This window comes from Natrix helvetica, assembly GCF_964273705.1.
Source record: "Natrix helvetica genome assembly, chromosome: 1".
NCBI classification, from domain to species: domain Eukaryota; kingdom Metazoa; phylum Chordata; class Lepidosauria; order Squamata; family Natricidae; genus Natrix; species Natrix helvetica.
In genome coordinates this window covers 169,826,918-169,899,006 of record NC_138548.1, presented here as the reverse complement: position 1 = coordinate 169,899,006, position 72,089 = coordinate 169,826,918, and the positions used below count along the sequence as shown (strand labels likewise).

Sequence of the window (72,089 nt, the reverse complement as noted above, 5' to 3'; positions counted from 1 at the left end):
CCGCCTTTCTGAGCGCGCTCTGCCAGCTCGCACTCCGCAGTCCCCAACAGCAGCTGCTTTTCAGTGCTTTTCTGAGCGTCTGGCGTTTAGGACATCCAGCTATCTACCTAAATGCCAGACGCACAGAAAAGCACTGAAAAGCACTTCGTCTCCAAGCCACTTCGTCTTGATGATGTCGCCGCAGCAGCTGGGCATGGCCGGACCTCCAGAGTGGCGCCGAGGCGGTCCGGGCGGATGAAAGAGCGAGCGAGCAATCAAGCGATGGAGGATCAGGCAGCCTGATCCTCGTTCGCTTGCCTGCCGGACTGCCTCGGCACCACTCTGGCTACCTCCGTCCGTCCCGGGAGCTGCGGCAACATCATCAAGACGAAGTCGAGCGGAGCAGAAATGTTGTCGGCGCTCCCGGACTTCGTCTTGATGACGAAGCCATGAAAGCGACTGGGGAACGATGAGAACCTTCCTGCCTCTGCTGGACTTCGCGCACTCCTCGCAACTGCAATATACGTCCAGAAGCAGCTTTTGTGGCTAATGGGGTTTGGGCTTCCAGCCCAACAGCCCCTGCCACTTCTGGACATCTATTGCAGTCGCGAGGAGCGCGCAAAGTACAGCGGAGGCAGGAAGATTATTGGCACTTCCGAGAACCCTCCTGCCTCCGCCGGTTGCCCAGCTGGCACCGCCCTGCGCGTGCACCTCCTGCTCCTGCTCCTCCTCCCTCCTCTTCCTCTTCACTCCCCAAAAGCTCTTCTCCTTACCGGAGCTTAGCGGGAGCCGTGTAAAAGGGATGGGAGGAAATATATATTATAATTTATTATTATACATTATATATTATTTCATGATGAGAGGTGAGGCTCTGCCTCCCCTGCCTCCCCTGACCGCACGTCCCTGTTACTCCACTAGAACTTCTTTCAAGACTAAAACTTGTCTTTTTCATATGCCAATCTGACCTGACAAGCTTTCTACACAATCTTTCCTGCTCTGACTGCCTCTCTCTTGCTCCCTCTGCTATTCAACTTATGGAGGATCCCTAATCGTAGCAATTAAATTCAAAGTTCCAACAGAAATTACAACTTGAAGATTTACAATTCTCAGATTAGCTTTGCAGAAACCAATGGGATTTCTCCCACCTTTCAAGAAACATAAGTATGAAACACTCCCATGATACCTGTGGGTTTCTATTCACTAACTTTATTTGCACAACACAATTCAACGACAAACTAGCCAACCATATTTTAGCCCAGTATATTGAATTTATCTTGCCTGTGTTGTTAGTTAAGGGTTCAATGTGTCATATGTACCTACAAAATTGGGTTACTTGGAGAAACCGTATTTCAGATAATCATAGGGAAAAGTGCTGTGAAAACATAATGATTTTGTTTAGAAAGTATAATTGTACATTTAGTGCTTGCAGAGAAACAATTTACATTAACCATATATACTTAAATACACAAAAACTGAATGCCCTCAATAGTAGAATCCAATTCCAGTAATTAAAGATTGTAGGAAGGTTTCTAACATCTTAAAATGAAGTTATTACCATAAACATTCACATGTTTATAATTGTATGAGTACTACATCAGAAGCTGAACATTTATCTTAACACTTTAAAGAGTTTCTCACATGAGAAAGGTTGCGGTAGAAGAAATAGAAATTGGAATTAAAATCTGTTGAGAGATGTATCAACAACTTCAGATATGGTTTGATAACAAAGTGAACAAGAAAGAAACACTTCCTAAAGCTGAAAAAGGACAAAAGCCTATTTTCTGTTCAATATATGAAAATACTGTAATACCCCAACAATATAATGTACATATACTTCCAATGTAAATACCCTGTTTCCTTGAAAATAAGACCTCCCTAAGCCCAATCGGGGTTTTGAGCGCATGCGCTAAAATGAGCCCTACCCCAAAAATATTGCAACACAGCAGCAGCCATGAGGTGAACACACTTGCCGCCTCCTGCACCTCAAAAATAATACGATCTTCCTTGAAAATAAGGCCAAGTACTTATTTCAGGGGGAAGTGTCAAAAGAAAATAAGACCCTGTCTTATTTTGGGGAAAACATGGTAGACAGACAAAAAATTGAAATTTGGTAGCAAAACATTATCTTTGTGGATCAAAAAATACATGAGGATGGTGAATGTAGTCACGGAATAAAAAGATGCCTGGTGCAGAAACATTTTGGCAAAAAAGGCACATACTGTCAAAGCTATGATTTCTCCACCTATCACATACGGCTATGAAAACTAGCCTTCAGAAAAGTTGAATAAAGAATAATTAATTCCTTTGAACTGTGCTACTGCTCAAAATGGTTGAGAATACTTTGGACACTTTAGAACAGGGGTCCTTAACCCTCAGTCCGTGGACTGGCACGAGGCCATGGTATGTCAGAAACTGGGCCACACAAACAAGCACAACCCTATCTGTGGGATGAAGGCAGCATGAGAAACCACATCACCTCCGGTCTGCAGATAATCCTCTCTCCATGGAACCGGTTCCTGGAACCCAAAAAGGTTGGGAGCTGCTGCTTTAGAACACAAGAACACAAGACTAGGCAGAAAAACTAGATGGCTCACTGAAAGTATTAATGATAAAGTTAAAGCTTATTTGGAACATGTTATGCACAGACAAGAATCGTTGGTGAAGCCCTTAATGCTTGAAAAATCGAAGGTAAATGAAAATGAAGCTGGTAGCAGACAAAATGGCTAAACCATCACACTTATAATGTCAGCATTGGTTTAAAAGAACTCAAAAGAGCAGTTATTCACAAATAACCTTGGCAAAATATCCTCTGGGTCACACTGGGGCAGACGTGGATGGATGACTAAGCCATTTAATAATTACTGAAACAGTGAGATGATTGCTTCAAATAGGGCTGGAATTGCATTAAAAGAATTCTAACATGTTAATTAAGATAAAAGTAGTAAAAGATGTATTGTACCATATATAAATATATAAATGAATGAATTAATGATAACATTCTTATTATATACAATTTCAAAGCCTCTTGTCCTCTTGAATTCTTTCGATTTTCTCTCTCCCTCCCTCTCCCCACACCCTCTCTCCCCCACTCACTCCCTTTCTCTCCCTTTCTCTCTCCCCTCCCTCCCCCCCTCTCTCCTTCTCTCTTCCTCTCCCTCTCCCTTCCTCCCTCTCTCCCTCCCTCTCTCTCCCCCTCCCTCCCTCCTTCTGCCTCTCTCTCTCTCTCTGCCTCTCTCTCTCTGCTTCCCCCCTCCATGTTGTTTTTCAAAGGATAAATCAACATCACTTTCCAATACAACTGTTTGTTTCCCCTTAGATTCAGACTGAGGTGCTGTGAGGCTAGGAAAGATGGTCTACTAGGACAGAAAGTAACTATCCATAATGTAGTTAAAAATAAGTGGAATGTTGCTTTGCTTGCAATACAAAATGTCGTTGAGGCTTATAGACGTATCATCATCATCTGAGCCATTTCTGGTGAATTGCCAAAAACTCCATGCCTGTAGAATGATTTATTTATTCGGAACCATCACTGAACTAATCAGCAGAGTTATTAATTAATACAAATCTGCATTTTTTGCAGAAGCAATTAGCGCAAGGAGAAGGTGCAGTGGGGGGGGGGGGGGAGGAAGTTGGGATTGTTTAATCTCAGCAACTACTCAAGCGGAAAAGCCCACTAGGCCAAGAGTGAGGCCTATGCACATTTGGAGTATCCTTCTTTTGATTAGTTACAGAAATATAAAGGTCAAATTATCAATATTTAATGAAAATGGAAATGAGCTTATTAAAGAGGAAGTGCCAGAAAGATTGGGGGGGGGGGGAGACACCATACACAACACTTTTATTTATTTAAAGATAGTAAAGTAAATATCTGTATCAAAAATAGTGACATGGTCCAGCTATAAATCTTGTCTGACAGTATTCCAAACCTCCTAGTAAACGAACGGTAGGAAGGTATTGAAGAAAAGAGTTCCGTTTGGTTCTGGCAAGACAATTCTTTGCCTTATATTCTTCTATAATATATACATAATCACAGTACCCACTTTAGGAGATGGTCTGTCATCATCCCCTTTTAAAATCAAATATAAAGGTAAAGGTAAAGGTTCCCCACGCACATCTGTGCTAGTCATTCCTGACTCGAGGGGGCAGTGCTTATCTCCATTTCAAAGCCGAAAAGCTAGCGCTGTCCAAAGACATCTCTGTGGTCATGTGGCCAGCATGACTAAACACCAAATAAAATAAAATAAAATATAAGTTGTTGCTTTCTAAAAATCTGTTGTGATTTTGTAATTGCATGTCAGTGACTAACAGGCTGCTCTAGCATACCAGTAATCAAAACCTTTAATTTAAAAAGGGGAGGAATCATTCATTAAAATAAAGAATTACAGCGGGGGTGGGGGTGGGGGGACCTCCTCAAAGTTTTGTTGTTTCTGTTGTTTAAAATAGGATGATGGTAAATTCAGGAAAGGCTCATGTCTATAACAGCCATATCAGTTTCTATGATGGTTTCTTTTCCTAAAGAATCCATTTATATAATTGCTGCTAATTGTTTTTCAGATCAGAACTCACCTTTTTTGCCACTTCATAATACAGGGGCAATTATAATGCAATCCAAATAAATGTTCATACATAAATGTGAAATGTACTTCCTGTAGGTCAGCACATTTTCTCAACATAGGCACCAAACTTTAAAAAAATCACACAAATTATCCTGATTGGATAATTTCAGAATGGTAAAGTCTAAATATGAATCTGAACAAATTTCAGAACAAAAATCAGTCTGATTTAATAAAAATACAGCACAATTGTTTTCTAATTTGCTTTAGCGTGCCATTTGTGCAAATTTGAATGAAGTCCTCACTTAAGGGTTGATCCAATTCTTTTGGTTCGCCTTGGAGAACTTTCCCCAGACAGGAAGAGTATCTAAAAGCTCCCGTGTTTTCGTTTTGGTCCTTTTGGGTTGAATTGGAAATTCAAGAGAACCTTTGGGGATTAAAAGGGCAGAGAGAAACTATTTAAGGTAGGTATTGCTTACATTTTGACCATTACCTCTTCTAGTATATTTGTTCGCTTCCTCAAACAAATGTACATGGGCAGGAACTAACTTGTCCTTTCTTTTTCTTTAAAGAACTCCTGTTAATAGAGGCCAACCTGGATTTTTTTTTAGCCCTAGGAGACGCGCCTTTAGCCAGCAGGACAAGCTGAGCCCATGTGCTGTCCAGGGTCCTGATTTCTCTTCCTTTTTTCGAAAATGACTAATTGGCAGTTGCTTATCCACGAAGTGTGTTTCGCCCGAGGATATGTTCTCATCCACCGCCCTACTCAATTTAGCCTGCCTGACTAAACCCAGCAAAATCGATAAAAATCACCTTTGTTCGTCATGGCTCTTAGCTGTTACCTGGCTCCCGCCTGGCCAACAGGTACCGCCAGATTTTTCTTTCAAACTGGTTACCTCCGTAACTCGCTTTGGTACTCAAGGCCCAAACGTTGGCTCACTTTTCAGTGAACCGTGCACTTCTTGGGGCAAAATATTCTATGTATATCTTTTCCTATACGGCTGTTACATTATAGTGTTATGTCTTTGAGTTTTGTTTATTTGTTTCCTTGTTTGGGGAGGGGGGGGGGAAACATGTCCTAATTTTCTCGAACCAACTTACTTTTCACAGAAGGTTGGAGAGACACGGTTCTTCTTGCCTGCTGCGGATCGTAAATCACTCGATATAAGACAGGCTTCCTCTTTCCAATAGCTGCAAGCTATTATAGGAAGGGAGGGGAGGACAAGGGAGCATCCTTTCTCTCTTTCGCTCGTTCATTCTCGCAGGTGCAATATGAATCAATTATCTTAATTAAGATAATGCCGCGAACCCAAGAGATTTCCTTAGGATGGATTTTGCACGCCGGACAACCGTAAGGCACTTTGATAGCGTCTCTAACGCGCTCCCGCCCCGCCTTTTCCCTTGATTCCTACGAAGGCGTGATTCTTGGCGTGTTCAGGCACCAAATACTTACCGTAGCTATCCCCAGTTTCTTAAAGAGCAAAATAAAGCTTCGCGCGCAGCTAACCTCAGCTGCCTTCCGCGGGACTGAATTGGTAAAGGAAAATATGTGTACAAATTATGCTTTCGTCCTTTACTTACAGCGTTTATAGTGCACTGCTCGAGTTTATAACTGTTCCGCCGGTTACCCGAAGCTATTCGGACTTCGAAGTAATACAGGCGATGGACTTGCCCCGAGAGAGGCGGTTAAAAGTCACCGAAAAGCAGGTGGGCGAAGGGAATGAGGAGGCGCCGTTCTTTTAAAATGGAACAAACGAGCGTCTGTTTCTGGGGATCCTGACTGAGGCTTTAGTAAGGACTGGCCTCGCTTTGCCAGTGCCTCCCCGGCCTCCTGAAGCTCCCCCCCCCCCGGTCCCTCTGGCTGTTGCTGTTCGCATGGGGGCAAAGAGCTGTAAGCGGCAGATGAGCTGCAAAGGGGGCAGCCGAGGGGAGAGCGGATTTGGGACGCGACAGAAGGGGCGGTGAGCCGTGAAAGAGGCTTTTGTTGAGGACGCGTGTAGCTCGCGTGGCGCTCGGTGGGCGCGCGTCCTGGAAAGGAAACGGCAGGAGGGGGAGGAATGGCTGCGGGAAAAGTCCGGGGTGCCTGTTATATATGCAAGAATGATCTCGGGAAGGAGGGAGGGGGAAGACAGGCACAGAAGGTTCCCAGGCAAAGGTGCTGCTGGATGCTGGTGTGCCTGGCCCATCCTCCAGGTAGTTTACGGACATAAATTAGTCCCTCCCCCCACCAGGTTTTCTTCTAAGCAAACCTTGAGTTTAAAAACTAGGCTGGTTGCGGGAGAGGGGAGCGCTATTTGAAGCCAGTGAATGAAAAGCTGGTTGCATGAGTGAATTTTCACACTAGGTATTCTAGCTTCTTCAGCGCGGTGGTATAATGTGGGTAGCAAGTTGTTGAGGGCCGCTGTACAGTCTGTGTTATTTTACAAAACATACTAGAGAGATACAAATGGAAAGGGGGAAAAACCTAGAACTCTTCCTTTGGGATTAAAACCGACAGACTAGGGTTGATTTTCTTGGGATGTAGGGAATGAATAAGGGAGACAGAAGAATAAGGGAGAATCAGAGCCCTCCCATCAGCCTCCTCCCAGTATGGGGGGACGGGGACGAGGACTGTAAAAGCACCTTTAAGTAATGTTGTCCGTATCTTTTCCAACAATGTTAGTGGAGTCCGCTCCTAAAAAGTCACCGGAATTAAACGAGTTGGAACCTGAGGTACAGCAAAGGCAAGAATCCAGATTTCAGGCTCTGGTGGGGCTCGGAGCTGACAGACTTCAACGTGAATGTTTAGAGCTTCCTATACTTTCCACACCTGCCAAACTTGTGACCGGGCAAAACATCTGGAAGTTGCTTCCCGGAAACCTTTGTCTAATGGGCAGGTAAAGCTCACTTAGCAATTCCTTCTCTTCTCTTCCCTTGTCCTGAAGAAGATTTGGTGGACGTTGATTCTCTCTCTCTCTCTCTCTCTCCCTCTCTCTCTCTCTCTCTCTCTCTCCCTCCCTCCCTCCCTCCCTCCCTCCCTCCCTCCCTTTCCCTCTCCCCCCTCTCTCTCCCCTCCCTCCCTCCCTCCCCCTCTCTCTGGGAGGGATGAAGGACTGTTTTAGATGGCCACCTTCAGACGGCCACCTTGGGCACAGGTAGAGTGGAAGTGGTGGCTATGTGTTGTTAGAAAATTAAGAGAGGGAGGAGGAATGAGATCATACACTAGGAAAGGGGTCGCTTGCACATTCATCTGCATACATACGAAACTGACACTTTTGCAGAAACTGACACTTTCGCGGGGTCTATGTAGTCTTATTGGATGACCCACAGAAAGATCTGGACTGACTGACATTTGTTTGCCCGCAATCACAAGAAAACAGCCATTTGGGCCTTGTAAAATACCACAGTCTGAGAGTAGCTGATACAATAGAACAAACCCCCTAACCTTTCTTTGGAGAAAGCACAAACTAGGAAAGAGAAGTCCAGTGGTCTTCCTTCCTTCCTTCCTTCCTTCCTTCCTTCCTTCCTTCCTTCCTTCCTTCCTTCCTTCCTCCCTCCCTCCCTCCCTCCTTCCTTCCTTCCTTCCTTCCTTCCTTCCTTCCTTCCTTCCTAATGTTGGCAAACATCCTGAACACAACAATATAATTGTTCTTGTTTGGTATTTTTTGTTCTTAAAAGAACCAGTCTTTCTTTTAAGAACAAAAACATTTTGGTCAAGGACTTTGTACTTCGTAACTTTGTTACCTAGTACTTATAAAACTATGTGTGCTTTTAAAAATAGGTGAAATATAAAGAAAATAATAGAAATTATTTTCTTTTTCTGACCCCCCCTCCATCATTCCCGTTTTCTGCAAAACTGTTCCCTAAATAAAAAAAACTGTTCCATAAAAGAGTTGAAGAAGCTTCTTGGATGAGAAGCGAAACGTCTTCAACGAAAAATCAGAAAGTCCAGTTGCCTCTGGAAAAAAAGCACCTTTGGAACAACCTTGACCTGGATGGCTGAGAATCTCCATAGTCAAATGTTCACTAAATAAATCTCCTGGAGATCTTACGTATCCTACGTGTTCAAAAACATTTTTCTTCATCTTATTTTTCTGGTTTGCTCCTTCTTTGGGGCTTAACTTTGGGGATGAAGACTGGCGAACTGCTTGATTGCAAAAAAAATGCTTAGTTGGATTTCTTTTCCGGAAGGGGACAACGCCTTCCCACACCCAAGAAATGCCACAGGAAAGAAAGAAGAAGAAGCGGACCGGACCCCAAAGCCTCCGCGGGCGTTGGACTAATCTTCGAGACAGAAGGGATAAGGGAAGGAACTTTCCGTCGTTTTTCGGGGTAAAGCCGCAAGGCGACTGGAAGACCGAAGGAGGAGGAAAGTTGTCTCCGACGCCTGGTTTCTCTGGGTGTGTGCATAGGTGAGGGTGCAGGAACTCTCAGGACAGCTTCTCAGGAGATGAGCGATGGAGAAGAAGAAGCAGAAGAAGAAGAGGAGCAGGAGGAGCAGGAGCTGGAGGAGGAGGAGGAGGAAGAGCTTTGCCTCTCACCTGGGCAAATCGCCTCTTCCCTTTGCGCCCCTCCCCCAAGTTGATATTCGGAGTGGCATTCGCATTTGGGGGTGTATCTGTGTGTGTGTGTCAAAGGACGGGGAGAGAAATCTGATCCTCTTTCCATTCTCTAGAGAAGCCAGCCTGTCGTAGAGTGGCAAAGGGCAAGTGGCAAGCCCTGCCTTCCATTCCCCTTCCCCTTCTCCTCCCCAACAACCCCGAGCCCGGCGCAGAAGAACGGGTTAATCTCTCCTGCGGGTACAAACAGGTCCGCAAGAGTCTCCGGCTGGCGACAGATGGCCACTTTCTTCGGGCCACAAAGGGATGGAGGGGAGAGCGGGGCGGCATACAAATGGGCAGCTCACGTGACCACCGCCAAACCTCGCTCCCCATCTCCCCCCTTTCGCCTCTCTCCTCCTCGCGCCCGCCGCTTCGGGAGCCTGACGTGGGGGGACCAGATGGCGCGTGCCGGGGGAAGGCTGACGCGGTCGCCGAAGAAGTGGGCGGGGAGGGAGCGGCGAGGCGGGGCCGGCCGTTCCCCGCCCCTCCCCTTCCCAAGCATGCCCAGGCTGCCTCTATATATATAATCTGAGCCTCTTTAACCCGCGGCTTCAAAGAAAAAAAAGTAACCATCATCGGACTGAATCGATGAAGTAAATGAAAAGGGAAGCCGTCCGCGCCCAAGGAAAAGCGTCCCGGGACCAACAAGGTTATGAAACCTGCGCTGCGGAGGACACGCTGAAGAAGAAGAAGAAGAAGAAGAGGGGAAAAAGGAGAGGTAATTTCTGTCCTTGAGGTCCAGTTTAGGTGGGAGAAGCGATAGCTCGGAAGCAGGCGAACCTGATGCTCTGGGTGAGGATGATGCCTTCGATCTTTTGAGCCTGATTTCGATCAATGCGCATTAAACCAAGAAGAAGAAGAGCCATTGAATGGATGGGCTTTGGCTTTCCGTGGTGGCTTCCAACCGGCTGTAATAGGTGTTTTAGGTGTGTTTTTTAAAACTTCGGAGTGGAAGTTACACTGATGCCCAAGTGAGGCTCGTTTCCTAGAAAACGTCGCAAAAGCTTCTAGACTTCACCTTTCTCTCTGCCCCCCTCCCTTCCGATTACCGAAGGAAGCCTAGCAGGAGGGTGGGGTGGTGGTGAATCAGATACGACCCGTGGCATCTGCTCTGTGGCTCAAGAAGCTGGCTGGCACTCATTTGGGGGGTGCGAAACGAACCAGATGGACTCCCCCTCAGGCGGGACGGAAGGGGCTGCTCATTCTAAAGTCAGGGTTTTGAAGGTGATAGGATCAGCAAAGTGGGGGAATAAGGGGGGGGTGGAGTTAAATTATTCCAAACAGCACTGTTGTCTTTTAAATCGAGATTGGGGGTGGTGGTGGTGATGTTGATGATGATGATGAAGATGATGGTGCAGTTTAGAGCAGAGAGGGCTAGATTTGGTAAGTTCTGCTGCCAATTAAAGCGTTTGGAACTGGGAGCTTGACTGACAATCTGGTGGAGCAAAGAACTTCCGAAGTCAACTAAGTCAACCGGCTCAACTGTTGCATTTTGATTACGCCGGGCTTGCCCTGACTGGCAGATTTCATTCCATACCCCCACCCCGTCCCCCCGCACCGTCCTTTCCATTTCCTCATTAGCAAACGTTTCCCTAGAACATTGAGGTTCCTCAGACAAAAAAAGGGGGGCAGGGGGAATTATTAGGCGGTCAGTGCACCTGATCCCTGTCTCGGTGGCAGGGTTTTCCTCGACTCTGAACAGTTGGGAAGTCTGTAAAGCTTTTGTGCAGGATGGCATCGGCTGCTATTGTGGACAGGCGAAAGCAATGAAAAGGCGAGCCGAATAAAAGAATAAATCCTCCTCCTGCTGCCCTGGATAAATTATTATTGGCAATTTGCTCCATTGGTTCTACAGCGTGGGTGTGTTTTAAATGCAATTCGACCCCCCCCCCCTTGGTTAGAGACCTCCGCCTATAAAATCCCCATAAAACATTATATAACGCTCTATGAGACAAGAGGCGTCACCGCGAAGAGAACTACGAGAATTAAAAGCTTGTTGGCGAAAGGCATCAGGAGTAAGTAAGTTTCATTGCAGGGCAGTGTCCCTCGCTAAGTTCAGTTTTTGAAAAAATGGAACCGATCGCGGAATTTAACTTAGGTCCGTGGCGTCCCTGAAGTTGCAGGTGTAACGGGAGCTGTAATGAGATCCAATTGAAGCCAAAGACCGTTTCTTAGAATGATATTGTACTGGACAACGCTTCTTGAATAAAATAGTACAATAGTACAATCTTTGAGGGTTACTCACAGAAAACATTTTAGGAAGTCCACTAATACTTACTTCCTAGGAAACAGGCTTGCTTGCAGAATATTATGTGTACATATATGCAGTGTCCGTAGTTTTAAATGTATTTATTTCTCCTTGGCCTATGTTTCTCAGAATGACCAAATCGTACAGTGAGCACCCACTGATGAGAGAGCCTCAGCCCCACGGCACCCCCAGCTGGACTGACGACTGCCTCAGCTCCCAGGACGACGACCATGACATGGACAAGAAAGAGGAAGACTTGGAAACCTTGCAGGCAGAGGCTGATGTCGAATCTCTGAGAAACGGGGAAGAAGAAGAGGAGGAAGAGGAGGATGACCTAGAGGAGGAGGAGGCGGAGGAAGACGACGAGGATGCCGAGGAGGAGGAGGAAGGCGACGAGGACGACCAAAAACCCAAGAGACGTGGCCCCAAGAAGAAGAAGATGACCAAAGCGCGGCTGGAGAGATTCAAGCTGAGGCGCATGAAGGCCAACGCCCGCGAGCGGAATCGCATGCACGGTCTCAACGCCGCGCTGGACAACCTGCGCAAAGTGGTACCCTGCTACTCCAAAACGCAGAAGCTGTCCAAGATCGAGACGCTGCGCCTGGCCAAGAACTACATCGGGGCCCTCTCGGAGATCTTACGCTCGGGCAAGAGCCCCGACTTAGTGTCCTTCGTGCAGAGTCTCTGTAAAGGCTTATCTCAGCCCACGACCAACCTGGTGGCCGGCTGCCTCCAGCTCAACCCGCGGACCTTCCTGCCCGAGCAGAACCCGGAGCTGCTGACCCACATCCAGCCTACCGGCGCTTCCTTCCCGGGCCATCCCTACCCTTACCAGTCGCCCGGCCTTCCGAGTCCGCCCTACGGCACCATGGACAGTTCCCACCTCTTCCATCTCAAGGCGCCTCCCGCTTACGGGGCGGCGCTGGAGCCCTTCTACGAGAGCGCCCTGGCCGAAGGGGAGAGCCCCGCTTTCGACGGGCCCCTCAGCCCGCCGCTCAGCGTCAACGGGAACTTCTCCTTCAAGCACGAGCCGTCCAACGAGTTCGAGAAGAACTACGCCTTCACCATGCACTACCCGGCCGCCGGCCTGGCCGGAGCTCCCGGCCACGGCTCCCTCTTCGCCTGCTCGGCGGCTTCGCGTTGCGATCTCCCTCTCGACAGCCTCCTGCCCTACGAGAGCCAGGTCCACCACGAGCGGGTCATGAGCGCCCAGCTCAACGCGATCTTTCACGACTGAAAGGTCTTCCAAGCCGCTTAAAGAGGAGGAACCGGGATGCTCGCGGCGGCCACGGACTCCGGGCTTAGTACGTTCCCCCGCAAGGAAGGGAGCAAAAGACGGGCAGGAGCGGAGAAAAAGGAACTCTTCCAGGCTTCCGAGACACCTTTTTATGCGTTTTAGGGTTTCTCGCCTTTCAGGAGCAACGGAGAAGCGGACATTTCTCTTGGGCCCGCCGGTCGTTCTCGCCCTTCCTCCCTTCGCTCCGAATCTTGATGGTGTTGATTAGATGACGTTCGGCTTTCCCTTGGTTTGATCGGCACAACGAATGGCAAGCAATAATTAGGATCTATGCAATTTTTTTTAAAACGAACACTAAATCTGTCAGTTACAAAAAAGAAGAAGAAGAAAGAAAGGAAAGAAATTGAAAGTATATATAAAATTTATATTTTTCAATCAGCATTTTGTTTTTCCTACTTGTTCCCTTTCCCGTTTTGGCTTCTTTGGTTGTGATTTTTTTTTTTTGTACAGAATTTTTAATAACTTTTGATAAACTATTTTGAACCATGCAGCTTCATCAATTTTTTATACCTATCGGAAACAAAGTAGAATAATATCTAATTTATATAGAATAATTTAAGTAATTTAAACCAGCAGAAAAAAATATACTTAGAAGAACAAGGGAGAAAAAAAAGCTGTTTGTTGCCTTAGCATCTCCTCCGTTCAATTTCCTTTTAAACACACACACACACACACACACACACACACACACACACACACACTTTTTCTTTTTTTGGAGGGATAAGAAAATCTTTATGTGATTTTCATTTATAAAAATGCTTGAAAGGATGGAAGACGGAAAAATATTTATTTCCCATTAATTATATTGGCATATTATTCCAAGAGTTCTGCAAAATTGTGTGTGTGTGTGTGTGCATGCACCCATGTTCTCATGAACAAATACCCTGCACTTATCCACACAAAAACATCTGCTTTAGGATCACATTCAACTTGCAATGTTTTTTTAAAGCTCTTTGGAGTCCACCCTAATTTCTTTAAGATTTTAAAGAAACTACAGATAAAGGAACATTGTTTCCATGCAACCTTAAATGCATGGTTTTTAAAATGCATAGTTATATAATTTTTTATTTCTGTCCAGGTGGAAAAAAAATTAAAAGATTTATGATCGTTGGGTTATATGCCAATTGTAGTTAGCAGTTTTCAAACCAATGCAAACCATTTGACTTTGTAATTAGAACAAGATAGTTATGCATGCACAATGCAACCCAGAGTAAGTGCTGTCTGAAATGTAATGCTGGTTCATCTGAAATCAACCTGTACTGTAATTTTGTTTGTAATCCTGTATGTGACAGCGTAATGCACATTTGGAATGTTTAAAAACAAAACAAAACCAAGCTGGGTGATGAAGTAGTAAAGAGCCATTGGTCAAATGTTGCATTTCTCCCTAAGTCCCTTGCTCCATTCCCCCCTCCCAATTCCTATGGGATTATTGTAATAGTTATTAAAAGATGCAACATTCACTATTTGTACAATAAAATGAGGTTTGAAAAAAAAAAAACCGAGGTGCGATCCAGTAAATCAGCAGAAGCATTAAACTACAAAATGACTATCCGAAATGACTTCAGCAGAAGCATGTTTTCAGCTCCAGTCTAGTAAAGTATGAAAAAGGCAGACTGCTGTATCATCCCAAGTTCTGCGTAGCTGACAGCGGTAATACAATATACAGACAGTGGTAGGATGAGAAGGCATATTGGTGAATAGAACAGAACAGAACAGAATGGAATGGAGCAGAGTAGAGTGGAGTAGAAGAATGGAATGGAATGGAGTGGAGTGGAGTAGAATAGAAGAATAGAATGGAGTGGAGTGGAGTGTGGAGTGGAGTGGAGAGTGGAGTGGAGAGTGGGGTGGGGTGGGGTGGGGTGGAATGGAGTGGAGTGGAATGGAATAGAATAGAATAGAATAGAATAGAATAGAATAGAATAGAATAGAATAGAAATTCTTTATTGGCCAAGTGCAATTGGACAAACAAAGAATTTGTCTCTGGTGCCTAAACTCTCAGTGTAGATACAAGCAACAAGTGATGAATCTTCAGTGATCAAATTATGGAGATGCCCACTGTAGTTAAAGCTGGAAGTGCCATGCTATGTCTTGGAAGCAGTCTTTATTATTCCAAAGTAAAGTGAAGAGGAATTAAAAAATTAAACAGTAAGGAAAAGGTTTGCCTTGTTAACAATAGTTATGAATGACTTCACAAGGCTTAAAAAGATGTTCTGATGCATCTCAAAGTAAACTGAAGTAAGGGTTGGTTAACCCTCTTCTCTGGAGCAGATAATATTTAGTTCCACTCTTGCAAATGATCTCAAGATTGCACAGCTAAACTGACAAGAACTCATAGGATTATTGCTCCAATTTATGCTCTAATTTGGACATTATTTGTGTCCAAATAATGATTTATAGAGGTTTTCTGTAACACTAGGTGGGAAATAATCATTGATATCAAAGTGAAGGTCTTTCCATCTGAAAAAAAATATATAGGAAAATAAGGATAAGATTTTAAAAAGTGAAGATCTGAGTAAAGTATGATTTCCCAGGTGTTCTGGAACCATGTTCTCCCCTCAGTTTCAACACCAGTTTCATTTTCTCCAAACCAAGTGGGTGTCACTTGGAATACACTGATATGAATAATGCTCAGAGGTGATGTTTGGAATTAATTTCTTCTCTTTCATGATGACATGCATATCAATAATGCTTGCAAACTAGTATGTGAGTGAAGAGATGGTTCCTCAAAAGTAGGCTTTACAGCAGAGGAAAGGGTATCCCAGTCCAATGCATTAGCTTGAGAGTAATATTATTACACTGGACAACGTCAAGAGGACAAAATTAGTTATCTTCTTGCATCTCATTCATGTATTTAGAAACCTGCTCCTGTATAGGACTTTACAAATCAAGAGTTTGGAAAGTACATTTTTAATTTGTCTGACTTTCAGGGATTTAAATTAGATAAAGTGATGCCCATGGGGCATTGATAGCACTGATGTCTCTAAATATAAATTAGAGAATAGTTTCAATATCCCGAAGAAGGGAAGGGATGGGAACATTTATAGACTACGTCATTTTCATGAGGAAGCTCCCTGTTACAGCCCCAGATGAAAAGAATCCAAATAACACTGATAACCCAGAAAGACTCTCTCTATTACAGTATATATTGAGTTAGAGAGAAAAATAATTTGATCTATCATTATCTTCCAAAAATTCAAGCCATACTGACTTCCAAGAAAAGGTGCTGGCTAAAATACACATCAAGTTTAAGTATCCTCAAATTGTAAATGGAAAGTTGATATAAAAGCATATTGACTTGCAGAAGATAATTTACAGAGTTCTTGTATCCATGTGTTGGTCACTAGGCAGACTAGAATTGATAAAATGTCCCCTTGCATCGGCTGGCATAATGAAACTGTGCAATCACAGTTAAATTACTATGTTGTTATCAAGAAACTACATAAGAGGCTGCATTCCACTTAGGGAAGCCACACTCACTTCCATCTTCCAGCAGTGATTCAAATCCACAGACTCTTAAGTAATGAGTTTCCTTAAAAGAAACTACCATATGATGCTTTCCGTAGCTTTCTTTTTCACTTTTATTATAAAATGCTGGTTTGCTGTGCTGACACATGTATACACATCATCTGCATACATATGAACACTATTGTGTAGAATTATTGTGTCTGTGTCAATTTTAAGTTTTCTTCTGAGAAACCAATTCATAATCTACATGAATATCACTGGGATTTGATAGCAAAGCACTGTGTGGTTTGTGAATTCCATATACCCCTTTTCTTGTTTCCTATACAAATCTAGCCATTTCCCCCCTCCCCTCTATTCTCTAATTGTATTTTCTAGTTGTATATTCTAGTTGTTGTTGTTTTCCAGGAGCAGCAACGGTCCCCAAAGAAACACGAGAATCTATTTGAGAAAACATCACCTTTTTCTCTTCCAATGTACTGGCTAAGTCTATTTGATTTTAAATGACGGGGAACACATGCCTACTTTTTATATTATGTGTTCTCTGTTTCCACACAACCTGGTTAATGAATAAGCCCATCTTCTGGGTTTGGACAATCCACTCAACTTTAAAATGACCAAATGAGTTGGGTTTGCACAATATGCTTAACCCACAAAGAACTGTATCATTATACTGCATCATTTTATCTGCTAAATCTTTATTTGAATTGGTTAAGCATCTAGTGTGAACACAAACAACATATGCTATGTAAATTACAGGAGTGAGCAAGGATAATGATGGGGAAATTATCTGTGATTTAAATGGGATGGATAGTGCATAAGGAAAGCCAACTCAATGGGCTATTTCCTCCATTTAAACACTACTCCCACCAGTGTAGCAAACGGTTCTAATGATGTCTTGGGCTGCCTTTTTCTGGTACATTGAATTGGGCTCGGCATCTATTCTTTATGTTTAGCCTATACATCTGTTGGGCAGGTCGACATCGTCGTTAGTTAAGATCTAAGCATTTTATTTCAAACCATTCGACTTGCTCTTCTGCACTCCCCACATGCCCTGTTCTAGGAATTTGCTGCTGTTTTATTCCTATTATTTGCTTCCCTGAAAATAAGACTGGGTGTTGTTTTCTTTTGGGCCAAAATAAGCACTAAGGCTTATTTTTGGGAAGTGTCTCCCCCCCGCCCCATGTACAGGGAGTCCGTTTATACTGCTTGCTCATAGTGGGGCAGGAGGCTGCGCAGCTTGTCAGTGCTGCCTCTGTGAGGCGGGTGTGTATGGAGTTGCCCATGCACCCTGCACCGGCTTACCTCAACCCCTGCAGTCAGGCCACCCATGCTCCATCACCTGCCTTGCCTCATGGTGATGGCTCTGGCAGCCCCATCCAGCAGGATGGGCACTGGCCCACTTCCTCTGCTTGCTCATGGCTGAAACAGAGGAGGAGGCTGAGCGACATACCAGCGCCGTAGCCATGGAGGTGAAGTGGGGGAGTAGAGCTGCCCATGCATCCCTCACCAACTTACCTCAGGGCCCCCACGGCCAGGCCCTCCAAACCCCAACATCTGCCTCACCTCGTGGCCATGGCACCAGCATACAACTTTGCCTCTTGCTCTGTTGCAGCCACAAGGAAGCAGACATGGGCTGGCGGCCACTTGGGCTCTGCCTGCACATGGCTACTAGTGCTGCCATCACAAGGCAGGTGTCAGGGTGTGGATGGCCTGGTTGCAGGGACCCCTAGACAAGCCGGTGTGGGGTGCATGGGGCAACTTCACACACACACACCCCACTTTACCTTGTGGCAACGGCACTGTGAGCAACCAGACGAAATGGGTGGGCAGTCAACTGCAGAGGCTGTTAAGTAGGGCTTATTTTTTGGGGGGGGTAAGGTTTATATTAGGTGCACCCAGAAAACATGCTAGGGTTAATTTTTGGGATAGGTCTTATTTTCAGGGAAACAGGGTATTAAGCCTTTTATGCCCAGTGAATGTGGAGGCATCAACCTTTAATTAATTGTTTATTCATCACATTTATATAGCTGCCCATCTTACACAATACAATAAAAATGCACATCGATAGCATATTGATGGTGACATCGATGTTGCAGTTAATTTCTAGTTGTTCTATCTGATACATTTGTTTTTGCTACTGAGAGAACATAGGGTTATAATTAATGGATGCCAAAGCAAAATCATAGTTCCTCACCTGAGTTTCTGACTCACGGGGGCTTTGAATCAAACTCATGATTTTATTATTACATGAGTGAAGATATGAAAAAAAGAGCAGTAATAATACTGTAGATAGAAGGCAAATTTGATAAAATGATAGTTATTATTACAAATGAAGGCAAATATATAGGTCCCAGAATAATGTTGGGTCGGTCATTGGGACCAGAGGTTTTGTCTTCCGAGCTTTTAGAGTTGTGCTAGAGCTTATCTTCAAGGAACGTCTCTCTCACCGGAACATGTGCTTTGGGCTATTCTATAGTTGATTGGGGTGTTGATGGTCAATTATTAAATTGTTGGCTGTTATTTCCTTGTGCTGCCAAGTCCTTGGTTCCTAAATACCTGACAAGCTGGTGGTAAATCAGCAGTCCTGTTGACTGATAAGGGGCCTGTTTCCTGGGTTTCAATCATTTCCCTGGCTATTTTTGCACCTGCTCAGCCAACAATTTTAGTAGTTAAGAAATTGAATGTACATCCCTATTTATTGCAATGTAAGGCTACCAATGAGTTCGGGTCTCCTCTTCTGACTGCTCACTTGTGTTCAAACCACTAGATTACAAGAACACAAGCACACACTTCTTTGGAAGTGTGGAGAACAGATGAGGTTGCGGTATACTACAATAATTTCTGAACATTCTAACCCAACTGGCAATGGAAATTGATTGTTTTTGGCAGCTGCTTCTTCTAGATTTGTGAAGGGGTAAATATGTTGTTCTCCACGCACATCTGAAATATTTAAGAGAAGCTTAATGAAGGCAAATAAGATACTGAAGATTTCCAGTACTGTAGGTATAAATAAAACAAACAAGAACTAGAATAAAGTAAGTTGCAGAAGCAAGTTAAATATTGCAGTTGCCTAATTTAGCTATCTCAGATTTCCTTCTTTTATTATCATTGCAGATGGTAAACACAAGGCAACTAATCTAAGAGGAAACTCATTCCTGTCCCAGTAGCTGCATGGAATTGTCTATATACAGTAGTTGCTAGGAGTCAAAACTGACTGAATGTCACATGTATGGTGCTTGGGAAACAGAGAAGAAGCACCTGACCATATTTTCCTTGGACATAGCAAAGAAGGTGAAAGGAGACCTTTTCATTCACTGCAAAGGAAAGATTGAATGTATCTGCCTTCCCCTTTCTCATTTCTTATCAAGATGACATTTGAATGTAAATTAGCAATCTGAAGGTTCATAGCTAAATGTCTACGGAGATTCTCAGTCATCCAGGTCATAGTTGTCCCAAAGATGCCTTTTCAAGAGGCAACTGGACTTTCTGGGGTTTTTTTTTTTTTGAAGACATTTCACTTCTCATCCAAGAAGTGGATTCTTCAGAGCTGAAAAATTCTGCATTTGTGCTTCTCCAAAAGCAGCCATCTTGCATGGTGAACTATTTGTTTAACTGGTGGGGACCCTCAAAAGCAGTTTGTGATATGGTACAAGAGATAAAATGAATAAAATAAAATAAAACCCAAGGCTGTGTCTAAAACAGTGCTTTGGAACCAAGCCTATCTATTAACCACAAATTATATATGAAAGATAATTGATAATTAATTATACAAATAGAGTTGCAAGAAGCATAGCATCACTCCTTTAAATTGCAAGATAGAAATTTGCAACAGAGAGCATTTATGGTTCGTTTTTAACTTGTTCCAAAGACTTACTCATAAATGGGCGAAAGTGGAACAATTTTTGAGTGAGGGGAACATTGTTTGTGCTTTATTCTTTTGCAGGAAGTGATTTTATTACAAATAGAAGGATTCTTCTAGTCAGTCAAGAGGCAACTCACATGCCACCATCTTTTATTCAAAGGCAGGCACAGATGTTCCTACTGCAGGGGAGATTTTAATTTATGAAAATGATATTTTTTATGCATGAATGCACCCTACATAACACACACAGCTTTCATCTGATGAGAGAAAACTGCAGAACCAGTGCCAATGTCAGGAACAGATTCTGCAAATTTAGTTGCTTCAATGTTTAATGAATATTTGGAAGGAGTTGGGGAAAAATAGCTTTTCAATTATCTTGTCTTTTTTGAAGCTAATCATTTCCACTCTTCTGTCCAATGTTAATTGACTTTAAAGTCTTGTCAAATGTTTGTGCTTGCAGTATTTCAAAAGAAATAGTGATTAAGAGAACAAACAAGCAAAAGTATATGGTAAGGAGATATTTGGGTTGAGAGAGATCAATTTTATGTTTTCCAGAACTTTTTTTAAACCAGTTTTTTTTCTTTAGGAAGACTTTATTTTCTGTTATATCATAACACTGATAATAACTATGTATCAGTGGCAACAGCAATATCAGTAATGATATACAATTGTGCTGAAATATTTGATGCTACTTTTGCTAACATGTTTATGCACTACCTTTAAAAACATTATTATTAGTAGTAGGAGTTTCTTTGCTTTTCAGATTGGTAACTTGTATTTTGACAAAATGCATTTTTCCAGTAGCTGTGGCATAAACCCCATCTATGTTCCTGAGACAATTCAGTTTTTGCTAAACCCAAGCTAAAACATCTTTTGTCCCAAATGTCTTATGTCCCATCTAAGATCATTTGGTTTGATCAATCTTGACTGATGATCGGCCTTTGAGCTGGTGCTGCTTTTTAGCAATAGCACAGATAAAGCTTCACCAGGATGTCCTGTTCCCAACCTGGTTCTTCAAGGTCTTCCAATGGTGCATCCATTTCTGTTGTAATGAAGTCCATCCATATCAGTGCTGGTTACTGTCTTCTTTCCTTTCCTTCTACCTTTGCTAGCATTATGGACTTCTCAGGGAGTCTTCATATATTGTCTCTCAAGTATAATTCGAATCTGATAATTTGAGCATCATGCCAGGAATTGATTTGTTCAATGATCTATTTGTTTTCAGGAGTGTTCTCTAACACCAAATTTCAATATTCTTTCTATCCCACTTTTTGAAAATTCAGTAATTGCTTCTATGGTGTGTCACTGGACAAAACATTTCCTGCCATTCTCATCTTCTAGGTTTACACATCTTATAAGACCTGAATATCTTTTTCAGGATCTTCAACGCTATCTTATAGAGTGCTGGTCTGTGGCATATTTGTTAATTGAGATTTGATCTTAAAAGGTAAAATGTATCCACCATTTCTTTGTGAATTCTAAGACTAGTTGCCATACCCAATGGCATTAATTTGGTTTCTTTACATTTAATCATAGTTCTATTTTTTCAAAAATGCTTCTTGGTTTTCATTACTAGAGCTTGCAGATAGTCTTCACTTATGTATTTAGTATGAAGGTTGAATAAATGAGGAGAGAATATATAGCCTTGCCTCATCCTTTGCCACCTAGAACCAGTCTGTTTACTATATTCCAGGACTGTGGCTTTCTGTCCTCTGTTTAAGTTTTGCATGAGGACAATGAGATGTTCTGGGATTCCCAATTTCCTAAGGACATTCCACACTTCACATGTTGATGCAATTAAAGGTCCCTCCATAAACTGTGAAGCATACATAGTCTTCTTTTTGGGATTCTTTGGCTTTCTAAATTACCCAGTATGTATCATCAATAACGTATGTTATTCTTCTGTCTTTTCTAAATCTATCTTGAATATCTAGCATTGCCTTCTGCATGTGGGGCTCTAAACTGCCTTTGATGATTTTAAGCATTAATCTGCTGGCATGGAAATTACCTTCTGATTCTCAGTCAATGCCCAATTACTTTAGGCATCCCCCCCCCCCCCCCCTCTACAGATCATCTGAATCTGGACAATGGAGGATCTAAGAACAGGAATATTCTACGATCAGCTTACTTCCAGGCTTGGCTAATTCCAGAAGGCTTTAGGATTTAAATGGCTGTGAAGCTAGAAGTTATACCTATTAACATGGCTAAGGCAATCAAACTAGGCAGTGAAGAATAAATTAAAAGGACTGGATCAATATGCAGAACAATATAAGGTACAATATGTACAGGAAAAAAAATCAGCTTTCTTATGTCCAAGCACCAAAGTGTGAGACAACAATATAAATATATGAAGCTCAAATTCTATGTTTAAGTAGAGTACTTGTTACAGAGGGTATCTATAAAACATGTGTTTATACTGTTTATGCTTAATATTACTGTATAGATAGAAAATTGTTAGTTCAATTTGGATTTTGAAAATATTGATTCTCAGTGAATGCAATAGGCTATTAATGACAGAGGCAAATTTCCCACTGACCTTTATGAAACAGAGTTTCCCCTACTGTGGGTGTAAATGTCATTATTAATCCTCTGAGAGAGAGAGAGAAAAGAAAGGGATATGTTTCTCCTTATTTTAATATGCAAAGTTTATTGTACCTTCAAAAAATGTAATAGCTTTCAGATGTTGTTGACCGACATCTTAAGAAAATATACTTAATGATCTCTGCATTGATTACTTGAAGATTTTAAACTAGAAAGATTAGGCGAAAGTGCCAAGACTTCAGTATAGGGTGAGGAATTATTTATAGACCACAGCTTGCCAGATTGTAGATGTAATGTCATTTAAAATCATTTGTTCTTCAACTTTCTCAGTCAGGCTCACAAACCCTCCCTTGAGAACTACAGTACCTTCTGCTTACAGAAATACTGTCAGTAGGGAAAGAGAGAAAGCTGTAGGAACAAATAAAGCCTCTTTCCCATTATCTCTAAATAGAGACGCCACATATAAGGAATGCTGGGTAATAAATTAATAAGGGTGTCTGGATATTCTAGGACAGAAACATGACCAATGAACACGCTGAAGGATTATACCAAAAATAAAGGACCTTTGTTGGTGCAAAAAATATAACCAGATAAGGCAAAAGCATTCAGTAAATCAGTAAGAAATGGACACAGGCTACACGTTTGCAAATACTGGAACCATTCCAATGTTGGCATCAGATCCAATGATAACTGCTGAACAATTGTTTTCTTTGCATGTTGGCCTACTCTACCCATTGTGAGCAGAATGATTCCACAACAGGCCAAAATACTGGCTTCATTGTTCAGTGCAACCTGTGGAGGAATACTAACAAAGGGCTGGGCATTTCTACCTACCTTATCCCCATCTTGGGAGCTTTTAAAGCCCCCCCCCCCCCCGCCCAGCTGAACATAATGCTGTAGAGCTTGATGGAGAGAGACTCAGGAATGTCACAATTGTAAGCATACATGGGGCTAGAAGGAAGATTGACATTTTTTACCCCCCAGGTGAGAGATGGAAAATGGATTGAGAGAGGAGAGTCAGGTGAGGATTAGGAGGATGGCTAGCTGCCAACTAATATTTCTAGATTAATTGTCAGGAATCCCCTGTTGCCTCTGTGAAATGGAGTTCTGTTTAGCCTTGCATGTAATTATTTCTGTTTTAGGCTTTATTTTCCCTTTGGTTTTGAGCTGTTAGATTAGGTCATTTATTTATATTGTTTGATAAATATATTAAACTTGCTGATATTAATTCTACTTAAAATTTTTCCTTTTCCATTATTCAATGTATTGCTGTTCTTCTGATGTTTTGAGACATTTTGGGCAGTATCTACAGTAGTAGGATTTTTTTTTTCCAATTGAACTATTACTGAGCAGTATATATTTAAAATGAATATTAATAGTACTATGTCATGTATACTTTTATTGTTAATTGGATCCAGATATATACAAATAAAAAGAAGTCTTCTAGTTGTGCAATTTTGGGAGCTTTTGTTTACGAGTCACTGGTGTGATATTATACAGGTAGCGGTGGATTAATTAGGATAAACATTCTGGGGTGAGGTTTTAGCCAAACCTAGACTCATGGACAGTTGTACTTCTTATATGAAAAAAACAGGTTTCGATTTGTCTTATTGTGGACTATCTTCCCTTAGTTCATGGGTGTCAAACTCGATCATGTCACTTGACGTCATGTGACGTGTCACAATGTTTTTCCCCTTTGTGGAGCTGAGGTAGGTGTGGCCTGCATCTGATGCATCCGGCCAATGGGCTGCCAGTTTGACACCTCCGCTGGCGGGCCTAGTTATATGCTGTATGGATCTAGATAAAGCTCACATAGAACTTAAATGGAAATTTTTGGGTCTTGATGTTCAACCAGATAGTTCCACACAGAAAAGTACATTAGTGTGATTTCATGTTTTGCTCCTTCCTCACTAGAGGAATATACACAGTATTACAATATTCTTTTTAAAGGATCATCCTTGTGTATATTCAAACACTTAAGTCAAGTCTCTGGCAAGTGTTAGATTGCCCCTTATAGTATATCACACCTGGTATTGTGATCTCAAATCATCCACTTATTAGCAAGCTTTCTTACAAATCACAGTCAATAATTACAGATCAGCTGCTGCAAGATATCACCACATTGAAACTTCTAACAGGCAACCAAGTTCTTAGCTGCAGCTATGATAATTAGAAACCGATGAGGTCCTTCTATAACCCGTTAAGTGGGTGTAAATAAAAAGATCTCAGCTGCTTCAGTGATAATCAAATTGGGAATTTATACAATTTGTTCTTTGTCTAAAATCAGGGCACACAATTATTGATGCAAAAACAATACCCCAAACTCTGACTGTTAGAACAGAAAAAAAATATCAATAAGCTGACCTCCTGGATTGTACAATTGACAAGTTATATCACAAACTGTGGTCTCTCTGTTTCTTTTCAACTGCCTCTGGAGCACAAAGAATCCCGGACATTGAAGGTCAGAGAAATATCCTTAATAAGGCTGGCCTATTGACATGGATGAGCTCTTAGAACAGTACGTTCCAGATTATCAAGAATTTAAAGACAGAAATATCCAAACACCTTGGGGAAGATATTTATTCAAACAGGATTTGGACACAATGGTTAACTATGAAAAATTTACCCAAGTCACTTATTATGAACCTACTTGAATTTGCAAAGCCATTGAGTTAGAAAACGTATTATTTGAATGACATATAAGAGAAAATCTTGGACTACACAGTAGATGAATAACCTATTGGAATAATAAAAACAGAGTATTTTATTCATGTACAGAATCCAACAAATTATATATATTGCAACCCTTTATTTGAACAAAGCAGTACAATTGAGAAACATTGGAACTGATTGAGCCAAATTGTAAGGGTGACAAAGAAATATGGTTTCCATTTTCTTTATTGATTTCTTTTCTACTTTTAGCATATGATGTTATTAATGTTCTGTGTTTTACATTTTGTTTACCGTGACATGGCCTAATGGCTACTTAATAAAGTATTGTCATGTTTTTCACAGCTGTTTTTCATAATTATTGAGTGCTTTGTTCCATGTCATCCCACCATTCTGTGCACAGAGTAAAATTCAGATACCTTTCATAACACTTTGTTCCTTGCCAATTTGACTTAATCATTGTGCTGACTTTTGTTATGGCTATATACTGTTGTTTGTATGTTTTAGCTTTTAATTATCGTAAATCTTACTAGTTTTCCCTCCCCTTCTCCTACAGTCCATGGCTATTTACAAAATACATATTGGTTTCTAAGAATGCATCTAGGCCACATTGGGATTAAGGAACTATTTTACTCACAACAATGACACTCAAAATGGGTCCCTTGCTTTGTAGCATGTCCCCTTCTCCTTTTTTCTAAAGTATTTACAAAAAAACTCAAGTCAGTTGTAATACCATCTCTGAAAACATATCTATCTATCTATCTATCTATCTATCTATCTATCTATCTATCTATCTATCTATCTTTCTATCTATCTATATCTATCTATCTATCTATCTATCTATCTATCTATCTATCATCTGTCTGTCTGTCTATCTATCTATCTATCTATCTATCTATCTATCTATCTATCTATCTATCATCTATCCATCCATCCATCCATCCATGCCCATGGATACTGTCTCTGCATTAAACAAGAAGAACTTCTATAAATTAAACAGAAGTGTTTCTCTACTCTCAGTAAAAATATGGAGAAATGTTTTAAGAACAAAAATGTTCCATTCTTAATTTTTATATGTTTCAAATATATGTGAATTTTTAAAGTGCCACTTTCCAATGATTTGTGATTATAGTATACAGTACTGAGGACATTTTTTCTGCTTTGTTTGCTTTTCACAGAACATTTCTTTCCACACTTTACTACAAAAACCTGAAGTAGCTAATGAACAAATAGATGTATTTGATGACTGGCCAAATCTAGTATTGATTTTATTTATCCACACAAGAATTGCTTTTTTGTAGGACAGCTGGGCTTATTCTTTAGTGCACAGGTTTACAGAGAACTCTGCATTTTCAGATACTTTTCCCCAGATAACCAGAAATGAAAATACTATGAAGTGCCACCAATCCCATGTATATAAAGCGTCTTACTGACATGCACATACTGTATATGGCCTTACATGGGAATGTAACTTGAGGTTGCATTTTACCACTACATCCCTTTGCAACCTGCTCCCAATTACTGTTGTTAACTGAAGCCTACAGATGAAATTAAGAGCGGTGCATCTGCAGATCCTCTCCTGGGTTCTGTCAGAAACTCAATCCGACCTACCTGAAGCCAGGCTTTTGACATTTACTCAGAAAGAAGTACTCAGCACAACCAACAGAAAGGTCGGCAGTTCGGCGGTTCGAATCCCTAGTACAGGTCTCCTGCGTGAGCAGGGGGTTGGACTAGATGACCTCCAAGGTACCTTCCAACTCTTGATACTGTTAAATTAAGCTGTTATTTGGTAGGGGTGTGGGTGTGGGCTGAAGAAGCTTCAAGGAAAAACCAGAAAGTCCAGTTGCTTCTTGAGGGGGGGAAAAAGCACCTTTGGGACAACTATTTGTTTGGCAACCGGAGAAAGTTCTGCTTTTGTCCTGCTTTTCGCGGGGTTGACCACGTTGCCACGAAACGAGCTTTTTATTCGCCGTTTTGCTGGCATTCGGTTTCCATCTCTCCTCCGGCCTCCAGAGATCAACCAGAATTCCGCCTCTCCCTCTCCTCCCCCCGCCAAACCCCCGCTTTGCAAACGCCAGAAAACTTTTCTCTCCCAGTTGGCGAGACTCGGGCGGCGGTGGCGCGCCTACTCAGGCACTCGGAACGCGCTTTAGGCCTCTCATTCGGCTCCCCTGCCCTGCCCTCCCCCTTCCGAGGAGGAGGAGGAGGAGGAGGAAAGCAGCTCGCTCCCTTGGCAGCGGCCGCGGCGCTCCGCCGGGACGCTTCTGCCTTCCCCCTATCTTTTGTTCGGAGGGAAGGGGGCGAGCGAGATGCCCCAACTGCACAGGGGCAGGAGAATAGCCTGCGCCGAGAGCCCCCCGGAGGTCTCCCCGGAGGGAGCCGAGGGAGGCGCCGGGCACGCCAACCTCGGCTACTCCAGCGGAGATGAAAAAGGAGAAACCTCCCAAGGGAACGACGCGGCGGCGGCGGCGGGGGACGTAGAGGACCAGCCGCTCCTGAGGGGAATTTTTGAGATCAAGAAGAAGAGCTGCGACGTGGTGCTGAGCGCCCAGAGGCTTAGCTGGAGCCCTATCGCGCCTGAGAGCCCCCTAGGTGAGGGCTGCGCCTCTTTGTGAGGGTGTCAGTGAGAAGGGAGAGTGTATAATGTCCCCTTACTCTCCTCCCCTCTCTCCCCTCTCCCCCTCCCTCTCCCTCCCCCCCCTCCATTCCTCCCCAGCCCCATCTGGGACAAAACTCCCAGCGACTAGATCCCCACATAAGTTACTAACTCTGGTCATACTCACTGATTTTAATGACATTTGAAACTCTTCTTCCCTGCCTCAGAAGTGCAGGTAGACCGTTTGGGCCACAAGGTTGCTAAGGGAAATACCTGCAGCTGTTAAGTTAGTCACATGGTTGGTAATTGTTAGATTCGGGCAAGGAGAGAACAGACTCCGGACAAGTAGTGACTTAACAGCTCTTTATTAATAGTAGTAGTGATCCAGCTTGGTGTGTGGTCTGAGGTTTCCCCTTTTATAGGGATCGGGTACGCCTCTCGACCAATCAGAATGATCCCTAGTTCCCGCCCTAGCGGCGGACCTGAGTGGAGACTTACAGCGATATATGCTAATATCTAACAGTAATGAATCTGGTTTCCCCGTTGACTTTGAAGGTCACCAAAGGCCATCACTGGGGACTCCGGGACACTTCAACCGAGTCTGTCGTCAAGCATCCGAATGTAAATCACGTGACCACAGAGGATGCGTTAAGTGTGAAAAACAGTCCTAAGTTGACCCCCCCCCCAGTGATGTAACTTTGAAGGGTCACTGAATGGACATAAGTGGACATTGTTCTGTCTTAGTTTTCTCTCCAGTCCCTTTTCACCGAATGGAGGGGTCAACGGGAGTGTGAGGTGAGCGGTAGTAGCAGCAAAGCCAAAATAAAGTTTGGTTAACACATGTTTGCCAGTGATGGGCTATCTAGAACGTAATGTTAGGTTGCACATGGTACTTGCAAGGAGTGAGAATCTCCGTTTGTTCCATCTCCCTTTTCTATCTGCAATGGGATATGTGTGTGTGTGGGAGGCACACACTTTCAAATTGCATTTTTATCTAAAGAACACCTTGTTTCCAATGCAAAGTTTAGGAGAAATACAAGCATCTTTACTGTATTGTATTGGTGATTTTTAACTGTCTAAATGTTGTAATTTGTTACCTCCTCCGTGCATGTGTGTCTTTGTATATATGTATGTTTATGTGTTTGTACACATGTTTTATGTTCTATATGCTCCATTGTACGCCGCCCCGAGTCCTGCCTGGAAAGGGAGCGGCTAATAAATTCAAATTATTATTATTATTATTATTATTATTATTATTATTATTATTATTATTATTATTATTATTATTATTATTATTATAAGTTGCAACCACTTTTGTCTGTTTTCTCAATGCAAAAGGGATTATAAAGACCTATTAAAGTCAGGTGTGCCTTTCCGTAGTGATGCCTTAAAATGCCATTTTGAAAGAATCTTAGTTTTGAGTTCAATTCTTTTACCCAATGAAACCTTTCAGTCTTGTATGACATGCAACTCCCTCTCATGCAGACTCACCAGCAAAGGAAAGATTATTTTACTTGTAAAAGCTGACATTTCTCTTTTCTGCTTTCCAGTTGAGCTTCTTTTTTTTTAGTCTTAACCCTGCTTAAACCTTAAAAAAAATAGGATGGCAGATTAGTGTCTGAAAGAAAAAACATTGCCCCATTTTTCTGTACAGGGAATAGATGTCTATGTATTTGCTGTGTTAGGAAATGCTTATGCAAATCATGCTGTTCTTGCGTAATGCCAAGGTGGGTGTGGTTGGAGCTGATCGTGAAATGCAGTGTTTTCTCCCGGAATAGGAAAGTGCAAATTTTCATCACCACTTGGAGCTTTTGGAAACTTGGAGCTTTTCAATAGGGCATAAGCAATAGGGGATCGTTTATTTATTTTACAGCATTTCTAGGCCACCCAGTTCCCAATGGGTGTTGGGAGGCAAATAAAACAGCAGTACAATACACTAAAATTCTGGTGGAAAAAACAAAACATCATGACGTCCCGCTTCAGTTCGGAACAGAGTTTGTGGCAATCCTCATACTTGTGTTCCTTAGAAGCTTGGTGAAGGGGGAAGGGAATAAGTGGTTTGGTAACCTAATTCCCAGAATATGCCTGCATAGAACTGGGATAAGTGATAGAGTGGTCATTATGGGACACTGCCAACTTACTCTGCAGGGCTAGGGACCTAGGGTACTAGAAGAAAGCCCATGGAGACATGTCACATGATGCCCTTAGCCAGAGTAGGGAATTCAGGGACTTGATGATATCAAAGCAAATCAGCCTCTTAACTACAAGCTCCACCCCTAACAATGGAGTATGTGTACTATTCAAAGTAAATGAATGGGGCTCTATATGGAAGGAATTACACATGGAAGTCTGCATACAATCCACAATCTTGTGTTACCAAGATTCTGTTAGAATCCTGTCATGTGAACAGACTTTTATTTGCATGATGTAGGCTTTTTTCTCCATTATTCTTGATAAACAATTAATATCAGAATATAGAATAAACTTGTATCTTCCAAGTTTAAAAATAATAGCAGTAAATTCATTTGCATGGAAATAAAGTTCTTCCCATTAAGGATACTTTAGAATATTAAAATATTTAAAATATGCCCCTGATTATCTTGCATTGTGGTTATTGGGCCATATTTTATATGTGTTACTGTCCTATCCAAAATATTGTAATGCGAAAAACCTATATATTAAAATAGTAAAATGACAGTTATCTTTCTTGACTTGGTCAGCATAGCAACTTATAGGCAAATCAATTTGTTCTATTCTTATTTATATCGTAACTTTAATCAGTGTATTGTTTACAGAAAACGTGAATCCTGTGAAATATAGCTTACATAATTTAAAATGTGCTGAACCTTTTATGTATTTTTAGCTTTTGCTGAATAAACTCTGTTAGTCTTTTGAGTTATTTTTATGTTCTTATGACAATGTTCTGTTGAAACAAATGTGTTACATTACCTGTGGATTTGATACATACATTAGCCCTCTACCATAAGGGTCTGCTATTATATTAGACACCAGCTGATTTTATGATAGTATCAGATTTCTTTCACATATGTTTGTTTTGTCCAGATGAACTCAAAGAACATCTGTTACTTTTGTGGTGGTATCTGCTGCTTCCTTTCAGTATTTGACTTTTTGGTTAATTATAGCTAACAATCTGCAAAATGTTTAGTATTTTCTCCTATGGGTTTCTTTGGAGGGGGGCAGAAATGAATTTTACTCACCTTAAAGTAACATTTGCATATTTAATATTTAATCATCCAGTTTTTTTTTAAAAAATGGAAATATCCGACGTATCAAAAATTAGGATTGTGTACACTTCAGAAAAAATTAGGAAATTCGTTTTTCAGTCCTTCCATGAGCATATCATTCATTAAAGTAGCCCACAGCTTGAATGGTGTTTGTGTGAGCCTAAAATAGATGCAGATGCTTTAAAAAGCTGACTCATTAAAGGTAAAGGAAACTCTTAAAGCAGTATCATTTTTTCCCCAAGATTGCATAGAAATCTGATACTTGGCTACTTTAATGAATAGAGAGAGGTAGCCTGAAATATTTTAAAATAACTTTTGGAATGTATGGAGCTTTAATGAAAAAAGAATATTATACTTTTTCCATGTTTAAAATAACTGAAAGACTATAAACATCCATAAAATCCCCAGAACTATAATAAAATATTTCAAATATTTTTAATTATAATGATAAAATTATAATTTTTAAAAAATCAGAGATACTAATAATAATTGGATCAGACTATAATGCTACAATCAGAAAAATTCTGTATTAATGTAATATTTCAGTGCTTTAAATTTACTACTATTAGTGAGGCCAATGTAGTTTTTATAAACAAATATTTGATACTTTGAGGGTGAAGATTTTGAGGAAATCTAAATTTGTAAAAACATATTATGATAATTAGCATAATTATGCAATATGCAAGCACAATTTCTAGTTGCCTTGAATCATGGGATGAGTGACATATAAATTTAATACATGTAATAAATAAAATTATTTCTGTGCCCCATTGAGTTTGAAAATTTTAATTTATGCCTTTATGTGCTGTTTAATACAATATTATATGTAAACTTCCTTATTGGCTATTATTTTAAAAAAAGGGTAAAACTGATTTTAAAAATTACTCCTATGCTTAACAAGTGGGTAATTATATCAACATATTTTTTTAAAAAAATAAATGGAAATTGATAATGTGGGTTTTTAAAAATGGTAGCGTTGAAATTAGTTTGCTATATTCACTAAGTGGTGATAGCATCTGTGGTGTAAAAAAAAGTATGCTTAGATTACTTTGCAGACCTTTTAATCCCCGAAACAACAGATGTTAGCCCTATCTAGCAATGTGTATCATGAAAACAGTGATTTTTTTTTAAGGGAAATAATTGATGAAGAAATGACATAATTACTGAACCCAAGAATACATATTTGTTATTTATTGACTGATATATTTTGGTTATGATGATATTTTGGGGAAACAATATTATGTAAAATATGAAAAGAAGTACTGGAAAAGAAATGATGGGTTATAACAAATGCATATCCCCCCCCCCTTAGTTTTTTGATATTTCTGTGCTAATGATTATGGACTGGAGCCTAATGTTCATACACAAATGTTAATAAGGAAGATAAAGCCATGTCCTTGTTACAGATTAATAACCAAAAGGAGAAGGCAGTCCTGCTTAATAAGGAAGCTGTGAGATTATAAAAAATGGAGGAGCTGAGTAAGCTGGTCTATAGTTATGACTATAAATATGACTATTGGGGACTATCAGCTCTTTTACTTCATGATCTCACAATGTGCTGTACTTATTAATCCAAGTTTCTTTTGTCACACCAGCGACAATACAATAGAAATATGTCTGAGCTTCAGCTTGTTATTTGGAACAATTGGCTGGGATTTTAACCTGCTGGACTTCCTACCTGCCAAGATTGTGCCAGGGACTTGGACATCTTGTGGGCAAGCATGACATTTTTTTTTTGCTTTGTTTTGCCAATATAGAGATAATCCTTGTTTGGAACCCAACAACTTGGTTGTTAAGTGAAGCAGTCATTAAGTGAAATCATGAATGTGCTTATGATTTTGCTTCAGCTTTCCTTTGCTTTGCAGACCTGTGAAAGTTGTAAATGCAAGGATTGATCATAAAGTTACTTTTTAATCACCTTCATATATACCAGCAGCTGAGTTAACAAGGACTATCTATAGAATTTTGAATGTTCATTTCTTGGTGTGTGTATAGCTAATAATACAAATAAGACCCAAAATTTAATAGAAGATGGTAATTTCTATCACACTAACCTGAAAGTTGCACAGTGAAAATGAAATTTGCATAGTAGACTAACTTTATATGTAACTGACATATGTACGTATATAGTCACTGTTTTTTACCATATTCATAGATGAATGTAACTATGGTAATTATTGAGTTTACATTTTTTTATTAATGAACTTTCATATATGCAGCATATTATATATCTATTAAAAGATTATCCATTTTAAAAGTTATATTTCTGATACCATTCTTAATTTTATTCTTTTTATTACTATTTATTGTTTTATCATATAGAATACAAAACAATAAAACAAACAAACAAAAGCACACATTTAACGCTAACAACAACAAATTTTATGGCTAATTTTATTCTTAATGAAGCTTTTTGTAATATTGCAAGTACCTTCCAGTGGGACATAATATGGAACACTGTAGGGAAAAGAACACAAAATTTAAACTGAAAGATTTTTGTTGTTGTCTGAATAATAGTAGTATACATTTTGTGATAGGAGATGTCCAGTACTGTAAGGATATCGTTTTTAAAAAGTAAGTTCATAAATTGTGTTTGATCTAAAAAAGGAGAACACCAAATTCGCCTGCATTTTACCTCTAACACAAACCGAAGTGTATGTATCCTTAATCGCATGTGTAATATATACTGCATTATCTAAATGTATGTAAAGCAGCTCACATTCTAGGATAAAAAACAGTGACATTAGTTTTCTTTTACCAATTCTGTCATACAGTTAGGAGATGCCAGGTAATGTGCATAATCAGTAAATAAGTATCTTTGCTTAGTTTACTTTTAATGCTACATAGTTTGAATGGTTTGAAACATTAATAGATTTTGCACTAGCAGTAGTTCTTTCTATATTCTTTCTATAGAAGAAACTTTGAGAGGAAACATTCATTCTTTTGTACTGTGGAATTCTGAATGGTATCAGTACTACAGTTCCTTGCTATGAATGTCACAGAGAGTAGCTTTAGATGGATATTGTTATCTGATTTCTCTGTAAAATGTTTGACATGTTTTGATTCCTATGCAAGTATAAATTTACAGGTTTCAGATATTAAAAAGGTAAAAGTCGATGTCAACTTGTAAAGCGTTTCCATGACTACTATCAAGTTGACATAGAAAAAGGGAGAAAAGGGAGGAGAATTCCATGCATACCTTTGGCCAGAGTCAGGTCTCATATTCCTACCGCTGGCGTGTGAAATGTGCATGTTCATAGCCTGCCGCAGCACCTTGTTGGTGGATTTATGACACAGAGAGAAGGGAGGGAATACAGGGGTAAAGGTCAGATGGCATTAAGTAGAAATCAGTTTCGGCTCCACAGAAGAACATACCAAAATGTTGATCCTAATAAATGACTGGATTTCTTTTGAACTTTGTCTCGAGGCTCGTAAATTAATTAGGTCAACATTTGGAAACTTCACAGTCAATTTATTCAAATTCTTAAATAGCATAAAGTATAAAGTAATACAAAATTAATTACATAATTAATGTTTTATCTATATTTATACGTGTTAGTAAACGTATTCTGTAGTCATTCAAAGTAAGAGAGAAAATCAATTTCTCAGCAAGTATGATTTGTGTCTTGTTAACAATACCCGTTAGTAATCAATTAATAAATAGGTTTCTGTATGTTGTTGAAATCTTTTCATATATCCAAATATACAACCCAATACAATGGAAGGCATTGATTCCAATGGCTTGCCTAATTGAATGCCCATTTATTTGCACAAACTACTAAAAACAGTACAGTGCCAACAAACTGTATTGGATTATGTATTCTGTTTAGGTTTGTTCACTTTTATAAGAACATAGTTCTTGAAGAATGTACATTCAGAATTATATTTCTTCCTATCCCCACCACCATGACTCAAAAAGTGTAGAGTACAACTCCCCAGCCCCAATATTTTTCAGAATTCATGTAGTTTCGTTGCTTCTTTTCTGCCTGGCAGAAGTGATACTTGCAAAGATTTGCCAACTTGTATAGTCTTTTTGGAACCAAAACTAAGATGTCTCTGTGCCATGTTGGCCGAAGCTAAGCTTCTCTACCCACAGATCCAATATATATTAAACCACGAGGAAAGAAAATTTATCTATCTGTACAAATGGTCCTTGGAGGTAGTAATTTGTTTGAGATGATATGTACCTAAAATGGTTTTCTTCTGATTAGTTTCCTTTCTTCTGTCCAATATTTGCATCCCAAATATCAAAAAGCAAAATAATAAGAATAAAAAAAAAATCTCCTTCCCTTTTATCTCAGAGAGCAAATCTCAGAGAAGTAAAATATGTTTGGTTAATAAATAAAATTTAAAAATTTGAAATGTTTGAGAAGGTTCAGTTTCTTATGAATGTGATATGCTTAACTAAAGTGCTTAACACATGCTGATAGAAATTAATATCATAGCCAACCTTATTTTTGTATTGTATTTGAAGAACTGGACATGTGCAGAAACTGTGAGTACAATTAGTGTCAAGCAGATAAATCCACTTCTAATCCTGTTTATGCTCTATATCAGGCAGATGTGCCAAAATTGGTGTAGACAAGCTCTTGGCTTACAGTAATATTTTAAAGAGCTATGTAGTATTGTTTTTGCTGAGGCCTTTCTTAATGTTAAGTGTGGTTAAAAAGAGAAGAAAACCTAACAAGTGTAACCTACTTTATGAAGGTTTTTGGCCTGCTCTTACGGTGACAACAACAATAGCAGGAAAGACTTATCTTTGTTCCTTGTAATTAAATTGATTTTAAAAATACAGTGGGAAGTGGGAGCTGAATCAAGTAAATAGCATGATATCTAATGTGTACTTAAATCCCCTGTAAGAACAGATGGCACCCTGTATCCTTCTAGGTAATATGAGAGGAGAGTTAATGTTTTGAAACGGCTAGCAATAATCAGTATCATACTAATGAATGGACAATTCTTGAATGGAAAAGAAAAGTTTGCAGTATAAATTTGTAAGCCAGTTTTAATTAATTACAAGTTTTCATTTTTTTTAACTGAATGAGAAATTGATGGCAAAAGTCCATTCTTTCAGGTTAAAATTTTGTAATTTCCTTCTAATTAAAATTATTTATAATTGTTTAAAATAACATTGTGTAACCATTTGAAATTGTGTCTAACACTATGATGTCCTTCTTTACAGAAAAGTTGTAGAACTGTCAATTCCAGGTAGTAGTCTCCATAAGACCAATTATATTAGAACTTCAAGAAGTGTTTGTAATACACCAGTGATGGATAACCTTTTTGTCGTCGTGTGCTAAAGCCCCCACACCCTGTTTTGGGCCTAATAGGCCTCCCTGCAGTCTCCTTGGAGAAAAACTGGCCGCGGGGTCTGTGTGCTGCACCCCCCATGCCCCATTTTGGGCCTAGTAGGCCTCCCTGCAGACTTCTGGGAGCAAAAATGGGCACCCTTTCCCCCACGCATGCATGTGTGTCTCCTGTATGTGCCCCGCCCCCTATGCATGCACAGCAAAGACCCAAAAATCAGCTGGCCATCGGGAGGCATGTGCAGTGGAGCTGAGCTGAAGCGACGGCTTGCGTGCCTGCAGAGAGGGCTCTGCGTGCCACATGTGGCACGCGTGCCATAGGTTCATCATCGCAGTAATACACTAACCATGATCAGCATTCTATTCTTTGTAATGGCTGACAAACAAGAGCACTAGGGTTTTTTGGATGTGTCAGCAATACAAAACAACACGAGACATTCAATGTTTCTATGAACTTCATGTAGTAAGGAGATTTTTTTCAAAAATCTCTTCCTATCATGGTTTTGTTGGCTGTAGACCTTTGTCTATATCATTCAACCTGCACCTAGATGAATCTCAATTGCTAAAAAGATGGTGTGAAAATCAGATTAATTAGGGAATATCTTTCTATCGATACTGTTTATTTAGCATTTGTGAGAAACTTGGGACATGTGCAAAGCTTACTGGTTTGGGAACTAAACATTCAGGAAAAATTTGGAAAAACATTCGTTCCTCTTCTGAATGAGGTTGAACCTTCTTTATTAAGAAATAAATCCTTTGAACTAGAATCAGTTTGTGGTGTGACATGTCACTGCGTTAATTGTTTGCTAGCCGAGCTGAAGAGTTACTGCGCAGGTCATGGGCCTTATCTGCAAGTGATGTACTGCGCCTGCTCACACACATTCCAGAGACTTCTGTACTTTTTTTCTTCTGTTCGTCTGCCAAGAAGGTGGACGACAATTGCTCTTGCCAAAATGTAACAATTAGATAGATTTGTTTATTTTTTTATTTTCATATTAAAGTTTGTTTTTAATTAGAACATGTTATCGGTTTTTATTTCTTATCTGGAGATATGCTAACAAGGAGGGGCGACGGTCCGCACCTCAATCGAAGGTGGAAGGGAAACTTTCCATTCCTTTCCATGCCAGATGCTTATTCCTGAATTAATGAGGTTTATATTGTTTGCAGTTACTTCCAGTTCTTCATGACATGATGGAGGCATTTCACAAGGATTGTCTGTCAGTATCTGTCCCAAAGATGCTTTTTCCAAAAGGCAACTGGACTTTCTTCATATTTTTTTTCCTGAACTGAAATGTCAGAACTGAAGAAGTTTGGATGAGAAGCGAAATGTTTTCAAAGGAATAAATCAAGAAAGTCCAGTTGCCTTTTGGTAAAAGCACCTTACCTGCATAATTGAGAATCTCCATAGACTATCAGTAACTACTTCTTGTAAACCTATCCTTGTGTCATCATGAGAATAAATAGCCCCCTAATGTTTCTAGTGACCAATCCAATTGTGTGTGTATGTAAACAAATACATAATACTCTCTAACACTTATCTATTAAGAACTATACAAGATTAAGCTGTAGTTATTATTTTCCTTTTTTGCAGGGCGTTCCAGTATTGGTTTACAACCTAAGGAAGAATCTGTTGAAATGAAAGATGTATTTTCCATAAAATTGAAACGTCGTCGTTTTGCTGGGCAAGAAAGTGGAGGCACACTATTAGGAATTACTATTTTTGTGTGTCTAAAAAAAGAAGGCAATAAACTTAAAGATGCCACTATCAATCTAGGTAACATAAGTGAAGACCATTGTTACTTATGGTATAGGTCTTTGAAGACCATTTTGACGGGTAAGTAATTTTCACATTTTCAAAAAGTTTTGTGATAAAAGTATATAACAGCAGTATTACTGTTTTATCAAACAATACATTCTACTGTCTATAGATATTCTCAATCATCCAGGTCATGGTTGTCCCAAAGGTGCTTTTTGAAGAGGCAACTGGACTTTCTGATTTTCCTTTGAAGACGTTTCGCTTCTCATCCAAGAAGGTTCTTCAGCTCTGACTGGATGATGGGAAATTGAATAAATCCTTCCATTCCCCACCATCCAGTCAGAGCTGAAGAAGCTTCTTAGATGAGAAGCAAAAAGTTTTAAAGAAAAACCAGAAAGTCCAGTTGCCTCTTGAAAAAAACACCTTTGGGACAATAAATTCTACTGACTTTAGAAGAGGTTATATCCAGATAAGAATAATTAAGATGTCAATAATTTTCTCATGTTGATATGGTTATTATGATTTTTATTATTACTGTTGTTGTTTCCTTGATACACTTTTCACATGGTGAAATTACACGGATTTTATTTTGTGTGTTTGGTCCATAGGTAATACTAAACTCTTAATTTGTGTGCATGAAACTCAGCTCTTTTCCCTACCCCTGTGTTCAACAGGAGATGAGAAACCTTTCCTTCTGTTTCATTAGCTGTAATTACTTGTTATTTCTTAATCTTGTAAAATTACATCATCTTCAGGTTATGAATTATATTCCTGGCTTGTTTTCCTAACCCATGGGTGACCAACCCTTTTGCTCCATTAAATTTTATTGGCATTGATTAGTAAAATACTAGTTGTGGCAATGGATGTGTTCACACCTGATGGGATTTAGGTTACTTCTCAAGATTTACTGTGCCTCTACTTACCTGTCTGTATTTCTGACCTCACAAGTACAAGTAGACTCTCATTCTCCCCTGGACATGCACTGCAGCTCTACTCTTGCTTCAGATTGATTGGTGCTTGGGACGAGAAGGCATGTGGTTGTTATACGTCTCCCCTTCTGCCTAGCCAACACATACTACCGTTAGGAGTGCTCTTCCCTAATTTTCATACCAGTCTGATGGGCAGAAAAATTTTGCTTAGGAAAGGGACCTGCAAGCTGCATCCAGAATTCCTTGTTCTCAGATTAAATAGAGTGAGCAACTTATAGTGGAAAAACCTCCTTATAGCCATACTGGTAGGACGAGAGGTGGTTTCTCATCACCTATTCCCATAGTGTTACGTTATAGTTTAGCAGTAATGATAATGAACTGTGTTCATATTACCATGTCATATCAAATTAGTCCAATATATGCAAAAATATTTTGTCCTTGTACACAATCACTTTGTCTCAAACTATCTTGGCTTGCTGTAAAATTGGTACTCATGGTTTACCTACAGGTAATGGATTATCATTTAATGGATGTTCACAAAGAAGGCTTGCCAACCCAGGAGAAAATATTAGATATAATTCTATTGTTTTTGATGCTGCTAGGTGGGCTTTTAGTAAATCCCTGTTTAGGTGCTGTGCTTTTGTAGCTTTTAAAATTTATTCCAATTATTTTTGCATTTGTTTTATGCTACGGTTTTAGAATTAATCTTTTCAACTGTTTTAAAAATGGTTAAGCTGCTTTGCAAACCCACTTTCTGTTTTGAAAAAAATGAATGTCTTACTTATTTTTAAATGATAAGGGAGATTGTATCTGACTTGGGCAACATTTTCTAAACCATGTTTCCCCGTGAATTAATTGCTACTGCAAAGCTATCCTTATAATAACTAGTTCACTATTATAACTGAGTTTGTGCAGTGTTGACTTATTTATTTACTTCTTCATCCATCCGATTTGGATGCTGCTTGACTCCAAGTGATTCCACACAGCTCAAAGAAAAAAAAACAGCAGGACAAAAACACAATAAATAGGAATAGAAGAAAAATAATTATTAAAAAAGATAACTATAACTACCGATGCAAAAATCCAGACAACACACCAATATACATACAAAATATTACAACACCTCAAATAAGGAGTCTCCATCTCCTCCCTCCTGAACAAGCTTGTCAGGATCTTCATCAGGATTACTTTTGTTTGCTTCTGGGGTCTATTTCTTCATTGACATGACAGTTTCTTTATCTCTACATATGAGAAGTAAAGGAATTCGGCAGCGATGGCTAACCTTTTTTGGCTCGCGTGCCACAAGTGGGGGGAGCGCAGGGGGGTTGTGTGCGGGCGTGCCAGACCCATAGTGCAATGCGTGACCCCCCAGTGCGCATGCGCGCACAACAGATACGACCCCCCCATTTTTACAAGCTTTCTTCACTCTCCCCAGGCTCCAGAGGCTTTATAGGAGCTTGGGGAGGGCGAAAAGAGCCTCCCCCGGACACCCTCCGGAGGCTTCAGGGACCGTCCAGAGGCTTCCCTGAAGCCTTCGGAACACTTAAAACGACCCTCCGAGCTCTGGTTTGCTCGGAGGGTCGTTTTAAGTGTTCCGAAGGCTTCAGGGAAGCCTCTGGACGGTCCCTGAAGCCTCCGGGGGGGTGGGGAGGCTCTTTTCGCCATCCCCAGGCTCCTACAAAGCCTCTGGAGCCCGGGGAGGGTGAAAAATGGTTTTTAAAAACGGTGAACTCAGTTGGCCAGCGTGCGCATGCGCGCTGGCCAGCTGACAGGGCAGCGCCTCGCGTGCCCTGACAAATGGCTTCGTGTGCCACCTGTGGCAAATGTGCCATAGGTTCGCCATCACTGGAATTGGGGATGAATTTGTGGAATGACTGTCTTTCTCAAATGTTTCTCACTACTGCCATAAATCAAGATCTGTAATGCCATAAATATTTGACAACAGTAATTCGGTATCCTAGAAAAAATATGATAATATTTTTGTTATCCTTTGGTCCAAAAACTAAAAGCAAATTTAGGAATAAAATTCAGATAATATTAATATGAAAAAGCAAAGTGTAAAATTAAGTTGCAAATTATATACTTTTAAAAGTCAGATAGAATTAAAATGTTTTTACCTCCTTTTTTAAGTGATTAGGTTTATAGTCCTAAGGGAGGGAATTGTATGATTGGGAACTGTACCAAAATCCTCTTCAGCATCCTTGATCACTCCTGCCATTTTCTGATAGCATTTTGTGATTGCGGTACTTTGGTTGAACCTTATTAATTCTGCTTTAATACACAGGATTGTGTTCTCATTTATTGAGTTCTTCTTTTATGCTAATTTCTTTTCTTCATTTTTCAGTACTTTAAGTACTGAAATAGAATCATACATAGTTATATAAATAGGTACTTTATATTACCTGACCTTCAGTATCTCATTTTGTATCAAAAGACTGATTATTAATTTGATTGTTCATAATGTTCTTAGTCCATGCCTGTCTAATGGCATTGTAAAAATAGATGTTACTATATCTGCATATAATCAGAGTTATAAATGTTGGTTTTATACTAAAAAACAGAGAAATAAAAATGAAAGTTCTGTAATTAAAACGGAATATTAAGGATTCTGTTATACCTCACAACCAGTTTCTTATAAAAAAAAAACTAAGATATCTAGGTTATCTTAAATATTCATCACATGTCCCAAAGTTGAAACTATACAGAGAGAGCAATAATACTTTAGTTGATGAATAAAAGTCTACTTGGGTAATATTTCTTTTGTTTGTTTTAAGATGACAGGTTTTAATATGTCGAAGATGATCGTGTTGAACTTTATTATGATTTAATGTTCATTGATTATGCTTTGATACTTACTGTACTGCACATTGATATGTCTCATTAACAGTTTTCAAAACTTTTAAATTAAAACTGGACTTTGCAGTTTACTGGGATACAATTCTAAAAATATTATGAAAGATGATGTTGCTTGTTTTATGAAATCCTGCTATAAAACTTTAAAACCAGAATAGGGTAATTTCAATGCTTTCATTGTATCTATGATAAAGGTTTCTAAGATGAAACGACATCATTTGTCTATCTTTTAAAATCTGATTTCCAAAACAAAACATGTTAGCAATATATATTGGTCTTTTCAGAATAAAAGTGGAATGGTTATTGATGTGAGCAAAGTGTTATTGAATCTTTTTTACAAGATGACTCCCACACCAAAGCTTTAATTCGGCTGTCTAAAGCTTCATGCAGGAAGACTTAATTATCCCATTAATGTTATACATTAACAGTTCTAGCATCAACTATGTTTTATCTCTCGTTAGCATGAAAAATGTTTATTCGTGTCATTACTACTGTCTCTATGTAGCAATTTTCTTATTGCTGGTGGTATAAAAGATTAATAATATGTATGACAGTGACATCATTTCGGGCTCCGAACTTTGGTAAACATAAACCTGCTGCCATAAAACTAAATAGTGAAAGCAGCACAGATGCGTGTCTGAGGATAGCGTCCCTGCTGCCCTAGGAGTCTTTGTTTTCAGACCACCCTGATTAACCCCTACTTTTCATGGTTCATTGATTCATTCACTGATAGATCAAGTTTAAACTAGTGCATATTGGCACATTTGTTACCAGCAGAGGAACAGTTGGCTATTCTCTATAAAAGCACTACTTCGGTTTGGGGAAGAAAGCTACAACAAACTTAAATTAAATGTAGGTTATGATGCTGCCAAAGCTGTACAGTTCGCCTCTATATGTTTGTAGTCAGAGCTGAAACACTTAATATTTAAACATATAAAGTTGTTTATTGAAAGTTGGCCGAATAATCTCATTGGGGAAGAAGAAAATACGTTAGATGATTTTATGAGGTATGCTACCCAGAGTCACCTTTGAGATGGGCAGCTGTAGAAAGCAAATAAGTTAGGAAATGCTCAGAGTATTATGGATACTTTGATAAGGTATTTGCTGTTTTAAAGTCCAGTGCTATCAACCTTAGCTATTATGATTCATCAGTCTAAAAATAAGCCTTGTGTCTGCAAAATCCTTCCTTGGCACTCCCTCCCTTGCCCTCCATTTAGGTTATTAAATGCAATGACTGAAGGAGCTTACACAAGTAATGAAAAGGGCACTCCTCCATTGTCATCTCCATGCACTGATTGTTTTGTTAGGACAGTGGTAGCGAACCTTTTCGGCACTGAGTGCCGAAAAGAGAGCACTTCATGCACACAGGAATGCTTTGTGCGCGTGCTCATCTGGGCCATGACCAGGAAGAGCTGCCCAGGGAGCATGCGTACGCCGGAAAATGAACTTTCAGTTTCTGGTGTGTGCATGCACGCCAGCCAAAACAGTCTTCCGCATGCACTAGCCGGCGTGCATGTTCATGCCAGAAAATGGAAGACCAGCTCTTCTGCTTTCCGGCATTGCCGCGTGCGCAAAGTCCAGCTGATCATCGGATGTGCATGCACACCAGAAACCCAGAAGACAAAACAGGTGATGTTTGGCTCTGTGGCTCTGACATGGCTCTGTGTGCCGCTTCGGGCATGCGTGCCATAGATTCGTCATCATGGTGTTACGACCTGAGTTCCCAAATCTAGAACTCTGTTTCCCTGAAAATAAGACCTCCCCGGATAATAAGTCCATTCGGGCTTTTGAGCCCATGCATTGAAATAAGCCCACCCTGAAAAGATTGCAACACAGCAGCAGCCATGAGGTGACCACGTTCACTGCCTCCTGGACATCAAAAATATTAAGACCTCCCCAAAAATAAGGCCAAGCACTTATTTCGGGGGTCAAAAGAAAATGAGACCCTGTCTTATTTTTGGGGAAACACGGCCACTTCAAGAGATATAACAACCTGCCTAGTGCAGGTCATTCAGATAAATGAGCAAAGTGGAACTCTCGGTGCTTTTCATAGTACTGGAAGAGGCTTAATCAAGTTTGACTGACCAGTTAATGCTTGTCTGAAATGGGAAATTTTAGACTTGCAAACTCTATTTGGATTTATTTTTTTGTTGAATTGGAACAAATGAGAGATTCTTCAGTTGGAGCTAGTCAAATGATCTAGACTTAAAATTCATCATCACTTCAAAAATTTATTCTGAAAAAAAAAATCCCAAAATAAAACAGAACTCCCAGTTCTTCAGAAACAATTCTGTTCCTAATTATACTGAGGTTTTCTCTTTAGAAAATAAACCTTGATGCACCCCAAGCCATATCATCTTTACAAAAACGAGAAGACCAAATATAATCTGTTACAGTGTATAGGCAAAATAATTGAAGAAGCTTACAGGTAGTCCTTGCCCTACAACCATTCATTTAGTGACTGTTTGAACTTACAGTGGCACTGAAAATGTGACTTATGGCAGGTTTTCACACTTAGGACTGTTGCAGCATCCCCATGGCTACGTGATCAAAAATTTGGTTGCTTAGCAACTAGCACGTATTTTTTACAGTTGCAACATCCCCGAGTCATGTAACTACCATTTCTTATTTCCCAACCAGCTTCTGACAAGCAAAATCAATGAGAGAAGCCAGGTTTGTTTAATGACCATATGATTTCCTTAACAGTTGAGAAGGTGGTTGTGCTGTGGCTCCAGAGGTTTCTGGATGAAATGGATTATCTCGATCCCTACCAGTCAGGATTCAGGCCTGGATTTGGGACAGAAACGGCATTGGTCATACTTTTGGATTATCTGTGCAGTGATTGGGGAGGGGGGTTGCGTGTGTTAAGTAAGTAAGCTCCCCGTTAGGAGAGCGAGTGTGCAGAGAAGCGTAATGAGAGTGGTATGGAAGAACACGCACAAACCAGCATACAGGGATACCGAATAGTATAAAATATAGTAGTTTACTATGTGGAAATATAGAGGTATTCAGAGTTCAATTTACAGTCCAAGTCATACATGGTTCAGTCAGTCAGTTGACAATGTTCTCAGTTAAGGAATGATCCTTCGAACACAGTCCAGTATCAAATAATCAGTTTAGGCTAACAGTGGCAAAAACACAGTACCTCACAATACCCCGATCAGTGTCTAACAAACAGAGAGCTAACAGTCATTCTGGCTCCCTCTTATGGCTGCTTGAGGTAACAGCAACCAATCACATTACAGCAGTACTTAAAGCTACAGTACTACTATCCTGGTTTATATATTGCTAACCCAACTGTTAGCTTATATTCCTAACAGTGTGCACATGTGCCCACACCCATAATGTAATGCCCTCCCCCTGCGCATGCACATACCCCCCCACGCATGTATGCAGGCCTCACTGAAGCCTCCAGACTTCTGGGAGGCACGTTGGGCTGTTTTGTGCCCTCCGCATGCTTCAGGAAAGCCTTTGATTCTTTTTTATTAGCCTTATCATTTTAAATGAGGTTTTATATTTTGTAAGCCGCCTTGAGTCGCCATGTGCGAATAGGCAGCAATATAAATTTAATAAATAAATAAACAATTGCAGTGATTTGCTTTTATCATTAACTATGATAAAATGGGGCACAACTCACTGAACAACTGCCTTGCTTAGCAATGGAAATTTTGGGCTTAATTGTAAGCCCGTAAATTGAAAACTACCTGTAATATATTATGGTAAGTATATTAATGATTGAACTAGAATTTCTTAAATTTTTTAGGTTACAGTAGGTTCTCAAGTTAGGATCGTTTTTCATCACATCCATCCAAATTGAAGAAGGGTGCAATGGTGATACTTTTAAACAAAAATTCAAACAAAAGATTAATGAATTGGACACAATTTCAAGTAGTGGCTGTGTTAGATTCGTATTGAGGAGACTGAGGCAGCTGTCAGTTCAACGGATTTATTAACTAGAACAGGCTGACAGGAACGAACAGAACGCGAGCCGTCTGACAGCTATTTATACTAACAGCTGTCAGACGGCGAACCAATAAGAACTTGTCAATTCTCCCGCCGGCTGGAGCGCGCGCCTGGACCAATCAGAGGGCTTCCCTGAACGCCCTCTGCTGGCCAGGCTCAACAGTACTCAACACCCCTTTCCCCCGGATTGCGCATGCGTAATCGTCAAGGTAGCCTGGGCGTCTGCGCACGCGCTGAGAACGCTTAAGCAAAGATGGCGCATTGTCCGAGGTGGAAGGAGTGTCGGCTCCGCCCTTGTGACGAAGCGCCGGAGGAGCGGCTCCGGCAGGCCCAACCCCCTGGAAGGAACTCAACGGAGCAGGTAAGGAACCCAGCACACCGGGGAAGCATTGCACGGACTTGGAGATAGGTTTTTGTGCACGGTCGGGCCGGCAGGCGGCGTTGCTAGGGCCTGGTTGTTTCAGTCCGCTGGTTGTGTTTGCTGGATCTTCTGCCGGTCGCCGCCGCAGCAGGTCTAGATGCCGCCGCCAATATCTCCCATCGTTGAGGAGGACCCTGTAAGAACAGGGCCCTGTTAAAAGGAGGGGAAGAAAAGAGGGGATGAAGGCGGTCCAACGTAGATCTGAGGCGGCGGCCCATTAATAGTTCAGAGGGGGCTTTGCCCGTGGAGGAACAAGGGGTAGTGTGTTGGGAACGGAGGTAGGTGTGGATGCGTTCGGGCCACGGCAGTGCAGACATACGGGCAAAAGCATCCTTTGCGGATCGCACGGCCCGTTCTGCCAGGCTATTGCTGGCAGGGTGGTAAGGCGAGATGGGGGCATGGCGAATGCCTAGGGATGCGAGGAAGGAGAGGAATTCAGAAGAAGAGAATTGGGGCCCGTTATCGGAAACGATAACATCGGGCAGCCCGTGAGTGGTGAAGAGGGCATTAAGGACGCGGATAGTGGCCGCAGAGGTGGTGCTGGTCATAGGGAAGAGCTCAACCCATTTCGACCAGGCATCCACAATGACAAGGAAGGAGTGACCATCAAGAGGACCCATGAAGTCGATATGCAATCGACTCCATGGGGCCATAGGTCGCTCCCATTCCCGGGGTGGAGAGGTAGGAGGGGCAGCTTGCACACGCTGGCAGGCAGAGCAGCCCTGAACGTAGGTGGTGATGTCTGCGTCCATGGACGGCCACCAGACATATCCGCGTCCAAGAGCCTTCATACGGACGATGCCTGGGTGGCCGTCATGGAGGCGAGACAGTACAGCGCTGCATAGCGAAGAAGGAATGACGACGCGGGAGTCCCAGAGAAGGCAATCCTGCATGACGGACAGCTCCAAACGACGGCGGAAGAAGGGCAGGAGGAGGGGGTCTGCAGAGCAGGCCGTCCATCTGCGAGTTACGGCGGCCATAGCGTGGAGGATTACGGGGTCGGAGCGGGACGCCTGAGCTATGTCCGTGACGGACATAGGCAGGGAGAGGTCAGCAATGAGGGAGACCGCGTGCGTTGGAGCCGGGTCTTCAATAGGAAGAGGGAGGGGGGCAGCGGCTCAAGGCGTCTGCATGGGCTATGTGGCCGCCGGGCTTATAAGAAAGGGTGTAGGAATAGGAGGAAAGGAATTCCACCCAGCGTGACATGCGGAGGACAAAATGGGGGGTGGGGTGGGGCGGTCCCCGGCAATGATGCCGAGGAGTGGCTTATGGTCGGTCACGAGAGAGAAGGGCCGTCCATAGAGGTAGTGGTGGAAGCGTTTTACCCCCGCAACGGCAGCCAGCGCCTCCTTATCAAGCTGGCTGTAATTGCGCTCAGCCTTTGATAAGGTGCGGGAGTAAAACGCTATGGGACGTTCAGAGCCATCAGGGAATGCATGGCTAAGGACGGCGCCCACCCCAAAAGGAGAGGCGTCACAGACTAAGGTCAGCGGAAGGGACTCGTCGTATTGGGCGAGGACTGGAGGAGCTGTGAGGGAGCGTTTGACAGCCGCGAGCGCCTGCGCCTCGCAGCTAGTCCAACTCCACGGGGCTGAGGAGTCTAGAAGGCGGTGGAGGGGTTCGGCCAGGGAGGCTTTGTGGGGAATGAAGGAGGCATAGAAATTGAGTAGCCCCAGGAAGACTTGTAGCTCAGCCTTGCTGGTAGGTGGGGGGGCAGCTAAGATGGCTTCCAGTTTGGTAGGGTCGGGGTGGATGCCTTCAGCATCAATGCGGTAGCCTAGAAAGGTTACGGCAGGAACCCCTAGTTGACATTTGGTGGCTTTTAAGTGTAGCCCCGCAGCGCGGAAGCGCTGCAGGACAACGCGCAACGTCTTAACGAGCCCCACTGCGTCGGGGGCTGCAATTAATACATCGTCGAAGTACGGTGTGACCCCGGGAATGGCATGGAGCAGGCGCTCCATTAACCCTTGAAAGATTCCCGGGGCGACACTGACGCCGAACTGCAAGCGGCGGCATTTGAATGCCCCGCGGTGGGTAACTATTGTCTGCACAAGCGCGGTGGGCTCGTCCACGGGCAGTTGCTGATACGCCTGCGCAAGATCTAGCTTGGCGAAAATGCGCCCATTGCCTAGTGAATGCAGTACATGCTGCACCACGGGCACAGGGTAGGGGTGCGCTTGCAAGGCCTTGTTCAAAGTTGACTTAAAGTCCGCGCAGATCCTTATGGATCCGTCGGACTTTAAGGGCACAACTATTGGCGTCTCCCATGGGGAGAAATCCACAGGTTCCAGGATGCCCTGGCTGAGGAGCTTATCAAGCTCCGCGTCCACCTTGGCTTTAAGAGCCAGCGGCAGGCGGCGGGCTTTTAGGCGGATGGGTGCGATGGAGGGGTCGAGGTTAAGAGAAATGGGGGAGCCGGTGTAGCAGCCGAGGGAGGGATCGAAGACATCAGCAAATTCGGTAAGGAGGGAAGAAAGAGAAGTAGAGGTGGGAAGAGGAGAGGGTAGGAGAGAGTGTACCCCAGCGATGGAGAGTCCTAGCGCCCTAAACCAATCCAACCCTAACAATGAGGATAGAGGGTTTTTTACAATTAGGAGGGGTAGAATGGCATTTCGGGAGCCGTAGGTTATGTTAAACGTGCCACATCCTAGTAAGTCAATGGGGTTCCCCTGATAGTCACGGAGGCGACAGTCTGGGGAAGCAAGGGAGGTGCGCCGGACTGCTGGCAGCAAGGAGTGGAAGGTGTCCCAGGACATGATGGATCCAGCTGATCCCGTGTCCACCTCCATTGAGGTAGGCACTCACTCGATGAAAATGGGGAGATGCAGCTTACCTCGGCCCTCCGCAGAGGAAGAGGCCGAGTCAACCAGCCATTCTGGGAACGCTGCGGTGGGGTCGCCAACGCTGAGGGAGTTTTGGCGACGGGTAGGCAAATGGGCTGGAGCACGGGGCGGCTGAGGAGGTTGCTGTGGAGAACGACGGTCAGGAGGCGCGGAGCGGCACATGGCGGCCAGGTGTCCCTTCCTGCCGCATTGGTGGCAGAGAGCGGCATTGGGAGCGGAGGTGGCGGCCGCCACAGCTGAGGCAAGGACGTCCATCCCTGGTAGACAGCGACTGCAGGCGGTCGATGGTCTGATCGACCTCGGTGCGGAACGAGGAGGCAGTAGAAGGAGCATAGGTGGCAGGGGTTGCTGCGTATGGTGAAGGCGGCACGTAGGCAGCTGAGGTGGCTGAAATCCGGGGTGGATTGATCAGCCATTTCGTAGGCTCTGGCATCGTCTACCGCAATCTTCAAGGTGAGCTCGGGTCGAGCCAAAATGCGGCGATGTAGCTTGATGTCGCAGAGCCCATAAATGAATTGTTCGAGCAGCGCCTCTTCGAGGTCGCTGAATTCGCAAAGGCTCGCCTCTGCGCGGAGTGCAGCAACATATTGGGCGATCGTCTGGCCCTCCTTCTGTATACAGCGATGGAAATATTGCTGCCGGGCAAAGCGAGATGGCGCGGGCTCGTAATGATGTTTGAGGCGAAGCATCAGTTCATCCCATGGCAGTGAGTGGGCAGGTTCAGGTGCAGCAAGGGCCCGTGCCATGGCGAACATCTCCGGCCCGCAGTAATTTAGGAAGATGCCGCGTTTACGCTCTTGTGAGAGGCTGATAAGGTCATGGGCTATAAGGAAGCACTCGAAGCATTCGAGGAACGCTTCCCAAGCCTCAGCCTCTGGTCGGAACGGCGAGAAAGCGGCGTTAGTGGCCATTGGAGGCACTACGTATGGGTCCGTGTCGCCCGTCCTTGTCGCCAGTGTTAGATTCGTATTGAGGAGACTGAGGCAGCTGTCAGTTCAACGGATTTATTAACTAGAACAGGCTGACAGGAACGAACAGAACGCGAGCCGTCTGACAGCTATTTATACTAACAGCTGTCAGACGGCGAACCAATAAGAACTTGTCAATTCTCCCGCCGGCTGGAGCGCGCGCCTGGACCAATCAGAGGGCTTCCCTGAACGCCCTCTGCTGGCCAGGCTCAACAGTACTCAACAGGCTGGACAAAAAACAGTATAGAATTCAAGTTAAATAGCAGGGAAAGCATCTAGATATGCTGCATTACTTTCAGTACCGGATTTAATTTCTTTGTCATATCACTTCCTCTCATAATTCTAAGGCTACAGTTTCTTATACATCTATAACTTGTCCTGGCAATTAATAAAAGTGAATTATGAACTTTGGATTACATAAACACTGTGGTATATACTGGATAGTTCAGTGCACTTAGCAGTGTATCTTTTCAGAGAAATGCTTGGAGAAGAACAGGTAGCCAGAACGCAACAACATTTGTGTATAGAAGAATAAACTGTGCCAATTACATGCCCTTGACACAATCTTTCCCTGTATAGACTTCTAGATATGTATGAACCGTCACTCCTAGATGTTCCCAGCTAGCACAGCAGGCCGTGACAATCCGGGGCAGGTCTGCACAATTGGAAGGCATGGTAGCTGAGAAAGATTGCTTTCTCAGAACTTATTGTACATGAATCAACAATTTCAACATTTAAAAAATGTGAATATGAACATGTCTATTCTTCTTGGGCAGCTTTTTTTTTTCATGACTCCCAATTTTACTTTGGTTGAACTGTAATAGTCCTGTATTATTAAAATTATAGTACAAAAGAGAAGAAATTGTTTCATTGCAGCTTCTTTGTTTACTTCTGTGGTGTTTTTTTTTCCCTGGGTTAGGATGGTTCAATTGGAAAGTCAACTTTTATACTGCAGAAGAAATGTCCTTTTGCTTTTGTGAAATCCCACCAGAAATAAATATGAATAGAATTTGTGATGAATGGAATTAGTTTTGAGATAAAAGATAATTAATAGTTTATTTTTAAAAAACGAAATAGGAAAATAATCTCAAATTTTATTTCAAATATGAATGAAATTGGTTTGATTTTTGCATATCCTTTTGTTTTGTGCCCTTTTTTAAACTTTTAATCAAGGGCAGATTTCTTTTGCACCTGCTCCTTCTGTGTGGCATGATACATAATCTGCAAATCCTGAAAATTGTAGTATCAAATCTCTACACCAACTGTGAAGGAGTACTATTATCAAATCCTTGCTGAGAGGCACTTCCTCTTATTCTCCCAGGAGACAATTCTCTTCTCAATATATCACTCTCCCTCTTTCAGGTTTGAACTGTGACCTAAAATCTTTTTTTTATTATAGCTGCATAATGCTCTTGATGGTGACTCACTTAAAGTAGGTATTGTCAGCTACAAACCCACAAGTGGGTCAGTGCTCTAGTTGTAGCAGGATTATATTGGAGTTGGATATAAGTAATGAGCATGCTGGCTCCCTCCCCCTGCCATGGTTATGAAAAACTCTGAAAGCTGTGTGGTTGCAAAAATGCATAAATATCTGCCTGTTATCCATGAAACTATACTACTGTTACCAACTGTGCTGTGACATTTGTTTGATTTTAGGGTTTCCAAATCGGCCAAAGTCATTAAAAGTATTTATCAATCCAACTAGCCATAAAAAAGAAGCTACTCGGATTTATTATGAGCAAGTTGCTCCCCTCTTCAAACTGGCTGACATCATGACTGACGTTACTGGTAAGATGCTTTAGAGACTTCGGTTTAATCCATTAGTACATTGCATGTCTCACTAATACTGGAGATATTTGTGTTTCAGTGGACAGGCTGTGACAAAGTATGTCCTACTGAATTTTCTAGGGCTTACGGTATTTTGGGAGAGGAAATGATAATACCAATAGTAGGAAAGCAGCCTGTCAATCCAGAGGTACAAGTTCGTCCCCCTATTGAACAGAGCACATTGCTTATCAGAGATGGGGCTGGTGTTTTATGGAAGTCCCTTTGCTAATTTTGTTTTAAATATTTTCATTTTGGAAATACGATGTTGGCTTTCAATATTTATTGAATATTAGACAAGCCATGTTCCTTTGGGTCATCAGAGATATTTCCTTACATAAACAGAGAAGCAGAGTGACCACAGGTGGGTAAAAAAGCAGCGGGAGTGGAAGCAATTTCTGACTTCCTGCCAGCTTCCCCATTGAAGTATCATGTAGGAAGCTGGCAGACAGCATTGGAAATCTTCCCTTCCTGCCTCCCTCTGGGGGCAGTTGGGTGGATGGCATACATTGGGAATGGTGTGAAGGGATTCCTTTCTCCCTCTTCCTCCCTCCCTTCCCTTCTCATCAGGAAGGTAAGTGGCTGTAGTCAGCGGTGGGATTCACTAACCTTCCCTACAAATGTGAGTGCATGTGTGCGCAGTGCTCACGCATTACATCAGGGTGGATGGGCAGAGCCTCCTACAGCCACCGCTACTGGTTTGCTCGAACCGGAGAGAACCGGCTGAATACCACCTCTGGCTGTAGTTGGATGGGGAGGAAGTGAGGGATTGTGTGAGGGGCTGGGAAATTGTTGTGGAACGTTGAAAATGATCATGTGACTAAAGCAGCAGCACTAAAGCAGCCACGTGTCTAAATTTCATTCATTTGGGGGTCACGGGTCCTAGGTTTTGGACACATTCTGTAAGTTAGTCCCTTTGAGATACCTTGGTTCAAAAATGGTGTGTCTCATGTTACAGCTGATTTAATCTATTGTAGTGGATAAAATTACTAGTTTTAAAGTAGAAGTGAATTAATTTTTTTAAACTGAGATGTTCACATTAAATATATGCCATATATTAAAATTCGGTGATATGTAATAATAATTCAAGGAATACTGCTGAGTTTATTGGCTAGCACTCCTCCAGGAGAATTCAACAAATTACAAGGACTTCAGGTTTATTGAACTAGTTATTTTTGCAACTGTATAATTTGATAATCATACATTGACAATCACACAGGAATATATTCTTCCAAAAAATAAACAGAAAAGTGGACTACTTAAACATAATTTAAAATAATTCTTTTTCACATATTTGAGTGCATTATACAATAAAAATATGTTAACTAGAATACAATAATTATTATTTTTGTAGTTCTAGGGTTAACTAGATTATAATAAATGTTGGTTTAGAACTTTGTAAAGCATGCAACCATGGAAATAACTCAATTCTGACGCTTTGTAGTCCAGGCAGTTTAGCTTTGGCAGACTTGATTACTTTTACTTCCTGGAGCTTCCCCTAGGATGAGTCATAATTAAAATTAACAATATTTCCTGCTTCATATGCAAAAACAAAGCAGGGAGTTGAAAAAAGAACAAATACTTCAAATCATCTTATTGCACTACTAAAATGGACTTGTATTTTAAAGTGCAACAAAGCATCATGTTCCAGCATATTCTATCTTATTGCAGTCAAAAATTCTTTGCTTTGTATTGCTTCCTATTTCTTCTCTTTGATTCAGCAAGAGAAAAGGATGTATGCCTTTGTTATATTAATTATTCAGTAGTCAATAGATTGGAGTGTATCATCCAGTCTACTATATCCATTAAGTTCTGTTATCTAGGCAACTAAGCCAGTTTGATGTCATAGTTAGGCACTAGGTTAGAATGGGTGAGTGACCTTGGACCAATCTCTCTCTCTGGGCTCCTGGAAACAAGCAATGGCAAAAATCTTGCCAAGATCACTGCAGGGACTAGTCAAGGCAGTTGCCAGGAATCAACACTTATTTGATGGTGCATACATACAGGTAATTGGAAGGTTGGGGCTGAGCTATGAATATATCTTCTCAATGTTTATGTATCCCAGTGATACATAAAATCACTGTATTGTTATTTCAATGTTCTATCAATTCAGCTCCTCAAGTTTGAAGTATGCAGAGACAATGTGCTGCTTCTGGGATTTGCACAGTATTACTCTGACCTTTAAGGTTTGGATATGGTGTGACACATGCATAATTTAATTGATGTTATTTTATACAGTAATTTGTTTCCTAACCCTTAAGAACATTTTTACTTACTATAATGAATTAGGTGAGCTATAAAAATAAATAATATTCAATTATTAAATTTATTAAAGTATAGCAACTAAAAATATTAAAGCCCATTAACGTTGGGATTTTACAGTGGTGCATCATTTATCCAGTGAATTTAAGCATCTACAAAAGCCCTGGAACCGATGGAACATACTACACCAAAGACAGCTAAGCATGAAATATTAATGTAATCGTGGATATAGTAATGTACATTGCTACACACACAAAAAATTCATCTGGAATTGTCGTATCAGTCACCAGAAACCTTTGATGAGTGGATACAGCTGGGCTGCCTCTTCTGGCAACCATGGCCCAGAAAATTGTACATGTGGTGATAATACTTTATACCATCTGCATTATGCCACTTTATTCTTTATTTGCTGGTGTTTATTGTACTGCACATAATAGCAACCAACAGCAGCAATATACTTTTAAAAATTCATTTCCTCTGAGGCCACAGATTCTGATGTGTATGTGATCCCTCAGCTTCTTAGGTTATATTATTTTGTTATTAGGTTCCCAGCTTTATTCTTTCCATATTTGTTCAAATTGAGGCAAAGATTTATTTTATATGCTAATAACTAAGATAATGGGATTATATGTAATAAAACTGTTTCTATTTTTTCTTGTTATAAAAGAACAAAAAAGGTCCACAAACAAGAGGCAGGTGCAAAAAGTTGTATTTATCATGGAAGCTTTTAATGTCTTAGGATTCTTTTAATTTAGATATATGTTTTCTAATATATTACAGGAGTTAAATTGAACTCATTATCTGAGAAAGTTTGTCAGTTCAAATTTTCAACATTTCAGTAAGAAAATTCTAATTTTGGAAGAAGTAGTTGGAAGAAACCACCCGATGACTGACCTAGATTGGATCTTCTAAGACTTATCTACCTTTAAGAAGTTCAATACTGTTTAAATGGGCATTAATTGTTTTAGTTTTACAATGAATTATGGTCTTTCTTTTTACATAGTTACTAAATATGAAGGTCATGCTGTTACACTGCTCAAGGAATGTGATCTAAATTCTTTCCATGGGTAAGAATTTTTTAAAAACCTTCGTCTTCTTACTGTAAGGATGCTGTTACTTTGAGCAAAAGGCTAAAGAACAAGCTATTTCGCTCTCATCAGCTAGCAATACCCTTGCTGGGATTTGAACCTGGGCTGTTTTTACATATTACGCAGTTAAAACAGCTCAAGTTTGAATCCCAGTATGTAATTTGTGGAATGTGTGCATTTGTCTCTTTGCTTATACCCTGTTCAAATTACGCAGACTCTGTGTGTCTCATAAAATTATACTACCATAGAACAATTTAGTAAAGTGTAATAAAACCTAAATTTAAAAGAACATGCAAGAAAGACATCTCTCACCCTAAAGGCTTGAAGGAAAACACAATTTTTATAGCTTTCCTGATAATTTGGAAGTATGGGGACCAGATAAGTTGTTCCAAAGAGTCAGGGCTCCCACAGAGTTTGCCTGCTTTGGCCTGTCATCCTCTTGACATTCCTAGGGGAGAAGCCACAGAGCATGCCTTCCTGGGCTAATCACACGGGACAGAAACATTTCATTCAGAATGGACTTTTCATAGATATTGTGGATTCAGCCTCTATAGGGCTTCATCAAAAACAATCAGCCTTCAGAATTTTGGACCTGGGTTATAAGTGCCTTTTGGAAGGTCCATCATAACTTGGATTGGTTGCTAAGACACTAGTTGTAAGTCAAGGACTACCTATATTGGTAGTCTTCAGAAGCCGCCCCAGGTAATGCAATCTTGAAATCCTGAGGGACTTGTTGTTAGGGCCTTATCCTCCTCTAACAAAGACTGCAATTGATGTAGCCATTGAAGCCTGGCAAAGAATCTATCCAGTAGTCAGATAAGAGCTACGAATGTGGGAGACCCTTAAGCTGTTGCTCTGCATGTTGAGGGAGAAAGCAATCCTATCTAGGATTAGCATCAGAGCTACTAAGGAGTTGGGGTCATCTTAGCCATCCTTCTCCATTAGAATGATGCCCACCTTAAACAGAGGCACTAGATGACATTCTGCATTCTGCCTTAACTTGGCTTTTAAGAGCAGAAGTTCTCCCAAAGTAATTTATAGTAATAAAATGCAATGTTAAAAGCACATGCAATAATAACAGTGGGCTCACATGAATGTCCCCATGTAGTCACTATTATAAGTCATAATTGGTTAGAAACCAATTTTTGATACAGAAGTTCTAGTATGCAAAAAGAATTACATCAAATATTCTCCTGAGAAGAATTACAAAGTCTTTTGAACAACGTATTAGAGCAGCAGTCCCCAACCTTTGCGGCTTGGCAGCCTGGCTGAGGGGGGCAACTGGACTGTGTGAGTGGGAGACCAGTGTGCATGCAGCCCTTGCATGAGTGGTGGGCCGGCGTGAGTGGCGGGCTGCTGCGCATGTACATGAGTGTGTATGGGCATGCTCCAGCTAGCTACTCATGCAGCCCAATTCCGAATAGGCCACAGCCTGGTAGTGGACACCTATATTAGAACTTAGTTCACAAAAAAATGCAGCAAGTGTCTGCAGAAGTGAAAGGCGGACATAATCTGACTCCTTCTCATTTATATTATCATCTGCTTAGATCTGCAAATGTTTTCAGTAGTGTGCCATACAGTTTGCATGCCCTTTTGGCAAATTATGAAAAGGAAAATTGTTCCAGAAATAAAAGAGGCCAGAAAGTTATCTTACTAAAAATATATCTTATTTGACATATTGTCTAAGGCATTTCATCTGATAGAATTCATGCTTTTTTTTACAAATATTTAATAATGATGAGTTTTTGAAAAATTAATTAGCTACAAACGAGATGGATTTTTAATTACAATGAGAATGATATTTTATATAATTCATTATTAGGATGCAATGCAGATTGATGGTGGGAAAAAATGGGAAAAAGGATTGCAAAGGAGGAAACAGTTATTCTTTTTAAAAGAAAAAGGTGGAAGTTATTTTCTCTGTAGAGATAAACATTAAACCTGGCTAATAAGCTATCTGGAAAAGATAATAAATTTCTAATAATATCTAAAGCTTGACTCTAAATTGTCTTACGTGTATTATTTAATTATTTTGTAGGGTGGTTTGTGTTGGTGGAGATGGCACTGTCAGTGAGATTGCTCATGGTCTTTTGGTTAGAGCCCAGATGGATGCTGGAAAGAACTGTGACAATGCACTTGTACCAGTCAAATCACAACTTCCACTTGGGATAATACCAGCAGGTGAGAGTACATGCATTGTTAATATGAAGAAGGTTGCATGAATAAGAATCTCTACTAGATTTTATAATAGATATCATTATTTTTTAAAAATACGTATTGTTTTGCTGTTATTGTTGTACCCTTTGCTTATGATGAACCCATGATACATGTTTTATCTTGTTAATCCAGTAGTCTTTAGCTGCGGGAATCATTTTCTTTGTCATTCTCACACATTTAATTATTGTTCCTATAAAATCAGTCCTTGCCTTTAATTTAAGAACCATTTATGGAAGTACTGTATAGCAAATGGACTGGTCCCTATGTCGTTTAATGAACAATGCTGAAAAGATAGCAAACCTGAATCATCTTGGTTAATTGTTGAGAGATCTATGTGCATAGAGATGATAACGGAGTGAGAAGGTCCCTCTGTAGCCTAATCTATCATTAGGGATCAGATAATTCATATCACTCATCAAATATAACAGTTATTTAGAGTCAATGTTTATGTGCTACTTCATCCGTTCAAAAGGAAAATGTTAACACAAAGGGAAGAATGCCATTCTTTCTTCCTTTTCCCTACATGTCACCAGATCTTCTCTGAAAGACTAAAGCTCTCTGGAGTAGATTATGATGAAAAGAAAACAGTGTTCCTGGAAATGATACACGTCTTTCTCTGTTTTGTGCACTTCCAGATGATAAATAATGGTATTTTCTGAGTAGGAATAAAGTGGTTGGTAGGTGAGAAACATGGAATTATGTAAATTATAAGAAAGAAAGAAAGTGACTGATCAAACACCCTGATTGTAGCTGGTAGAAAATTGGTCTAGCTAGCTGCTAGAACGAGATGGCGTTTTTCCAGCATTTTACTCTCTGTTCTTTAATGTTTTTTTAGTTACTGGTATTTTAAGTAGAGGTGTATCAGGAGTGAGTGAGAAATTTTGTGTCATTTTAGATCTGTCACAGAAATAAAAGCTCTCTCTCACTTTTGTCAGGCTAGAAGGAGGTAGAATTTTAAAAGTTTGTTGCACATAGTACATGTCTTAATTTTTAAGTTTGTTTTAAATTTAGTGAAGGTATAATATATCGGCCGTAGTCTTATAGTCCAAAGACTATAAAGTAGGGTTTTTTCCCTATTGAAAATTGTTTGGAATAGAAATAGAAAATGGGAATTGGGAATGGAATGGAATTCCTTATTGTCACTTTAAATGTAGACTAATAGCATACATTAAAATGAAATTTTGTTGCATTCAGCTCTCAAAAGATAACCATTATGCATATACCTACATACACACACATATATGACACAGAGAAACAACACAGTCTAGTTCAGATGTATACATATACATGGCAAAAAAAAAAAAAGAATCTTGGGAGGTTACAGGATCTAGTAGTCCTGGTAGAGATACTTTGAAACCTCCTCCCACAGGCAAACAACAGAAACAGACCTTGAAGTGGGTGTTTGGGGTCTGTAACAATACTTCTAGCTCTTATACCATGGTGCTTATAAGCAGTATCTTGACTAATGGGAAGCAAGCTTCCTATAATCGTCTCAGCTGTTCTTACTACTCTCTGTATGGACCTTTGTTTGTTTCATATATTTTTGCAAAACTTAAATGACTAAATCTGAGTTTAACTGTAAGAATAGAATTTTAAGGAAGGTGTTTTATGTGACCCATTTCCTAAATTGTAACAGGGAGTGTATATTGTTGTTTCCAATATGTATATCCTCACATACATCATACTTATTTAGGCAAATATGTTTCTGTATGAGTTTGAGATCTAAATTTATGCTATAAATTTATAGTATATAATTTATAATATGGACAAAATAAAAGAGATCAGATGAAGGATGGCTGTAATTATTATATTACAATTGTGTTTATTTCTCTATTTAGTTCCTTAGCTTTTATTCACATATAATATGAATATGAATGATAGCTAAGGAACACAATAGACTTATTTGAATAAGGAGTGAAAAAACTTAGAAAGACAAGGGGAAAGGAATGTAATTGCTATAAAACAAAAGAAATTTATATATTGACTATATAATCTTACAGTCTTAAATCAGTCATTTGCAATGTATTTCTGCTTCCAATTAATTTGTGGAGTGTAAAATATTGTTATGAGACTTAGCTTCCATTATGGCTTGGGCAAAACATCACAATGTTGGTGCAGTTTTCATGAGACTCTTAGATATGCATGACTAGGAAGTCATTACATCACATTTATCTATTTGGATGAGGGACACATTAACAGACTTATGAATATTCATGATGTCTGGTTAATTAAGTTAATTGTTCTGCAGGAGTGCTTATATTTCCAAGGACATTTCCCTTCACAATTTCTGTCTGGTACCTTATCAGTCATGCTTTGCGTAAACTATAGATACTTTTGTCTTTATTCTTGCTGTTTGGTATTCTTTGGGAATGAAAATTGGTTAGCAAGTTAATATTAGTGTTAAGCAGAAAAGATTGTAGATTCTTATCACTTCTTGAAATATGTGTTTGGAACAAGGTGTGAGAAAAAAAATATGCCACAATTTAAATATTTCTATGATAGCTATTAATAGGTAGTTCTTAATATTGCTACCCAGAGCCGCCACTAGGGAAATAGGAAATTTTAATTCTCCAAAGGAGTAATAGCATAGCAATAGCACTTAGACTCACATACCGCTTCATAGTGCTTTACAGCCCTCTCTAAACGGTTGACAGAGTCAGCACATTGCCCCTCAACAATTTGGGTCCTCATTTTACCTCAGAAGAATGGAAGGCTGAGTCAACCTTAAGCCTGGGGAGATTCAAACAGCCAAATTGCAGGCAGCTAGCAGGCAGCGGAAGTAGCCTGCAGTACTGCACCCTAACCACTGCGGGCTACTTCTGCTGCCTCTTTACTTTCAGTCACCTGTCAAAACTTGCAACTGTAAATATTTGGTCAACATTTATTATATACCAATATCTTTTCAATACCAAATAAAAGTTAATGAAGAAAATAGTCATTGTAATGATAAATAGAACGGATGCACTACTAAAACTCTTGTTCCTGTAAAATTTAAATGTGTGAAATGTGGTATTATAAGGGAAAGACAAGTTTCTCACAAGCAAAACAAATGGGGAAGCTGACAGGAATGGGAGGGCAGAGGGAAGGAAGGGGAGGGAAGGAGGGAAGGGAAGAGAAGGAAAGGAAAGGAAGGAAGGAAGGATTTCCAATTCTTTCCACAACTTTCCACAAGGAAACTCAATGGGGAAGCTGGCAGGAAGGTAAAAGTCCCTTGGTTCCAATTGCTTTTTTGCCCACCTATGATGATTTTGTTTCTCTGTTAGGTAAGTTAGATAATATAAGATAACTCAATAGGTCAAGGAATATTTAGTAATGTATAATTCTCAAACTTCGCTGAGGGAAGAAAAATACATGAAATAATTATGTAGGGTTTGAATCAGAAGTACAAATACTTTGTTCATACATCACAATAAGGTGTTATTTGTTTAATTGGTGAACAATAGCTGGCTCACTTAGTGCAATATGTCAAACCAATAAATAGACAAAATTGCTTAAATTGGGAATTCTTGGGTCTTGCCAACATAGTTTACTGAATCCAAAACTCAAATAGGAACTCCTTCAGTACAATTATCCTGAGATTATTAAGCACTCTTATTTGTATACTAAGCAAAATCATTATTCTATTTAGTCTCATTAAGAGACTAGAATTTTAACTAGAAGAAAAAAAATCTTATCAACTAATTATTTAAAAATCAGGAAAACCAAATCTATTGCATTTCATTGGTTCAGTTAGTGCAGAAATGGAATAATAGTTCTTAATAGTGCCATCTGCAAAATCAAGATATAAATGAAGAATGAGTTCAATGTTACCTTTTAAATTGTTGGATCCTCACTTGAATTAAATGCTCAAGATTGAGAAAAGATATGGTCAATAAACCTAATCTGATTGTTGAGTTTACAACTGTGCCAATGTTGTAAATGTGTGTTTCCAAACAGAAGCTAACTATAGTTTATTAAATCTCTCTTTACTCTAATTTGGAGATCATTCTACATTTGTAAATTTTGTTTAACAATTCTTCATGCTGATTTGGAGAATTCATCCATGAATATTTTTTAGTTATGCTCTCTTTACAGGTTCCACCAATATTTTGGCACATACTCTGAATGGAATCCAACATACACAAACAGCAACATTGCATATAATATTGGGTAAGTATTGTACACCTGAAATTTTTAGAAAGGAATAGAATAATAAATATCCACTGGTCTTGATTTTTGTACATGGAATAAACCGGATTCTATCTAACATTTGTCAAAATTATGATTCAGATCTTCTGTGGGATGGAACATGCTTTCTGGAATTTATTTTTAATTTATTGCAATGTGACAATTGTATTGGGTACTGTTTCGTTGACGAAGTGTGTGTCCCATTTAAGTGCTGTCCCTTGGAGGCACACTCCAAGGCACACTCCTTTTAACTTTTATAAACACAGGAATGCGCTCTTGTGTCTTGTACAAAATTGTGTTCTAGGATTTTGATCCTCCTGCCCCTTTGCAATTAACATACAATAGTGTTAGGAAATGAGTCCACTTATAAAATGTACATATACATATGTATACGCATGTTTGTATTAATGCTACAATATTAGGGCATCAAAAGTCAGTGGATATGTGCACCTTCAGTAGCCCTATCAAGCTACTTCGCTTTGGATTCTCTTCTATGTTTGGCTTTGGATCAAGGACTCTAGCCTTGGCTGAAAAGCATCGCTGGATTCCACCAAATCAGCGCAAAGATTTTGCTGTAATCAAGACTCTAGCAAGCCTCAGGTAAGTTGAATTCGAAATAGGGCTATTTTTAAGTGCGTAATTATGCTATACAAATTAGATTATTTGCATTCTAGTTTTAGCAATTCCCCAAAATCTAAAGAGACAATTTTTACATTGGGGTGAAGAGAAAACAGCAGACTTCTTGTGAGGAAACCAAAGTGCCTAGAGATTCAGTGTCTGCTAAGCATAAGGCTGCTCTGAAGAAAAGAGGGAGGGGGGGAGGGTTGGAGGAGAAGAAGGTTGAGGGAGATGGCAGATGCCGGAGGATGGCAAAGAGAAGCCTACAGAGAAAGCACCTGCTGGATTATCGGCCCTCCATAAACAAACTCCCCCACCCTTCTGTGCTTCCTGGCTGGGACTCAGCCCACCACCCAGGCAGAGGGAAGAGGGCTGGTTCCTCATGCTGGAAAGCCTTACTTAGAGAGAGAGAAAGAAGGGACCAGAGGCCGTTTCCAATAATGGCACTGCTGGTGTGAGAGCAGGTGAACAATCCTCAAACTGCTGCTGTCAGATTCACTTAGTTTCTTGGTTAGATATTTTATTTTGACCGTCACTGTGAGTTATTAGTTTGGACTGATGAGGTTGGATCTCTTTGTTTTCAACCCGCTCAAGGGATTGGGAAGAATAAATGTCAGTATACGTTCCCTATATCTTGGAGAGTTTGTTACTCGCTAGTCAGTTCTTTACCTCTCTGTCTACAAGAGTCTCTGCCACACAAGTTAATGGCTAATGTTAAGGAGTAATTCTATACCCATCTGTCCGTTCATGCCCATCACACTCTTCCCTTTTCAGTAAGTGCAGTTATGTAGAGTGAGAAGTAGTGAGCTAAAGAAATTAAAGGCAGGAGTTAAGAAAAAAGAAAAGGAATTCTAACTAAATGTAGTTTACAGTACTATTTACTATATCACTCCATACTTTTCTCTGCAGCCCATCCTTCCTTCCCCCACATTCAGAAAATGGTTGCCTTTTCTTCAATCGTCTCCTTCCCTCCCCTTAAAGGATCTTGTCAATTCCTATTTAATAACTTTACTTCTTTCACCATATACACTTTTTAATTGCCTACTTGCTGATTTTTAAAATGCTTTATTCTGCCGTGACTATTCTTTTACTTCTGTAGAACAAAGTAGGCAGAAACACATTTTTATATAAAGTCATTTTAGCCACTTTTAACAAGTATTTATTCTATACATGAGAGCTTTGGTCTTTAGTTTATTCATTTTTGGATCCATCACCCCTGATTGCATAATATAACCTGTCTAGTATTTTCTGCAAATCATTTGTGTTTCCAGGCCACAGTTCAGCATCAACTTTATATCAACAACATCTCTAACATTAACATACAGGCGTTTGTTGTACATTTATCCATAAATATATTAAATAACAGATTATTCTGCATCCTTGTCTTACTCTTTGATCATTGTTGAATCATTCACTAAGCATTCCATTTGTTCTCACATATTTATTTATTTCCATTGTATAGTTCTTGAAAAATATTGTATATTTCAAGATTATTCAGTTTACCATGCACTTTCTGTAAATTAGCGAATATACAAACTTCCCTTTTTAACATTCGTACAGTGTTTTTAATTATTTGCTAAAGAATACAATTCTGGCCTGATGGATAACATAGAGGCACGCTGCATTCCCGAAATTTTCTCACTATCCCACCTTATACTTTTTCAATCAGAATTCTTCTAAATACTTTCTCAGGGACACTTAGCAAAAAATCCTCCCATACTTTTTTCCTCTGAAAACTCTTACTCTTTTTCCTGTTGTATGAAAAACATTAATGCCTTATAATTTTTCAGTGTATTATTTCCTTTAAACCATTTTTAAGCATTAATGTAGCATTTATTTCAACCCCCCTCTTCAGTATGTCACTCTCTTTAAAATATTATTTTGCCATTACTTTACTTAAATATCAAAAATGATTAAATAGAATGAAATTAGTTTTACATTTATTCTGCCAGGAGCTCTTTGTTTAGCACATTGAGATGTTTCCATTAAAAAGAATTAAAATTGTTCTGTATTTTTCTGTCTCTTTTATTTATTTATTTTTACTGTTCCTTGCTCTCTTAGACTCCATTCTTTTCCACTGTCTTTTGGAAGTTATTTTCTTACTTGCTTAATTTTTCATCCATAGCCCCTTTCATGTCTTTATTTTACCAAGTGTTCTTTTTCATATTTCTGTTCAGTAGGACATAGTTCAGTCTATTCCATGCAACTTCAAATTCTTCTTTTCTTACATTCATTTTTCATTCATTCTTTTGAGGATTTAGTTTGTCTCTCAATACTTTATTCAAACAGGATTCATATTTTCTGTTCCTGCAGTTATTCTAGTATAAACTCTGTAACATACCGTTCAATATTTAGCCTTGATATTAATTTTGTATATTTTTTTCTTTGAAACTAAATCTTGTTCTGTCTGTAGACCAGAAGATTGTGAAATATCATTCCTCTCATTGAAGCATCTACAGCAAGATGCACAAGAAAATGATAGGTAAGTAAACTAGTGAGAGGTTAATGAATGCCAAACTTTATTTTGTCCATAATATTAATTCTGATTAATTTAACTATGAAGGTTCATACCCTGTTTCCCTGAAAATAAGCCCTCCCTGGATAATAAGCCCAGTCGGGCTTTTGAGCACATGTGCTAAAATAAGCCCTGCCTCAAAAATGTCCTCCCTGAAAATATTGCAATACGGCAGCAGCCATGAGGTGACCATGCTCTCTGCCTCCTGCACCTCAAAAATAATAAGACTTCCCCCCAAATAAGGGCAAGTGCTTATTTCGGGGGGGGGGTCAAAAGAAAAAAAAGACCCTGTCTTATTTGGGGGGGGGGGAATGGTATCATTTAACTAATTTGCTAATGTTTGTTAGATTGCATTCTGCATTCTATGTTTCCCTAAAAGGACCAATTTAATATACCTGAAGGAAATATTAGGGAGTCACGTTTCATTTAGATTTTATTGTGCTGTAAGTAGTTTTCCATTATGGTAGTATATTTTGTCTAAAACATGAATAAAAAATAATGATGTTTACTTCAACAATGAAGTGAACTTTCAAATTAGGTAATGAATACAGGATTTAAAGCTGTTCTTTCATAAAGACAATGTTGCTTTAATTCAGTGTTAGATGTTTATTTTCACAACACGACAAGCAAGCTGTGATTTATTTATTTAGTCATCCTTTAGTGACTTTTAATTTGTTATTATTTTTAGAAGGAAGGAAGGGGGACTTAAACCAGGTAAGTCTGCAAGTTTAATCATTCATTCAACATTGTTAGGGTTACTTGAAGTTAATACAATATGTTATATTTAGACCGCAGAGATGAGTGGCAGAGATTCGAGGGTCACTTCCTGAATGTGAGCATTATGGCGATCCCTTGTCTCTGTTCAGTGGCACCAAGAGGCTTGGCTCCTAATACCAGGTCAGTGAGGATTTGTGGAATTAAACTAATGTCCTTAACACCTTCTTGTAGAAGCTTGGCCTTTTCATATTGCACGCAATCTAGAACCTCAGGGTTGGGAGAGCATGATGAAAAAAAAATTGAACGATAGTTGATTCTGCATCTTTGGGAATTGTAATCAGTTTTTGTTCAGGCAGATGCGGTCATCCATCTAGAATAATCATTGGATAATTATGGTGATTAAATTATCTTAGAAGTCTGACTTAAGTGGTAGTCACAAGTAATAATCTCCTTTGGGCTTTGTTAATGGGGAAATCTAGACCTTTGGTTTTCACTGATTAAATTCAGTTATTGTGAAAGCTAAATATAAGTGCTAAAGGGAAAACCTGCATGCATAAGGAAAAGCAAAAGGAACTGACAATGAAAGACCAGAATTTCATTTCAACCTTGTTCTTTTTTTAGATCATTGATATTTGCTAAATGAACTAACTAGTTCAGCTGCTAAATTACTGTGACTCTTGTTAATTTTATGATTCACCAATACCTCAGCAGGCAGGGAGAATCTGTGGCCCTCTTGGCTTCGCTAAGTATAGCTTTTAGCAACTCCAAATGTCATAGTCATAAGGGAAGAAGGCTCAAAAAAACCCTTCAAAAATGAAATAAATAGAAGCCTTTTAATGTTTCCACTTTGGAGTTGCAAACCTTAAGAGTTGTGTAACTTTGGGTTGGCTAAAAACTGCACCATCCTTTAAATGTTATGGATGAGGGTAACTGTGCAAAGGAAATTGGGATTACAGAAAATAGCAAGGGAATACATTTTAATTAATTATGTAATAAAATATTTTTATTTATTTATTAAATTTATATGCTGGCCATCTCTGTTTGAGGAACATATACCAGTTGTGCTTATATCTTTTTTCCTCACATCTTTTTTTGATTCCCTCATACAAATATACAGGTAATATTACTACTAGTAATTATAATAAATATTCCATACATTCTATACAATCACTGGCATTGTTTTGGCTGCAAAACCTGAAAGAATGGGTTCAGTTAATACCCTGGCGGACAATTTGTGATATCTAAGACAACTCAAAAATTGATAAAATGTATAATATCAAGATTTTCCACAACTTGTAGTTCCTTCTGAATAAATCAGATTAGAAACTGGATGATTATGAGTTTTAGTCCCATTTTAGGCACAAAGCCCTAAGAAAGAGGCAATGGTAAACCAATTGTGAAAAATCTTGCCTAGAAACTGCCAGGCAATCTTGAGAATTGGACACAATTGAACAGATGGGGAAAGAAATCTTACAAAGTTAAAAAAAAAAAAACTAGGACTAGACACACTTCTACTTGCATCTTAATTCCTACCAGTCATTGGGTATTGTTCCAATATGCCAATTGTCCAGAGAAAAGCTACATCTACAAATATTATCATATGCAGATCTATAGAGTTATTTTCTGGGAATATTAAGGTTGACAATGGATATTATTTTATTTTTAAAAGCAGAGATGAATTACTTGGGTTATTAAGGTAGATTCCTGATTATACTGTATCATCTTCTGATTAATTTATTGTTAATTGCATTATTTAATGCCTGCTTAACCGAACTGTTCTCATTTCTAGATTGGATGATGGAAGCATAGCTCTTATAATTGTAAGGAATACTTCCCGGCAAGAATTCATTAAACATTTGAAAAGATATGCTAGTGTGAAAAACCAGGTAAAGGATTACTCTTGCGTTTGCAACCTGACATTATTTGATTTAAATTTTCTTAGCAGCTGCATTCACCAAAAGTCAGAGAAAGAAATAAGAGGAGGAGGAGGAAAAATCACATTTTAAAAGATAATGTAATAAAACCAGACAAAGATTTAAGGTGGAAGAAGATTCATGATATAAGATTTTAATGCTTTTATAACGAGACTTAAACTTCCTGTCAGAATACATTAGCCTACCTTTTTCTGATTTTGAAGATCACCAGACTAAGTCAGATTAGCCCATTTCTGTCCATCTGTTGCAGTTTTATTATAAACGGTTCTTATATGCAGGAGGTACTACAGTACAAATCTTCTAAACTGATTGTTTAAATAAATACCAAATGCTATATTTAAATATATTGTGTGCTGTATTTAGGGCAAGAGGCGGCTTGTTACGTTTTGTAGATCGTTTTTATTATTTTTATTTTCACTTACACACATATTCAGTTAGTCATGTCCTACACAGTGTATAGCTCTCCCTGACAATGGAAGTGACAAGATAACCATTGTATTTATTTCCGTGGCTTTTTATTTTGATATCTGAACCAAGTACAGTACTTCAGCTTATCATTCTCACAACAAATCGAAACAGAAGCCTTGATTTGTTCTTGGCTTCTGATTATAGGATTGCTTTATGTAGATAGCTATATTGTGATGAAAACAAGTTTGATATTCCATATTTTTTGAAGTTGCTGCTAGTGATAGGAAGAACCAAGAGACTCTCAAGAGATTATGGTTTACCACAATCATGTAAACACGTTTCAGATAATTGATACAAAATCTGATAGCAAACACTTCTACCCAGCATTTGTTCAACACAGTATTTTTGGTTTGGATTGCAGGGGGAGAGGTGGGAAGAATCTGAGCCTATTTTCACAATGGGTTGTATCATAGTACTAAGTTAATAAGTACCAAGGATCATCCTTGTATAGATTGGGAGATATTTATGGGTATTCAGCATGGTTCACAATAATGACACAATACTATAAGCCTTGTATCCAAGGATGAACTAAGGAAGGTCAATCATCCAATGCAGAATTAAGCATATACATGTTTTCCTAAGATGTGTTTGGGTGAGAGTACCATTTAAGTTGTATTTCTTGATTTTACCAATGCTGCAGGATCAACAGAAAAAATAAAATCACATAGCAAAATGTAGAATGTTTTTTTTAAAATTGAAACTTTGTTTTGCAAATTCCATTCTCCAAAACCCATTCAAATTTTCTGTAAGAATTCTAAAATGTTCAGTGATATATTCTTTTGTCTTCTAGCATTATTTTTCCACTCTGTAATGGAAGCAGACATACGACAAACCTTTGCAGATATCAAACTTTTCAACTGTTTATGCTTTGTATTTTAGTTCAGCTTTCCTTTTATTGATACTTACATTGTTGAAGAAGTAAAAGTCTGTCCAAGAATTGGAATGAAACATATCCCTGCAGATAATCTAAATTACATAGATTCTGAAGAAAATACTTTTCCCTGGAATATAGATGGAGATTTAGTGGAATGCACATCAGAAGTTCATATCCGGTAGGATTACATTTTGTCATGTTTGAACAAAAAGTGTTGGTAATTCCTTTTAGTTTAGCATAAATTTTGTATGGTAAATTTCCACATTCTACACTGGATAATGAGAAAATTCACATTGAGCCAGTGTTTGGTTCTAATTCTTGCAAAAAGATATTTGCCCTAAGATGATCTAGGAGTATTTAAGTGGCTTGTCCCTTTAAAGTTTCACAGTAATATATTTTTCTGTCCACTGCTGTATGATGGCCTACTTCTCTTCTTGGACCATAGCCAAGTCTTACATTTGACGCAAAGAGCATCTCGTAATGGGAAAACATAATCATGCCTATCTCTACCTGACATTTATATGTCATATTTGCATATAAGCAGATACACCCAAATACAATGTGTAATCTATAGACTTGAATTTTAGTGTTTATGGTTTTTATTGTCTGATGCCAGTATATCCAGCTGCAAAGTGTACAGGATTAGGCAAGACACTCTGGCATGCCAATCCTTTATGACACACATACTGAAAATGTCAGTTTAGAGCTTAATGTCAGGTAACAAATATCTCAGTGCTATTTTCCAATCAATACGTTTTTTAAATCAAACACTATGTGTTTGTGTATATCCTTGCTGGTTGGAATCTGGAGTTATATCGGGAGGTAAGTATATTCTGTAGTTAGACTTTATGTATGCAGATAATCCTCGAATTATGACAATTGAACCCAAAAATTCTATTCTTCAGTGAGACATTTCTGCCCTGTTTTTATGACCCTTCTTGCCTCATTTGTTAAGTGAATCCCTGCAGTTGCTAAGTTAGTAGCCTGATAGTTGAATGAACCTGGCTTCCCCATTGACTTTGCTTGTCAGAAGGTCACAAAAGGGGATCCCATGACCGTAAAACACAGCAATGGCCATAAGTATGAACCAGTTGCCAAGTAGCTGGATTTTAATCACATGACCACTGGGATGCTGCGAAGGTTGCAATTGTGAAAAACAGTCATAAGTTACTTTTTTCAGTGCTGTTGTAACTTTAAGTGGTCACTGATTATTGGAAGCCGAGCACCACCTGTACTTGCTGCATTCTGTTTAGAGCCTGTCAAAAAGTTGAGAAATGTGGCAGAAGATAATTTGAGTTACAAGTGAAAATAAAAGCACACAAAGTAACAATCAAACTCTCTGCAACTCAGCAATACATCCATGCTTTGGCGGAATCAGTTCCATTTCCCTCAACTTTATTTGTTATACAAATAAATTACACACAAATATTTCCCCAAATTGGATTTCCATTTGTGTGAAGAGGACTATAGGGGAAATTATTTTTCTTCTTCTTTTTTTCTATACATCTACAGAATGTTGTTTTTCAAAAACACATGAGCAAAAGTACATTTTCAGATAAAGCAGTAATATGATCATAATTTTTCTGCGTTTCTTTCATTTTCAGGATACATCCCCAGTTGATTAATCTGTATGGAGGAAATGTTGTTATTTTGGATAATCTGAAAGAATCCTGCAGTTGTATTTAGAAATAATCTATGAAAACTTACCTACTTTCTACCCCAATCATATTGATACGACAAAAATTGCATAAGGACATGGAAGCCTGGATGATTCAAGTTAGAAGTATGCTGTGTATCTCAAGGTTCAATTCAGAACAAAGTTCAGAATCGTGGGAAAATACCCACTTTCTTATCGGGACAAATGTTGTCGCTTTCACCTTCGGGTGAAAGTGAAAGTATATTTTGTGATTCCTGTTTTGGGTTTTGTATGCAAACCGCACACCTATAGCTTTTCAGGAATATTAAATAATTAGGGGACAATACCTGCCCAATTTAAAAATAATAATGTAGAAGTCATTTATTCTGTCAGGGAAGTCGGCTCTTTCAGTTTTAAAATGATTTTAGGTTACCGTGTGTAACTTCATTGTTTTCAGACAAAACTAGATGGTACTTATCCCTAAAATTGCACCATCATTCTTTAGACAGCTAGGTCAAAGTGATGAAAGGAGGAAAACATTCACTGACTGCCCCCGAGTGGATGGTGTCCTCTACACAGGGAATGATCTGACTTGGCTGTACTATACCAGGGGTTTTCAAACTGTATTTCATGGAAATTTAGCAATCTGCAAGAATGTGCTATGTCATAGACCCACAAAAGACTAAAGCATTGCTGCCCAAATTGGATCAAAGTATTTTCTCCCCCCTTTGGGTAACTACCCATAAACCCATTACCCGATCACAACAGGGACATTTAAATACATTGAAAGGGGTTAACCTACATTGGGTAAAAAATAAACCAAAAACCTTTATGATAGAGTTTTGAGGTAATGAAGGGAAAAGTTTGGAAAGCATTGTACCGAAGACAAAATGAAAATTCATTTTAACACGGCCAGTTTTCTGTCACTGAGCTTTGCCTCTCGATCAGGCGTTCCAGATTTGGTTCAGGTCTTCTAGTAGTTGATTGTAATGAATGAACCCATTACATTAAAGTGGGCATTCACCTGACCTTTTTAGAACATCTTAAAAACTCCTTTCTAATAATTCACAAATTACAGGATGGTGAATATATAAAATTATTACCCAGTTTTTAATTGAAATAGAAATTTAGCTGCATGCCACTAAGAACGTTTTTCAATTTGTTCTTTAAAGCAAAACAAAATACTTAGCTATGAATTGAATTATTTTATATGAGTAAATAAAATAAAAGTTGAAGTTGGCACATCAACTAGACATGTCAACAGTTTTACTGGCAATCATTTGGCAGATTTTGGCTGGTTTTTGAAATAGGAATCAGTGTATTTGTACATTGTGGCCTTATATTAAACCTGCTCCTTATATAATTCATTCGTAAATAAAATCCAGCAAAAGCACCAAATTCTTTGCATTGTTTCGTTTTGTAAAAAGTACACCTATTTCCAAGATGATTATATCTTGGAAACACAATATTGTTCTTTCACTCATAGAGTATATATCTTGATTGTTATTACAACTATCTGTGCATTACTCTGGGCTACAAAGTCTATTCCCTGCTTGCTATATGGCTAGAATTCTTTTTCTGTTTAATTGTGTCCAGTTTTTGGACTCTCTGGACAGTTTTCTTGGCAAGGTTTTTCAGAAGGAGGTTGTCATTGCCTCCTTCCTAGGGCTGAAAGTGACTGTCCCAAGGTCACC

General features: G+C 39.9%; 2 protein-coding genes across 3 annotated transcripts; both read left to right on the top strand.

The window, feature by feature from the left end:
* The first annotated feature begins 11,486 nt into the window (after positions 1-11,486).
* NEUROD1 (neuronal differentiation 1) lies at positions 11,487-14,133 on the top strand. The gene has a single exon (XM_081939180.1). The coding sequence runs from the start codon at positions 11,491-11,493 to the stop codon at positions 12,595-12,597; it is 1,107 nt and encodes a 368-aa protein (XP_081795306.1). The 5' UTR covers positions 11,487-11,490; the 3' UTR covers positions 12,598-14,133.
* A 13,127-nt stretch (positions 14,134-27,260) lies between these two features.
* On the top strand, positions 27,261-71,780 carry CERKL (CERK like autophagy regulator). 2 transcript variants are annotated; one of them, XM_081938336.1, is made up of 13 exons: positions 27,261-27,787; positions 37,934-38,176; positions 51,732-51,863; positions 55,165-55,228; positions 57,288-57,430; positions 61,541-61,615; positions 62,056-62,233; positions 64,665-64,733; positions 65,455-65,480; positions 65,555-65,663; positions 67,273-67,369; positions 68,765-68,937; positions 70,364-71,780. In XM_081938336.1, exons 1-13 carry the CDS (start codon positions 27,505-27,507, stop codon positions 70,443-70,445), a joined length of 1,674 nt encoding a protein of 557 aa, XP_081794462.1. In that variant the 5' UTR covers positions 27,261-27,504; the 3' UTR covers positions 70,446-71,780. The 2 variants fall into 2 exon arrangements, with proteins under 2 accessions (XP_081794462.1, XP_081794463.1); XM_081938337.1 differs by lacking the exon at positions 27,261-27,787 and adding an exon at positions 28,563-28,586.
* Positions 71,781-72,089: the final 309 nt, after the last annotated feature.

Bases quoted from the DNA above. Each gene is read 5' to 3' on its own strand.
- NEUROD1 (XM_081939180.1), top strand. From the start codon at position 11,491: ATGACCAAATCGTACAGTGAGCACCCACTGATGAGAGAGCCTCAGCCC.
- CERKL (XM_081938336.1), top strand. From the start codon at position 27,505: ATGCCCCAACTGCACAGGGGCAGGAGAATAGCCTGCGCCGAGAGCCCC. The intron at 64,734-65,454 runs GTAAGTAAACTA...TATTATTTTTAG, and splicing joins GATGCACAAGAAAATGATAG to AAGGAAGGAAGGGGGACTTA. The intron at 68,938-70,363 runs GTAGGATTACAT...TTTCATTTTCAG, and splicing joins ACATCAGAAGTTCATATCCG to GATACATCCCCAGTTGATTA.